The 70,078-nt window shown below is 46.3% G+C and overlaps 4 protein-coding genes across 9 annotated transcripts in view; 3 read left to right on the top strand and 1 right to left on the bottom strand.

The window, feature by feature from the left end:
- Positions 1-34,082: 34,082 nt before the first annotated feature.
- MAT2A (methionine adenosyltransferase 2A) lies at positions 34,083-40,568 on the top strand. Its single transcript, XM_032469493.1, has 9 exons — positions 34,083-34,301; positions 36,297-36,374; positions 36,469-36,591; positions 36,876-36,988; positions 37,076-37,219; positions 37,366-37,584; positions 37,808-37,990; positions 38,140-38,273; positions 38,948-40,568. The coding sequence occupies exons 1-9, from the start codon at positions 34,211-34,213 to the stop codon at positions 39,048-39,050; spliced, it is 1,188 nt and encodes a 395-aa protein (XP_032325384.1). The 5' UTR covers positions 34,083-34,210; the 3' UTR covers positions 39,051-40,568.
- A 344-nt stretch (positions 40,569-40,912) lies between these two features.
- On the bottom strand, positions 40,913-53,621 carry GGCX (gamma-glutamyl carboxylase). 5 transcript variants are annotated; one of them, XM_032469490.1, is made up of 15 exons: positions 53,463-53,621; positions 52,897-53,067; positions 51,646-51,804; positions 51,159-51,324; positions 49,264-49,342; positions 48,716-48,822; positions 47,684-47,847; positions 47,103-47,368; positions 46,843-46,974; positions 46,293-46,444; positions 45,711-45,880; positions 45,390-45,520; positions 44,940-45,087; positions 44,576-44,771; positions 40,913-44,142 (listed from the first exon to the last, which is right to left on the bottom strand). In XM_032469490.1, exons 1-15 carry the CDS (start codon positions 53,503-53,505, stop codon positions 43,950-43,952), a joined length of 2,277 nt encoding a protein of 758 aa, XP_032325381.1. In that variant the 5' UTR covers positions 53,506-53,621; the 3' UTR covers positions 40,913-43,949. The 5 variants fall into 5 exon arrangements, 3 of the variants coding, with proteins under 3 accessions (XP_032325381.1, XP_032325382.1, XP_032325383.1); XM_032469491.1 differs by lacking the exons at positions 40,913-44,142; positions 44,940-45,087 and having other exon boundaries at positions 44,582-44,771; XR_004315780.1 differs by lacking the exons at positions 40,913-44,142; positions 44,576-44,771; positions 44,940-45,087; positions 45,390-45,520 and having other exon boundaries at positions 45,741-45,880; positions 46,112-46,444.
- Positions 53,622-61,973: 8,352 nt separating this feature from the next.
- VAMP8 (vesicle associated membrane protein 8) lies at positions 61,974-65,616 on the top strand. 2 transcript variants are annotated; one of them, XM_032469502.1, is made up of 3 exons: positions 61,974-62,128; positions 63,467-63,625; positions 65,157-65,616. In XM_032469502.1, exons 1-3 carry the CDS (start codon positions 62,126-62,128, stop codon positions 65,295-65,297), a joined length of 303 nt encoding a protein of 100 aa, XP_032325393.1. In that variant the 5' UTR covers positions 61,974-62,125; the 3' UTR covers positions 65,298-65,616. The 2 variants fall into 2 exon arrangements, with proteins under 2 accessions (XP_032325393.1, XP_032325394.1); XM_032469503.1 differs by lacking the exon at positions 61,974-62,128 and adding an exon at positions 62,844-62,862.
- Positions 65,617-67,532: 1,916 nt separating this feature from the next.
- Positions 67,533-70,078, top strand: part of VAMP5 (vesicle associated membrane protein 5) — a 6,745-nt gene continuing 4,199 nt past the window's right edge. Inside the window, exon 1 of the mRNA XM_032469500.1 lies at positions 67,533-67,651. Within this exon, the coding sequence (XP_032325391.1) occupies positions 67,649-67,651 (3 nt within the window). The 5' untranslated portion in view covers positions 67,533-67,648. The remainder of the gene's footprint in view (positions 67,652-70,078) is intronic.

Genomic DNA, 70,078 nt, shown 5'->3' with positions numbered 1-70,078 from the left:
TTTTCCTTCAAATACTGTACCACCACATCTGTGTTCTCCTCTGTCAGGGGCCGTGTCTTCCTAGTTTTCAAGATAAAAGGAGTCAGTGTGGTAACAATCCTTGAGACAGGTTTTGTCTGAGTCTGTTTGGGCTGCTATATAAAAAAAAACTCCATGGGCTGGGTGTCTTAACCAACAAGAATTTACTTCTAAGAGTTCTGGAAGCTGAGAAGTCCAAGATCAAGGCGTCAGCAGATTTGGTGCCTGGTGAGAGCCTACTTCCTGGTTCACAGACTGCTGTCTTTTGGGGGGTTTTTTTGTTCTTTTTTTTTTTTGGCAGGGGGGATTAGGTTTATTTATTTATTAAAAAAATTTTTTTTTAGTGGAGACAATGGGGATTGAACCCAGGACCTCATGAATGCTAAGTGTGCACTCTACCACTGAGCCATACCATCCCCTTTTGCTGTCTCCTCACTACGTCTACACATGGCAGGAATGGTGGGGGAGCTCTGGGGTCTCTTTTTAAGGGCACTAATCCTATTCATGAGGGCTGCACCCTCATGACCCAATCACCTCCCAAAGGTCCCACCTCTAAATACCATCACATTGGAGATTATGTTTCAACATATAAATTTTAAGGGGACACAAACAGTCAGTGTATAGCAGACTTTCTCTGTTCCCTCATTCCCCCTCCCAGCTCTCCCCTTACCCTCAGCAGTTTCTCTCAGCTAGGTGACCAGGATACAGACAATTAATACAGCATCTATGCCTGGTTTCTCTGTTACTTCTGCCTCCCCACTCCCTACATCGTGCAGGGTGGAGTTACCTCTCTGGAGTCATTCCAGCCTGTCACTTTATGGCTCCAAACAATGGACCATTAAGGTGAGCCTTCTAGAACAGTGCCCTTACCCTTACTTAGCAGTATACGGCTTCACTGTATCACTGAAGCTGGAGACAGGTACAAGAATGTTCAGCACTGTCTGTAACAACACAGAGCTGGAAACATACAAATGTTTGCTACCAGGAGGATGGGTAAATACAGTGTCAAATAGTCATACAATGGGACAAAATTTGTCGCTAACAATGAGTGAACTATAGGTGTACACAGCAGCATAGATGGGTCTCAAAAACACACAGTTGAGTGAAAAAAAAAGTAAATCACAGAAGAATAGAAATACTCTGTGATTTCAAAAAAAATGTAAAAACTCCCCCAAATTAAAACATATTGTGTAGGGAAATATACATGAAGAGAAAAACTCTAAGAGGTACAAAACATTATGCAGAAAAGAAGCTACAAGGATACATTACACAACACAGGGAATGTAGCCAATATTTTATAATAAGTATAAATGGAGAAAAACCTTGAAAAATTGTGAATCACTATATTGTACACCTGTAACATATAATATTGTACACCAACTATACTTCAATTAAAAAAAAAGAAAGGAAAAAAAGACAAAGGAAAGAAAAAAAGTAAAACTTTATAGAAAAAGAAGAGAAGGATTAAGTCAAAATTCAGCATAATAGTTACTGCCTGGAGAGAAAGGAGTATGACTGGGGAAGTCCACACTAGCCCTTCTGAGGTACTAGCTAATTGGATCTTTAAAGCTGGTTAGCAGGGTGGGTAGAGCTCAGTGGTACAGCACACGCTTAGCGTGCACGGGGCCCTGGGTTCAATCTCTAGTACCTCCCCCATTAAAACAAAAAGCCATAAAAACCAAAACTGGTTAGCAGGTACATGCATTCATTTCATTGTCATTAGTTAAACTGTACGTATGTGTTAAGTACATCCTTTCGTTAACATGGTATTTCATAATAAAAAACAGAGCGATTGCTTTTTCTTTTTTTCCTCATCTTTTAAAAGATGGGGTTTTTTTCCTCTTTTTCATTCTTTGGAGGGTTTTGAGGGTGGGGAGAGGAGTAGAAATGCCTCCCCTCTGTTTTGTATCAATGACTCTCTCTCCAGGTGTTTGAATAGTTCACAGGCACAGGCTGTAAATGGCACAGGGCATTATGGAGCTTGGGTTTCCCTGTAACACTGAAGAGAGAATCCATGGAAAACCGACATCAAGAAGTTTTGTGACGTCCACGATTGTTTATTTTGGAAACCCCTGAAAGGAAAACGGCCTTAATTGGAAAACAGCTTGTGTGTTGTTTGGAGGGTTGAGTGACAGTGGAAAAAGCTGAGGGGACCTCACCTCCATGTGGGCCGTGCTGACTCCCAGAGGGAATGTGGGAGAGAGAGAGAGAAACAAGAACTTGGGGGGAGAGATGGTCTAAGGGAGAACTGACCGGCCCAGGGTGAGGCCTGCTTGATCCAGCGCCCGAGTGGACCCAGGCCCACCTCAGATGGCATGCCACCTTGCAGGCAGGGTCGCCGTCTTTCCGTACTCAGGAGCTGGATGTACTCGTGCCAGAACACGTATTGAGTTGAGTGCCACGGACCGGAAAAGCCTTCATGTCAGAGCTTGGTTAATAGACAGGGTGGGGGTGGTGCAGTTGCCAAGAGAGGTCAGCAGAATCATGCAGGGCTGGGGGAGGGAGCTTGGACTTATCCTGAGCAATGAGGAGCTGTTAAAGGGTTTAAGCCAGGAAGAGGCAGGAAAGATTTGATTGAGAAAATATGTAATGAAAAAATGCTGGTAAGCCTTCAGCAGTTCATTGAAGGGAAGCTATCCTGCATCAATCACATCAGCATCAGATTATAGTAATGCCCATATATGGGCAAAGTGTTTTCATTCTATGGACAATACTCGGTGCACGTCAGGATTCGGAGACCCTTCGCCAAATTCTGTGCCCACACCTTCCAGTGCCAGGTTAGACACTGTGGGTCTAGGTAATGTTAATACAAAAACTGTTCTTCCTGACAGCAATCAGCAGCAAGTTCAACTTCTTTCTTAAAGTTGGGAAGACCCCAACATAAGGAGAAATGTTTGCCTTCCCATTTGCTGTAAGGGACACACACGTGAGAGGAACGAATACCCAACACGTATTTATTTATTATGACACCAGTTTTGAATTTGCCTAACTCTTCTAATCTTTCATTTGGTGTCCACGTACTGTGATGAGGTCAAGGAGAGGTGGGAGCGTGTCGGTCATGTTTGTTCTTGGACCCCCAACGCCTAGAACAGTGCCTGGCACGTGGTGCACATTCAAAATGTAAATGACTGAATTGAATGAATATTGAGTCTCCCTTCCACAAGTGAGGACACCAAGGCTTAGAGATGTTAAACAGCTTACCAACTATTAGGTCAGCGGCTAATCCCAAATCACATCTGCTGGACTTCACCTTCTTACTGGCTCCCAGACAGTCTAAGGTTTTATAGGGATCACATAGCTTGGGCAGGTTCCTAGCAGTTAAATAGAAAGCTATTGAATGATTCATTAACACCTTCCAAACGATCTTAGCATCTTAGCCGTTTGAAGAACGCAACGCAGAGTTCAGAGGTGAGCCGTGGGAGAATGGCTGTGTTTAAACTCGCCACGCTCCATGAAAACCTGACACTGAGAGATTCACACCTGGCATCTGAGAACAAAAGTTGGCATTGAACTCGGAGGAAGTATTATTAGGAACTTTCCCAACTAAATCTTCCTAAGCTTGTTATCAATAAAGACGGTGTTTTCATTAAAATGGAGATCATTATGATTTTATAGCGGCAGACTGTATTGGGCAACCTTTACTGGGCTGGGGCCGCAGTTTTCATGGGCCACTTGGCATTCATCATTCTTATGCTACTTGCTTGAACTAGTTGGCCAAGGATGCCTGGGTCCCGAGTCCAGCCCTTTCCCCACACCCAGGTTGGCCTGAGCACAAATTCCCTTACGAATACTCGATAGTCCAAGGCCTTTGGAAGAAGCATAGAAAAATCAGATGACCTTTTCCCAGAGGAATGGTTCTGAGAAAACTTACACAAGCTATCTGTGGTGAGAGAGGGCAGTTCAGTCTCTGGGAAAGGGCTCCGGTGGGAATGAGTAGCAAGTCCCGTCCTATTCCCAGTCCATGTTTCTAGGCAGGAGTCTAGCCAAGATGCCAGATGATGAAAGAGTAACTGGTGTGTGAACGGGCAGGTGTGATCCCAACCGAGAGACAAGCCCAGACCCTGCCTTCTCTCTGTCATCCAGAGTGTGCCCAGAAGGGAAACTGCAAAACACCGACCTAACAGTTCACACTTTCCTCACTGCAGCGTGGGGAGAGGTCAGGGTGCAAAGGTCTCAGAAGAGTACATTCTCTGTGGTTTTCGTAACTAACATCCCACAGCTTTTGATGATCTCTGAGCCATTGCTAATGTGCACGGTGTTTTCACATGCAGCTCCTACTGGAGTAGCTAGAACGATATTATTATTCGCAAATTAGAGATGAACAAAGAGATTAAATTACTTGTCTAAAGCTGTGTCATTCCCCTCAAAACCAGCCTCCTGGTGGACTGTGTGCTGCTCAGTCATGCTGTTTGGTATTTTTCCCTCTTCAGGTCAATCATCTACCACTTTGACATCACTAGTTCTCAACCTTTTGTGTACCATCACTTAGAGAACCCAGTCTATCCACTGATACACACACGGGCACACACATATACACAAACATACACACACAGTTGTATATTAACTCAGCGACCCCCTGAAGACCATAGACACAGGGCTGAGAATCCTTTTAGAAGTAATGTGTGTGAGGCCAAAGAGACATAATTACCAAAGGTAATTTCTGAACTGTATTTTCTGGTTTAGAAATTCAGCTACAGAACACACCTTAGGGACAGCCAGAGAAATCCGAACATAGACTATATTTATTAGATTTCATTACAGAATTTTCTTAAGTGACATTAGGTTAATTTTCTTAGCTGTGATAATGGTGTTTATTTATGGAGGAAAGAATATCCTGATTTTTAGGAGATGCTTAAGAGTTGAGAGGTGAAATACCATGAAATCTGCAACACATTTTCAAATGGTTCATAAAAAATACAGAAAGATACAAGACTGAACAATACGACAGACACCAATATTGTATCTATGACAACAGCAATTGCACTTGATTTTTGCACTAATTTATGAAGAAAACACAGCAAACTATTAATAGTTTAACCTAGGTGGTGATATATGCATGGTCATTAAAAAGTTCTTTCAGGGAGGGTATAGCTCAGTGGTAGAGTGTACGCTTGGCTTGAAGGAGGTCCTGGATTCAATTCCCACCACCTCCTCTAAACATAAATAAATCAATAAACCTAATTACCTCCCCCTCCAAAATCTGCTCCTCTATTAGTTATCTATTGCTATGTAACAAATTACCCCCAAATTTAGTGACTTAAAGCAACACACATTTCTGGGCAGATACCCAAAAGGACTGAAAGCAGAGACTTGAAGGGATATTTGTACATCCATGTTCACAGTAGCGTTTTTCACAGTATCCAGAAAGTGCAAGCAATTCAAGTGTCCCTCAGTGGATGAATGGGTAAACAAGATATGGCGTATAACACAACAGAATATTATGCAGCCTTGAAAAGGAAGGAAATTCTGACACAAGCTACAACATGGATGAACCTCGAAGACATTGTGCTAAGTGAAATAAGTCACTCACAAAAGGACAAATAGTGTATGATTCCATGTATATGAGGCAGCTGGAGTAGTCAAATTCATAGGGACCAAGAGTGGAGTAGTGGTTGCCGGGGACTAGGTGGGAGAGCAAGGAGCCGTTATTTAATGGGTATAGAGTTTCAGTTTGGGAAGATGAAAAAGGTCCTGAGGTGCGTGATGCCGATGACTGCACAACGGTGTGAATGCACTTAAAGCCAATAAACTTAAATACTTCAAAATGGTAAATTTTTTGGAGAGTGGTTTACTTATTTATTTAGTGTTTTGTGGGGGGGAAGTAATTAGGTTTATTTGTTTATTTTTACAGTGGGTACTGGGGATTGAACCCAGGACCTCGTGCACGCTAAGCATGCGCTCTACCACCGAGCTATATCCTCCCCATTCAAAATGGCAAATTTTATGTTATGTATATTGTACCCCCCAACACACACACACAAACCACAAACCACAAACCAAACATGTATTATCTCACTGTGATATCCCAATATTCTATTCACAGGAATCAAGTCACTAGGTCCACTCAAGGGGCAGGATTACACAGAGCATGGGAGCTGGAAGTTAGGGGTCTTTGAGAACCTTAGCATCTTAGAACCTTAGATTCTTAGAAGTTGCCTGCCAGTTTGCTCTCTGAACCCAGTGACTCACATCCCCTCCTCACATGCAAGATATATTCACTCCCTCACCAGGTCCTCAAAAGTCATATCCCATTACGGCATCAGTTCGAGATCCAGAGTGTCATCATTTAAATGAGGACCAGATGTGGATCAGGCTTCAGGTATAGTTCCTTAAAGGTACTTCTTCTCAATCTGTGGACCTGTCAAACTAGACATGTCATCTACCTCAACACAAATATGCACACTTGTGGAACAGGCATAGGATAAACCCTGCAGACACACATGGTATAAACATTCATGAGTGTACAACCCTCTGTGTGTGTCGAGTACTCTACCGCTTATGATTTTATAGCTGCAGCCTGTACTGGGAAACCTTTACTGGGCTGGGGCCCCAGTTTTCATGGGCCACCTGGCATTCATCATTCTTATGCTACTTGCAGGCAGGGCAAGCTTCATTGTCCCTGTTGTTTGGCAGCGGAAGCCAAGACTTCAGGAAGACAAGTGGTCGACCCAAAGGCCCCCAGGGACTTGGGGCGAGGCCGTCTCACTGTAGTTCAGGACCTTCCTACCAATATCCCTGGCTGCCTCCCACAAGCACAGGAATTAGTGTGCATATACACACATGTGTGCACCCCACACATACACACAGACAGTAGATTCAGATCTCTGGAGGGAAGGTTCATGCCTTATCAGCCTTACTCTTCCCTACCCCCCAAAAAAGCGCCTAGCAGCTAGAAAATAGTAAATGATTGTGGAATTGAGTTGGGCTTGACTTCTGAACAGGACCCTCTTGGGGAGCGAGAGGGGGAACACAGGTGAGGATTAGAGCCAGAGCCAGAGCTCAAGACCAGCCTGACCGAACTCTACAACGCTCTGGCCCCTGACTCCAGCTCTCCACAGACCTTTCTTGGGTCATCGCCGAGTGGTGGGGCTGGGATGTTCAGAGAAATGGATCTGCCCACCTGGCTCTGCCCCAGGGCGTGTAACAGCTCCTTCTGGGCAGTGGGATCCCAGGCAGGAAGGAACTTGCTCTAAACCCACAGTGCTAATTAACCAGCTACCGCAGCTGCCCGCTCAGGGCCTGGCACCCACACTGGTCCCTGGCAAGGCAGTTGGAGCCGGAGCCTCATTCACGTAGGCATGGAGCGCTGGCAGGAAGCACGGGACCCTAGAGATTAGAAGCCTGAGCTAATGAAATGGTTGCCATTGGGCATCAGTGTTTGCCAGGGACTTCTACATAAATATATCTGGTTCTGCTCATTACTCAGCCAAGGCATGGGCGCTGCCGGAGTCTGACTCAGCCCTTTGTACAGGTTTCAGCAATGACCTCGCTCCCTTCTGAAATTTTGAGGATTCTAATACCCAACTGATTTGGCTTAGCTTTGCATCTGTGCTTTCTCCTTATCCGGAAATGGGAGGCCACTGTGTCCTGCTGGCCAGGGAGACTTCTGGAGCAGGGACACGGAGGCGGACTTAGCACAGGTGGCCCAGGCAGCTGCCCACACCACTGCTGTGTGCTTTCAAGCAGCCTGTTTGCTGCCCCATTCTCCCCTCTGCCCACAGAAGTCCCAGTGCCCTTGAGAGTCAACAGGAAAAGGCAGGGCTGTGAATTAGACAACAGGCGGTGGGTGGGAAGAAGAAAGGCCTCACAATGGACTCTGGGATGCCATGCAGCCTGCCCCGTCATCCCTCAGACCTCATTTCCTCTTCCTCTCCCCTCACATCACTCATCACTGTTTCTGGAACACGGCCGGCTCATTCCTGCCACAGGGACTTTGCATCACTCTTCCCCCAGACAGCTTTGTGCTCCCTCCGGCTTTCTGTTTAAGACTTTGTTCTAATGTCATTTTCTCACCAAGGCCTTCTTGACCTCCCTTCTATGACTGCAAGCCCCTTTCCCTATCCCCTTGCCTTTCCCCTGCCTCCTCTCACCATCTACCTTCCTTATCTCGTCGAGGGTTGTTCTCCCAGCCTCCACAGTTTTGTGTTTGCTCACTGCTGTAGCTCCAGCACCAAAACAGTGCCTGATATGTAGCACAGGCTCCCTTCTGGGCCTGACTCAGTTCATCTGGCTAATGACAGGGACACATGCATTGCTGGGTAAGCTGCCTTCCAGTGGTAATAATTGAGGAGTCCAGGCAATATCCTCTTACCACCCAAGAAAGGCCCAAACAGCAGGCAACGAGGGAAGGGAGGCAGGAAGCAGCTGCCAGGATGACTAACTGGGATCTTAAGTCATCACCCCTCCCCCCACCGGTGCCAATCCTTGCGGGCTCCAGCCGGGCTAAGGATTATTGAGACCCACGTGGCCTCCCGGCCTGACCCGGCCCAAAAGGACCATGAGGAGCACTTAGAAAAATTACTCCACCTTAGAGAGCTGACACTGGCGACTGGAGAAGCAATAGAGGTTTGCTGAACTTTGTACAGAAATTTTGCAAAACTAGACTTGATTCAGCTCTTGTTCAACAAATACTTAAAAGGACTTCCTCTCTGCCAGGCATTGCTCTAGGTGGGAACAGAGCAGTGAACCAGAGGAGCGAGGTCCGGCCCTGATCGGTGTGTTTACTCTTGAGTTCTGGGGTGCCACACCTTCCCAAAGCCCAGGGCCTGCTTCCCTTCCACCTCCTGCTCCCCAGTATCTTCAATCTCCCCGGATCTCCTGGCTGCATCTAGATAGATAGATGCCCTTTATCTCAAAAACAAAACAACCACCTGCTTCCCCGCTTGACCAAGGAGACAACAGCATGGTCCCCCCCACCCCCTCCCATATCCCTCTCCTACATCCCAGTCACATGGACTTTGTACTTTGACCCTCCTCTCAGGAAACTCCACTCTCTCCCTCATTCTCACCACCTTCCTATCTTTGGCCCTACTATTTCCCCAAAACTCATTCTCTGTATCCATTCAGCTCATTGCCCCAGTGACCCCCCAAACTAATTATATGTCCCCCTACTCAGTACCTTTGTGCATTCATCCCTATCTGAGCCATTTCTCCCCTCCCTCCCCTCTGCTGCTTCAGAACCACCCATCACAGCAAAATAAACCCTCTCATCTTCAAGAGGAGGCAGGCTTCTCTCAGTTCCCCAGCCCTTGAGAAGCTCCCCACCACCCAGAATGCCTAATTACCATGAGTGCATCATTATCCGTACCACACACATCTTTCCAGGTAATTATTAGCTGTCTGAGAATGCTTCCTGGACGCGTGTCTTATCTCTCCAACAGACTGTAAACTCCTTGAGGGCAGGGACAGCTTTTATCTTTCTTTATCCCATACAGCCCAGTGCCCACTCTCTGGGTAATCAATCAGTGATAGATTTGACCTGGACTTACCGAATGATGATATTCCAGAAGAACCCACTTGGGGAAATGCGTGTTTGTTTACAGATGTTAGGAGGAAAATGCAGACTACAAGGTTGTATTATGGTCAGATTGCCACAATGTGAACTATGTACTCATAAGGATAAAACTGGAAGGCAGTTGGTAAAAATAAACAGCATTTTGTTAGAGTTTTGGATTATGCGTGATTTGTTTAATAATCTGTAAATATTGTTAGTGCCTTGTTTATGCATTAAAAATTTTTTTAATGCATGGAGGGCTTTAAGTGTCATTGAAACATTCCATTCCTGGGCATAAACTCATTGAGTCTTTCCTAGGAAATAAGAGGGGCCAGGAGTGGGGTAGGTGGGACTGGCAGTGTTTTGGAGACTTACTGCAGTCATATTTATACACAAACAGCTAAGCAAAGGAGGAAAACAGCCAAAGTCCAATTTTTGCCTGCAAATGTTTGTTCCCTGAGGAGGGGACAGAAAAATAAACAGTTTAAAATAACCTAATGAAATCACATGAGCAGTGAGGATTTTCTTTTCTCTGCACCAGAATGGGAAGAGGCGGCATGCTCTGTGAGTTTCCTAGTGTTCTGTGCTCTGACACCCTGGCAGTGGGGAGTGTGACCGGGAGAAGGTGAGGCCGCTACACTCTCCATCGAGGCCAGGACAGCTCTGGGCACAGGCTGCCTTTGAGTCCTTAACCTTTTTTCACTTATTTACTTTATCCATACCAGACTCTGGGCTCTCAGAGATGAGGACCACACTCTTTCTGTCAAAGGGGTGGCCCCACGGCGTACCTAACACCTAAGAGGAACCCAAGAGATCATTGGTCCAATCCTCTCATCAGACCCGGGAGGACCATGCTCAGAGAAGGAGGCCTGTACAGACGTCACACAGCCCGGGGGTCTTAAGGGCCTGGTTTAGAAAACTATGGAGTGCGCAAGCCCAGCCCCCGCAGCGTCGCTTAGGTATTCGCAGCATTCCTCTGGCAAGTGTGGGTTGAGCATATATCCTCTGGGCCAGAAAGACAATAAACAAATCGTGCTCCCTGACATTAAGGAACTTACGATTCAGAGGGAGACATGGGGCAAGCTCACAGATAACTGAATACAAAGCAGAAAGGAGGAAGTGTTGCAAGAGGCAGGCACAGAGACGGAAGGAGCCTCTGACGAGGTGGGCTGAGCACGGCTCCGATGCCATTAAGCTGGCATTAAAGGGGTTCAGGATGATGCGACTGAGAACAGAGGCACCAAAACAGTTGCATTCATTTAACAGATACTTGCTGATCACCAACTCCCACGTGCTAAGCAAGGTTCTAGGCATTTGGGAAGCAAATCTCTCCCCTCGTGAAATTTCCATTCAGGTAAAAGTAGGGACATTACCCAAGATCTGTAAGTAAAAGCAGATTAGATGGGTTGGTGAGAATGCAAAATTGTGCAGCCACTGTGGAAAACAGTACGGCTATTCCTCAAAAGGTTAAACACAGAATTATCATTCGATCCAGCAGGTTCACTTCTGGATGTATATTTGCCTCATCCAGAAATCTGGGTTAAGAGTGGTCCAAAAAAAGGGATCAGCAAGTACAAAAGCCCTGAGGCAGAAACGGCCAGGAGACCATGGTGCCAGAGCCACTGCCATGAGAATCCATTGGTTCACCGCTGTGCCCCGGTCAACCCCGAAGGCGCTAGGGAAACTGCTTAAGAGTGGAGCCGGGGCAAACCTTCCTCAGCCCTGGGGGTAGCGGCAATGCTCATTGCACAGGGTTTTATTCGGGTGAAGGGTGGGAGGAGAATTTGGCTTTATTGAACTTGTAGCAAAGTCATTGTCACGCTTATTTTGGGAACATGATCCCTCAGATCATAGCGCTGCATGTGACCATAACTTCATTTCTCTGGAAATATTTCTGCTAGGACAGGAACTGAGAATTCTTTCTCCATGACCTGTGGGTGAGTTTGTGTCCTGTGAGAACACTGGGTTTTGCATTTCTCATTACACTGCTCTCATAGTGCCTGGGTTTGGAAGAGGTTACCGTCTTAAATTCTTTTATGATTTTCGCCTCCATCAAACCAAGGAAAAAGGTGACTAAATAACTCATCAAAAGTAGAACGCTCCAACGCCCCAAGATAATTCCTCTTCATAAAACCTGAAGTTACATGCCAGGGGCATTACATAAAAATAAAGCCAGAGTAACCACATGCAAATTATATTGTTACAGACAATGCTGGGAGAAATAATCTTTCTTTCAAGACATTTTAATTGCCAGATGCAAAAGATAGTAGACTCTCTCCTTGTTGATACCTTGCCAGCCTTGTCGCTAATGCACACTGTAGGTGCAGTCAAGGCTCTGGGGCATCCCTGCCAAGATGTGATGGCTGAGAACCAGCGGTGAATTCAGCACGAGCTTTCTCCACCTGCCGGCCCCGCCAGCGCAGCCCGGCCTGCACACCAGCTGCCCGACTCCATCTGATTTGCAGCTCCCATTAGATTGCGAATCTGTCCTCGCATAGAGGCTAATACCCAAAGTTTTTAGGAAACTAGCTTAAAGTTTAACATTGAGGGATGTTGCAAGCTTAAGGGTGGTCTCTGGAGGGACTGTCTCTGGAGTTCTTTGCGAGGACCCAGTGTGCTTAAGCCACAGTGTCATGGGAAGGAATGGAATAGGAGACGGAAGTGTGAGGTTTAACCGTGATTCACCTCTGTGCTGGGTATCTCCTGCTTGCTCAGCCCACCGCAGAGTCCCTCCCTACTCTGCTCTGCCCTGTTCCGGCCCCGAGACCGACCTGTGTAGATGTAACAGGCTCCCTGACCCTCTGGCCTAAGTAAGACCAAACAGAATCTCCCAGGAGGAGAGAGAGGCTGGGTGTCGGTTCCCCTGACTCCTTCCTAGGTCTTGGCGGGCTGCCGTCTCCTCCCGCTGCAGGTGTCTCTCTCCAGGTTCCAGTAACTGCGCCCTCCTCTCTGTTTCACAGGCCCAAGTAGCTCCCCCAAATACCACACTGTCCCTTGGCGTTCCCCTACGCCTTGTCGTCACTGTGTAGAGTTCCTTTATTGAAGTCTGCTGAAATCATCCAGGTGAAAATGCGTCCTCTGCCCCCTGTCGGGACCCTGACTGATGCAGCCAGTAATGAGCTGGGTGGCCCTGGTTTCCTCATTTTTGCAATAGAGATCAAAATGCCACTTCTTACGCACTTGTTCCACAGGGTTTCTGTAAGCTTTATAACAGACGTAAAGCGCTTAAATAAACATGGTTTTCAAATAAATATGCTGTGTAAGTTTCACGGTTCCAGGAATGCCAAAAATAACATGTTAACTTTTATAGGTCAAGATGCCGCCACCATTATGCGGAGCTTTGGGAAGTTTTTCTAAAATACACATGGGTTTTTATTGAAATACCCAAAAGGCGAACTGGAATTCGCTGTGATAAACATAAACACATTGGATGGCCAATAAGAATCCTAAAGTCTATCCCGAATTCAGGAAGAGAAGACAGATAGGACAAAAACATTTTCCATGTTTTGTACCCATCAGGGTAGTGATGATGAACATTTTATTGGAAAAAAATCTAAACATGAATATCAATATACTTTTCATTTTAGGTAGATAAAAATAGCTTTGTCACCACCATTGGCTACCAAGAAGCAACCTGGTTTAGGAAAAAGGACATTGTCAGACTCAAAAGACATGCCCTGACTTTATCTATTTTTATTTTTTTAACTTTTTTTGGGGGGGGATTAGGTTTATTTATTTTCATTTATTAACGGAGGTACTGGGGATCGAACTCAGGACCTAATGCATGCTAAGCACACACTCTACCACTGAGCTGTACCCTCTCCCTCTGTCCTGATTTTAAATGCCACTTCTGACACATCCTATATGTCTGACCTTAAACAGAGCATTTAATCCTTCTGTTTTCATCAACTCTGTAAGTGAGTGTAATTGTCCTCCTTTACTTCTGTGCGTGTTAACAGCGAAAGTACTTATAAATGAAACTGAACTATTTGTAATTCCTCCCCCAAGGCTTGTCTAAATACGTCATCTCTGATCATTCTCATCTGATTACGATAAGTGGGGGCACTGAAGGCTGCCCTGATTTGAGACTCTGAGTGGGAAGGCAGTGAGGGAACAAGACAGATGAGGGCTAGATGTCCTGATTAACTAGCATGGGAGAGCCACCCCAGGCTGGCTGCAGTACAGACGCAGAAGCTGTGTGTGTTGGTGGAAAAGGCTAGTCCTTGCCCTTGAGGACTTTACCCTTTAGCCAGGGAGCTAAGTGTAACCCAGAGAAAATGATTGAAGAGGGGGTCAGGATCTCCACACTGCGTGGTTCACAGGATGCCCTGAGCTCACTGTGTGCTGGAAAATCAGTGTCATACCACAAGAAGAGCTGGGCCCCCGGTGGAGCCTGGGTGCAGGGGTGGAGCATAGGCACCCAGCAGGAAGGAAACTGGTGGAGGGGACGGGGAAACAGCTTTAGGAAGGCAGGAAGGGGCCAGAGTGCCGGGGCCTCAGGGCCAGGCTTGATAACAGGTACATTCCATGCATTAGGGAACAGAAAACTGCCACACATTTTTGAGCAATGAGCCCCAAGGTGAAAGTAGGTTTTTTTGGAAAGACAGGTTTTGCAGAGATGGGCAGGATGAAGTGATGGAAAGATCTTAGGACAAAAGAGATTTTTTTTTTCATTCTTTTAAAGAAACTTAAATATTTGCCATATAAGCCATGAATTAGGAGAGATGAGTCTACCTCCTGTCAAAGACAAGTCCTTCCCAGAATATTTGTTTTGCCTCTAAATGAAGTTTATTTACCTTCAAAACAAGAAGCTTACAGTACTGTGAGGTGACTGCAGGTCATGCTCTGCAGGTCCCAAATCAGATGGGGGTGGGGTGGGGAAGTTTCTGCTCAGTATCCCGCAGATTTACAACCACATCTTCCCCACTTGTTATCAAACACCAAACTCCAGTTACGCACAGTTATGTATGTGCATGTGCATTTAAAAAAAAAAGGACTATTTAGCCTACAAAATATGAACCCATTGGTATTTCAGAGATGAGCACTGAGGTTCAATTGGGCACTTTTTTTGTGATCAGCTTTCCCGTATAATCAACCCTGCAGACCCAGCTCAACAGCAGAAGACTTTATGACTCTTCCCGCCTAAGCTCAGGCTCTGCTTAGACACTGAAGCACCCGGACTGCCTCCCTCAGCAGCCAGCAAGCTTTTGTCTTGGGTCCAGATTGTTTATTTATCTTTCCTAGGCTTTTTGAGTCATTGAAAGAAATGTATTAATTAGCTTTTTCAACTTCTCTATTCCCTAGAATTTTGCTTCCTTTTTTTATGCATAACACCATAAAGAAGTGTTTTGGCAGAGTGTTTTGGCAGACTGAGGGGAGGGGGAGGGAGAGACTAATTTAAAAGCGAGAAATACGGACTTACCTCTTATTTGGTATTTATTTTTTATTTCTTTTCTCTGCGGGAGCATCTTCACCATTGTATGTTGAAATGCAACATAGATGGGCGCAGAATATGTGGAAGGCACTGACCTATGTGAAGTCCTGATTCCTGCTCTCTGGGGACTTCCAGTCCAGTTGGGCGGTCTGTATGGAATGAGCTATATGTTCTGGGTCAGGACAGAGGTCTCGAGGAGGGGGCGATGGTCAAATGTTAAAGGAGTCTGGGAAGATTTGGAGGAGGTGGGGCCCCAAGGATGGGTAGGACCTAAGAGATGGAAGCAGAGGGGCGGGGCCTCTGCAGGGAGAAGCCCCAGGCCAGGCTGCAGAGGCTGACACAGGCTGGCCGTGTTTGAAGAACTTGGCATGTGGGGTGCACTGGGGAGGAGATGGGGGACAGAGGGAATGACAAGTCTGTGAGGGCAGGGCCCCCTGGACAAGCAGAGGCTCAGAACCCTGCATCTGCGGCTGGCTTTGGGGGTCCTGAGCCCAGAAGCTGTGCTGCATTTGGGGTGTGTCTGTGCCCGCGCTGCGGAGATGGCCACGGAAGCCCAAGGGAGTCTGGGGAGACCTCTGCAGACCTCGGCTAAAGGTTCTGGGTCTTACCCCATGGAAGCCAATGAGTCTGGGGGCCGAAAAGAGGATTATCACAGGGAAAACAGTTATTCTGTATGGGTTTCATTGCTGCCGTTTGGTTTTTATTTTTTAAAGGTTAATCCAGCGGTAGTGATGACCAAGCAGGGAGATGATTTTAGTCCCTTATGGTTCAGCCATGAGGTGAAAAAGGCCCAAACACAATGATGAGATGGGCAGGAAAACCATAAAGGACAAATTGGCAAGAGTCTGTGACCACATGTGATGGGAGGAAAAGAATGTATTAGTGAATCAAAGTGACCAATCAGCCTGGGCTACGGGTCACTAGGTTTGCACACAACATTGGCTTATGTCTATAACGTGTTGCTTTGAACAACAGCTTTTGCTTACGAACTGCCCCAGGGATCATTTTGCTAAGGATAAACGTGCCTTCAGAAGTGACCAATGAACTCAGCTCCTTCCTGATGGAGGGCTGGGTCAGGACACCCTGTCGAGCCAATAGGGGCCACACGTGTAAGGGTTTCCAGGAGAAAGTCACCACAGGCCTCAGAGATTCGTAAGGTTTCACTGTTATATCTTCCTTTTAAATTATTATTATAAGGGTAACATAAAGCCATTGAAAGAGGGGAGGGTGTAGCTCAAGCAGGAGAGCATATGGTTAGCATGCATGAGGTCTCGGGTTCAATCCCCAGGAACTCTTAAAATAAATAAATAAGCCTAATTACCTTCCCCCGCCAAGATAAATAAATAAATAAGTAAAACCATTGAAGAGAGTGGAGAAAAGATTTCTACTTTTGGCTTTTGGTAGATATATCCCTGAATAATCCTGCTGACTGAGGCAGCAGATGACCCGAAATAAAAGTCCATATTTGTTGAAATCCTACTACACTCAGGACACTTCAGGATTTTAAAACAATGAGTTCAAAAGCAAGCTGTAACAGGGAAATTAATGTTTTTTTTAACGTCACATTCACTTAGTTGAAGAAATATTAAAACTTTTATTATCTTGAAAAGAAATGGGTTAGTCAGAATGCTGTTTCCTGACATCTGCTGGGTTTTCACTGGGCTTTTTGGCTTTGTGAACAGAGTTTGCTCTTGCCTACATGGCTCTGAGTGGTTCTTGTGAGCTGGAGAGACTTTGCCCAAGCCACAAGGGAGATTTTCCAAGTCACCTAGGCCAGGTTGTCACCTCCTGTGCCCAGAAGTGGGGGTCACCACAGTGCCAGCTGACAGGCTTCTCTCTGGTCCTGCCTCAAAGCCCCTTTCCAACAGGGCTGCTAGACCCCGAGGATAAACAGCAGGGGCTGAGACTTGGGACCACATGGGAAGCTGGGAATCCCTTTGGAAAATCAACGTAGCATTATCTAGACAAGTTGAAAGGGAACAAACTTTCCCAGAAATAACCCCAGAGAAACTCTTGACTGTGGGTCCCAGTAGTCACATACAAAAATGTTCATAGCAGCACTGTCAGAATCTGCCAAAAAAAAAAAAAAAAAAAGCTGCAAACAATCCAAACATCCATTGAGAGGAGACTGGAGTTAAAAATGGTAGAATATTCACACAGTACAGTACCATACGGCTAAAGGCACAGATGAATGTCACAAACATCACTGAGTGGTGAGAAAAGCAAATCAAAGAATACACACTATATGATTTATTTTATATATAGTTCAAAAGCCAAAACAGCATAAATGTCCATCAACAGATGACTGGATGAAGAAGTTGTGCCTTATACACACACACACACACACACACACACACACACACACACACACACTGGAATACTACTTAGCCATAAAAAAGAAAAAATAATGCCATTTGCTGCAACATGGATGGACCTGGAGATCATCATTCTAAGTGAAGTAAGCCAGAAAGATAAAGAAAAATACCATATGATATCACTTATATGTGGAATCTAAAAAAATGACATGAATGAACTTACAAAACAGAAACAGACTCACAGACATAGAAAACAAACTTATGGTTACTGGAGGGGAAGGAGGTAAGAAGGTTTAAATTGGGAATTTGAGATTTGCAGACATTAACTACTGTATATAAAATAGATAAACAAGTTTATACTGTATAGCACAGGGAACTATATAACTTGTGGTAACCTATAATGAAAAATTATATGAAAACGGATATATGTATGCATATGTATGACTGAAACATTATGCTGTACACCAGAAATTGACATGACATTGTAAACTGACTATGCTTCAATTTAAAAAAAAAGTGTTAAAAAAAAGTTCAAAAGCCATGCAAAATCAGCATATTCTTCAGAGATGGGGTTTTTTTCGGGTGAAATTATGAAGAAAAGCAAGGGAATAAGCAAAAAAATTTAGGCAGGGGCTGGGATGGGGAGAGGTACACAAAGGGGCTTCAGTGGTGTGGGCTATAACTTTATCTTAAACTGAGTTGTAGGTGGTTAGTTGGGTGTTCACGCTTTATATTTTCTCATATGACCTATTCTTTTGTACGCATTTAATATTTAATTAAGTTTTGAAAAACAAGATAGGGGCGGAAGTCGCCTGCAAAAGACGTAATTACAAAGCCTTATCCGATAATTCCGGAACTCAAAACTCATCAGCTCTCTCTTTGTTTAACAGTCAGACAAACAAAATGAAAAGGCCAAGTACATATATGGAGCAAATGCAGATGGAGAAAAATGACCCCAGAGCTCCAAATTTCTCCGTCTGCTGGATCACATTTGCCTTTTAGCTGTTCCTCTTTTTTATATTTCATTTATTATTGTGGTCAAAAACATGTCTTGAAGCGGAGAGAGTGTAGCTCAGTGGTAGAGCACATGCTTAGTGTGCATGAGGTCCTGTGTTCAATCCCCAGTACCTACCTCCATTAAAAAAAAATTTTTTTTTAAATTTCTTGAGTCTCATTAGCTAGACACGGTGTAGGCTGTGAGGACTGGACAGTGGAGAGACATGGTTCCTGCCCTTGTGGAGAAGACAGGTAATTAAGCAATAACCGTAAATGAGGACAAGAGCTTCCCGGAAGTACAGGAGGCTGGGGAAGCACACGGCAGCTGCAGGCAACTGAGCCCAGCCCGGGAGATGTGCTTTAGAGGGTAAAGAGGGCTGACGCTACTGCGTGCTCGGCCACGTTCTAGGCACTTGACATTGTATACATCATACATGAACTCAGAGTTCTGATAGCAAAGCTAGGAAGGTAGGTGCTATCATTATCCCCATCTGTAAGATGGGGAAACTGAGGCACAGAGAGGTTAAGTGACCAGCCCGAGGTCACACAGCCACGAAGTGTGCAGAGCCAGGATTTAAGCCGCGGCACCCTGGCATGCTTAAGCACCGGGCTCTGCTGCCCCTCATGTTTCCCTGAGAAGGTGACATTCTGCCTGAGACCTGAGTGAGGAAGAGCAGTTGGGCAGGAACAGAGGCGGGGGGATGGGAGTTCCGGGCAGGGCCTGGGTGTGTATTGCTTGATGGTGATACAAGGAACTAAAATAAGTAGTTAGCCACAAAAAAGTGTGAAAGACCCTTCCAGCTGAGAACAGTCCTCTTTCATCTTTTTTTCAGATCTTGGCCTAGCAGAAGCCGTGCAGGGATGAGGTGAGGTCTGAGGGAGGCGGTTTGTGCTCCATCAGTTTCTCTGGGCGAGACATAGACCTTGGTGCCAGGGCTCCCAGGGTTTCTAAAGGCCCATGGCAACAACCGCCAGGGCTCCTGGGAACGTCTCCAAGCATCCAGGATCCTGCTGCCTTGGCAGCCTCTCTGTCCCCCTCTTGGCCTCATTTCCCAAATGGACCCAACATCAATCCAGGACAGGACCTAAGGCACGACCTAGCAAACAGCTGGCAAACTATTTTTAAAATCCAATTTAAAATTGTATATGTGTAAGCCCCAGTGTATTTCTCTGGGGGATTCTATCCTTCAAGTGGAAATTTTTTTTTAAGTCAAATAAGGTAATCTCTATTTTGATTCCCATCAAGCTCAAGCGCGGGGCCCTGCAGCCTCTGGTTAAGTGCTAATCCACTTTAAGCACAAGCAAGTCAGGGCCTGGGAGTCAGGGTGACTCCAGGACCCAGAGAGAAAGGTCAGGACTGCTGATATTTATCGTGTTAACACTGTTAGTGTGTGTTTGGCTTTGTCTGGCAGAAGAGAAGAAATACAAGACATGAATTATGGTTGTGGGCCTGGGGGAGAGTGAGGCTTCTGGGATCTGCCTGTATGTTGTCCAGCTTCCTAAATCTTCACCTCCTGCTAGTCCCCTTCCGGAAAAAAGATAAAATCGCTCAGAAGAAACAGGAGTGAGGAGAGAGTAGAGTGCTGGGGCAGGGAATGGAGCAGAGAAAGCAAGAGGGAGGGCAGAGATGGGTGGGGATGTCACACGTCACAACGCCTGCTTGTCTAACTCAGGCACTGTCTTTTAGGTGATTCTGTAACTGCCAGGCCTTGACCTCAGGCGCCAACAGTGAGATAAAGCACCTAGTCCCCGGGCCAGCTACACAGCTTATGCTGCAAGGACGACAGCATTTCACTTCTCCTGACAAATACCTTTTGCATTCGGCCACCCCGATTTATTTGTCTGGGCTTTTCTTCTTTGAGGCCTAAATTGGGTGAATGCATCTAGAAAAAGGGTTTCTGCAGCTTTTTTGGTTTGGTTTTGGTTTTTTCGGGTACTTTCTAAATCTCATTGCGCCTACCTGACTCTTTGTCTCAAACAAACTTCAGGATAACTCGGAATGACCCTTGGCTGCCAGAAGGATCAGGCCTGCTGGGGCCTCAGCTCTAGCCAGAGTTAGCAGCCATGCAGGTAAAAGGTTTGAGTCACTGGAAGGAGAGACTTCCTGGGGTGGAGGGGAGAGGGTCCTGGCCAGGACAGGTGGGCCTGGCGTGGCAGGCAGCTCCTGACAGAAACACTGAGTGATTTGCTTGCCTTGATGGGCCCCACGGAGGTGCTGCAGGAGGCTACTCTCCAGGAAGGAGGCCGTTCTAGAAAGAAGGAGGGGAGCAAGGCAGGGAGCCAAGTCAGAGGAGGGCTTTTCAAACAAACCATGAGCCTATAAATATAACTGCCCAGGGCTCATGATCACAAGTGTCTGCAGTCACGAAGTGACCACGGTCTCACCAGGCAGCTGATGCTCCTCTCATTATTTAAAAAGTCATTCTTGGGGGGAGGGTATAGCTCAAGTGGTAGAGCGCATGCTCAACATGCACGAGGTCCTGGGTTCAATCCCCAGTACCTCTAGTAAATAAATAAATAAATAAACCTAATTACCCCCCTAAAAAACCTGAAATAATAATAATAACAATAATAATAAAAAGTCATTCTTGTACTGAACTAATGGATGCCAAGCCCGCAGCACATCCCCCACAGGGCCTGGGGGGTGGTAAGTACTCTCTGAACCTGAGCCAGTATCATGACTATTACTGAGCAGAAAGCTCCCTTCTGCCCCAAATATTTAGCCACTGGCCCAGTGCTGTCTTGGAAAGCATCCTGGTCCATGTCTGATCCTCTTCGTTTGCTTTTCCGTGATAAACATCTTCATTGCCTTCCAGCAGACCTAACACTACATGGCTTCTAGACATACCACTATGGTTGCCCTCAATAGACAACTCAGCTTATCAAAGGCCCTTTAGAACATTTTAAACATGGCACCCAGGCTTGAATCGAATAGCGCAGGTATTGTCTGACCACCCAAGAATACAGTGGAAACGTACTTCTTGAGTTGTCTTACCTGATCATACACAAACCATTATGCTAAGCGTGCGTGAAATGCTGGAGATTCGAAGATTAATGAAACACAGTGCCTGCTATTTGCAATTGCCCCAAAGGGGGCTACTTATCAACATACTTGAATGGATCAATAAATCGTGGTCTATTCACACAATAGAATATCATATGGCAATGGAAATGAACTATCTATGACTATAGGCAACAATGTGCATGACTCTCACAGATACGATGATTAAAAAAAAAACAGACATAAAAGAGTGTATAAGTACATACTACTTTTTGGTCTTTTACAAAAATTTACAAAAACAGCCAAAGCAAATCCATGCTGTTGAAAGACTGGATAGTGCTGCCCCTGGGGAGGGAGATGGGGAGGGTAACAGAGCACAAGGAGTGTTCTGGGTGTTCTAACGCTTGGCTTCCTCATCTGGGTGCTGACTGCATGACTTATGTTCAGTTGTGTGAAAATCCTGTGAGCTATATACATTTAGAATATGTGCACTTTTTAAATGAAGTTTAGTTGATTTACATGTTGTGTTAGTTCTGGTGTACAGCATAGTGATTCAGTCATATATACATATATATATTTACACACATACATATATATATATACACACACACAACTTCTTTTTCATATTCTCTTTCATTATAGGTTATTATAAGATACTGGATATAGTTCCCTGTGCTATACTATAGGACCTTGTTGCTTATCTATTTTATATATAGTAGTTTGCATTGTGCATTTTTTTCTTGGATGTTATATATTTATAAGATGTTCAGGGGGGAAATATCATGCATTGGATCAAGTTAATTGGAGGAGACAGACAGTGAGATAACAAGTGCAGCAAAGTAAATGTCATGATAGAGAAATATACAACGTGTTACAGCCACACAGACAGAAGGAGCAAGGAGCCACGGCTCAGGGATGGAACAGGGTCAGGGAGGCCTCGGGAGGGATTCTGCAACTCAATAGGGGCTGAATTGAATACTAGGGAAAGAAGGTAAATCTTGTTTTAGATACACTTATAAAGAGACAGCTGAGATGTTAGAGGTACTCACCCCTGAGGGCCTCATTTGTTTCCTGAAGGAGGAAGGCAAGACAGGTCACCAAGATGAAAGTGGAAATGAGATGTGAGAAGCGAACACGGTCATAATTTAGAATAACTGGAGAACGAGAGCCAGATCCAACCAAAGATAAGTAAAACTAAATCAATGGGGGCCCCTGGGAGAGCCCAGCAGAGCTACAAGCCGTGAACTTGCAACGAGGCCATTCTCATTAGTGGGTGGCCTTTTCAGGAACATAAACAGGAAAATGCAGGGTTGGGATTTTTCTGGGCAGATGTGGCAGAAGCAAGGCAATTGGCACTGGAGAAGGAGTAGCTTAAGGAATCAGCAACACTGTCCAGCCAGGAGCAGAGAACAGTCAGTTGTCTGTGACCCCCTCCCTCCTGTTTTCCTCGCACTGCTCTGATCACTCCTCAGCCTCACTTGGGTACCTTTTCTCTGTCCGACATTTCAGGACACCTGGTCTCTAGAGTCCCACCTTGAACCTGGCCTTTGTTTCAGTCTACACAATGTCCTTATACTTAGTTTCAACTACCCCTCCCCGAGCTGATGTTCCATCTCCAGCTTGAATTATCTGAGCTCCAAACCCACGTGTCTACTCAACGAGATCAAGTTCAACACGTTCCTCAAATCAACATGTCCAAAATTAAACTCACTCCTTTCTTCCCCACCCTCTTCCCAGTCTCTAACCCTCTCCTTCCTTCTGAGTGTCTCCTTGGGCAGCAGCATCATCCACTCAGCTGTCCAAGGCGGATGCCTGGGCCCCCTCATCCTCCTTGTCCAATTAGGCTTCAAGGCTGTCAGCTTCCCTTTTTAATAGCTCTTCCCTGTGGGGCAGTCTCTCCATCCCCACCATCCCATTCTTGATTTAAGCCCCACTCTGTTGCAAAAACCTTCTGACCCTAGTCTCACATCTCTCCTCCATCCTCCAGCCTGCTGCCCTGGTGGTCTTCCTAAAACCCAAATGATCAGTCACAATGCTTTTATTAACGTAGCTAAAACAAGACTGCCCTGTGTCAGGACAAACGATAAACTCCTGTCTAAGAGATCGCTCTTCTATTTCTTTATCATTTCACATTCCTTGCCTGTTTTTAAAATACTTATTTTTTAAAAGTCTTACATTCACATGGTATTAAAAAAATCAAAAAGTATAGAAAAGCATCAAACAAATGGCAAAAGTTATCTTTTCCTTCCTCCAACTCCCAGTGCCACTCTCCAAAAGTTACCTCCACTTCTTACTACCCTTCCTGGAAAAAAAGTCTGCATATACCTGTATATCTATTTTTTTTAATTTAACACAAATGAGATCATAGTGCTATGCACACTGGTTTTTTTTGTTTGTTTGTTTGTTTGTTTTTGTTTTTGTTTTTGTTTTTAACGAGATAAATTTAGAAGATCTTTCCATGTCAGTACATATAGTTCTACCTCATGTTTTAATGATTGGAAACTTTTCCATTATGTGGATGTATTTAACTGGTTGCCTGCTGATGGATGTCTGGTGCTTTCCAGTTTTTTGTTATTGCCAACAATGTTGCAGTAAACATCCTTTACATGATTTTGGCATAATGTTGCCAGGATATCCCTAGGGCAAATTTCTAGCAGTAGAATTGCTAAGTCACTGAGAACAGGCATTCAGAATGTTGACAGACATTGCTAAATTGCCCTCCAGAAGAGACAAATTTGTTTACACTCCCAGAAACAGTGCATGAGAGTGCCTATTTCCCCATAATCTTGTGAACGCTGGACATTTCCAAACTTTTTTTGCCAACCTGACGGATGACAAATGGAATCTCATTGTTTTGCAACGCATTTCTTTAACTATTAATGAGGTTGAATACATGTCTATTACATGTCTATTAGCTATTTGTGTTTCTTATAGATTGTTCATATCCTCTGCCTGTTTGGTGGTTAGTTTATGAGTCTGGGTGTGTGAACCACTGTCTAGGCTCCCAGGGAAGTTAATAGATTGATAGAACTTTATGAATTTCACCTTTGCCCAAGTAGGAGCCTCAACCAATCAAAGAAGATTGAGTGGTCCCTGAAAGTTTAAGTAAGGGTCTACTTCTGGAGCTTTCTGTCCACTAATGCTTGGCCCAAACAGCTGACGACTTACTATGTCTTGTGCAACCATCACCCCAAAAAGAAACTCTGTTATCTATTAGCAATCACCCTCCATTTTTTTTTCTTCTCAGCCCCTGGCCACCATTAATCTACTTTTTGACTCTCAAATAGATTTGCCTATTCTAAACATTTCATACAAATAGAATCATAATATGTGGTCCTTCGTGACTGGCTTCTTTCACTTAATAAAATATTTTCAATATTTGTCCATGTTGTAGCAAGTATCAGTATTTCACTCCTTCTTATGGCCAAATAATATTTCATTGTATGGATATACCACATTTTGTTTATTATGGATAGACATTTGGTTTGTTTATACCTTTTGGCTATTACAAAAAAACTGCTATGAACATTTATGTACATGTTTTTGTGTGAACATATGTTTCAACTTTCTTGGGTATATACCTAGGAGTGGAGTTGCTGGGTCACATTGTCACTGTATGTTTAACTTTTTGTGAAACTACCAAACTGTTTTCCATAGCAGCTGCATCATTTTACATTTTCACCAGCAATATGTGAGTGTTCCAATTTTTCCACATCCTTGTCAACGCTTGTTATTATCCGTCTCTTTTATTATGGCCAAGCTAGTGGGCATAAAGTGGTATCTCACTGTTTTGATTTGCATTTCTCTAATGACTAATGAAGTTGACCAGCTTTTCATATGCTTATTGGATATTTATGATCTTCTTTGGAGAAATGCCTATTCAAATCCTTCACTCACTTAAAAATTAGATTTCTTGTCTTTTTATTGTTGAGTTGTAAGAGTTCTTTACATATCCTGGATACAAGACCCTTGTCAGATACTTGATTTGTAATTATTTTCTCCCACTCTGTGGACTGTCTTTTCACTTTGTTGATAGCCTCCTTTAATGCAGAAAAGTTTTTAATTTTGATGAAGTCTGATTTATCTATTTTTACTTTGGTTGCTTGTGTTTTTGGTGCCATAGCTAAGAAACCACTGTTTAGCCCAAGACCACAAAGATTGACTCCTATGTTTTCTTTGAGGAGTTGTGTAGTTTTAGCTCTTACATATAGACCTTTGATGTATTTTGAGTTAATTTTTGTACATGGTGTCAGATAGGAGCCCATTTTCATTCTTTTGCATGTAGCTGTCCAATTGTCCAGCACCATTTGTTGAAAGGACTATTCTTTCTCCCATTGAATAGTCTCAGCACCTTTGTTAAAAATCAGTTGACCATAGGTGTTTAGGTTTATTTCTGGCCTTTCAATCCTATTCCTCCAAAATTTCTTTAATGTGCTTTATTACCTATCTATCTATATATATCTATTTTAAATAAGCTTAAAAAGAACTGTAAAGAGGAAGGAATATCTGTATTCACTGTTTGGTTCCCAACAGGAAAACCTACATGGGGTCCACTTACCATTGGAAATTGTCTCTGGGGATTTGGTTGCTTAGAACAAGAGCAAAAGCTGAGTGTTACACAAGAGTCTTCAACACCCATCCCCCCACTTTTGCTCCCAAGTGTGTCTGAAGAACTTCAGGATGGAAGCATGGCAGGAGGCCAAGGGGAGAGGGCCAGAGCCCGGCAGCGTCATTGGTGGCAGTGGTGGGCCTGGCATGGGCAAGAGTCCAAGGAGAGGGCAGAGTCTGGATACACCAGGCCACGCCTGGAAGGCTACCCATGGGGCAGTTCTGCAAGATGGTTCTCAAAGGTCCAGCCAGAGTCCAGACACCATGAAGGTAGTCCAATCTCCATGTAAAAATCTCAGTTCTCAATCCAAAGGAATGCCTAGGGCAGTATCACTGAAATAGAGGATCTCAGAATACTGTAACTTAGGCTGGGACTGTGGGAAGTACCCAGGGTGGGGAGGGCTGTGTGTGAGTGTGTGAGAGAAAGAAGGAGGAGGGGAGAGAGAGAGAATAAGAGAGAGTCTACTTTGTAAAGTTTACATATTTAGAAATTTAAAAATTCAGTGGTCTCCCTGGGGACAAATGACTTCAAAGAATCAATTAAGGAGCAAGGGGGTGGCTGCCCTTTTCACAGAGGGCTCTGCAGTGGCGCTGGCACCACAGGCAGGTCATCTGGTTATCTGGGAGCTTCCCACGGGAGCTGTGCCACCGAAAATGCTTACTCTACCTTGGGGGGCCCACGAGCCTGAAGCCCGGTTACCTGCCACACTCCACGCTGTAGCAGTAACTCACTTTGGCTGTGGCTATTAATCTTTCTTTTTTAACTTACCGAAATAATTCTTGCAAATTTTTACACTTTCAAATAACACAAGAGTAAATACAGAAAGAGCATAAGTCTCATCCCACAGAAGTAGCTGCTGTAAAGTTTGGTGCTTAGACTCCCAGAATTTATACTATGAATCCAAAAATATTATATATAAATCTAATATGTATATATTTGTACTTACACATACAGAATCATTTTTACAGAAAGAAGATGGTACCCCATATTGTTTCAAAAATTTTTTTATACCAAAGAATATCACGGACCTACTTTCAATCTGTCCATATAATTCTACCTCCTTCTTTTTAATAGCTACATAGTATTCCATTGTGAATTAATCAAGTAATTAATCAATGATTTTTTTCAATTTCCCTGCTAGTATTCCTTTAAGCTCTTTCCATATTTTTGCTATTACAAACAATGCTGATATAAACACATACAACATATTTACATATCAAATGCTAATATTTCTTTAGAATAGATTGCTAGAGGCAGGACTGCAGGGTACTAGGGAATGTGAATTTAAATTTATGAGAAGTACTAGAAAGCATTCTTAACTTGTCGTATATGGTTGAGCTTCAGAAATTATATATAGAATTACGTGTGTGAGTGTATATGGTCCATATTTTTTGAGAGAGACCACCAGCTTTCTTCAGACCAAAAAAAAAAAAAAAGGTTATGAACCATCGAGCCACAGGGAGCTGGCATTTCCCTGCAACTCTGGACCACAGGTAGGGAATTTGCAGGTTTTGAGCAATTTTATTGATCAGGTACTTGTCCTACCATTTCCCGTCCAAGTCCAGGGCCATCTGCCAGGAGAGCAGGTCGTGGCACTCACCCGAATGTCTTACCCCTAGAGTAAAGGTGAGGCGCCGCACAGACAGATACATACAGTCACGGCCACACGCGGGGAGCACATTTGCAGTTGTTACAACTTGGCGGAGGCGATGCTACTGCACCCAGTGGGTGGAGGCCAGGGATGCTGCTCCAGGTCCTACAGTGTGCAGACTAGCTCCCTCCAACAAAGAATTGCCCAGCACAAAATGTCAGTGCTGCCAAGGTTGGAGAAATCCTGTAAAATATCTGATTAGTAGCACCGACACACTATTTTGGACAGAAGAGCGATCACATTTTTGATATTTCACATGCCACTTGGACCCAGCTCACATGAAGTTTCTGCTTTTACAATTACTTTTGCATAACTCAGAGAAATCTATTTCTAACCATTTGAGGTTGAATTCTTAGAGTATCTTTTCCTTTCAAGTGGGTCTAGGTAGGTGTTCTTCACATTTTTTTAACTCCAAAAATAACTTTTAAAAATTATAGGCTACGAGCACATTTTAAAGTAGATACCTAAATTTTTTCATCATTAAGTATGGTTGAAAGGTTGTAACTTTCATTGTATTGTAAATATTGGCATTTAAATTATAATAACCATCACTCTTAAATACATCCAATGGAATCTAAATACCATAGAGAGTTAAGACCCACAATCATTCATCCTAAAAATACATGAACAAAAAATAATAATGAATAAAAATCTTAAATACATGAACAAATTCTTCTTTAATAGTGCAAAAATTTGCATTATTCCTTTTTCTCTGTGAATGTCAATCTATTTCCCCAATAGAATTTTATACTAATGTAATATATTTTATCTTGAAAGTCTTTTATTGATCACCCTATCCCCTATTCTGTACCAAGATATGCATATAAATTCAAATATAAATTTGAAAGTGTTTATTATAACCACAAGTCTCTAAGAGCTAGCAAAATTTCCTTTGGCTTGACTTATTAATATAATAATCAGTATACAAGTGATCAAAATAACAACTATTTATAGTTTTTTATAATTATCAATCAAAAAAGGAAAAATATACAAACATACATGTGTGTATATATATTCATTTAAAATCCATTGCTAGAAAGAGACAGGGTTCATTACTGATCTCATTCTATTTTTCATTTTTATAGATAGAAGCACTCTGAGTAAACTTATTTATATAAATTAGTAAATAATTAGGAGAGGAATTTTATTAGAGTAATTGGTCGGGGAGTAATTAGGTTTGTTTATTTATTTATTTTTAGAGGAGGTGCTGGGGATTGAACCCAGGACCTTGTGTATGTCGAGCATGTGCTCTACCATTTGAGCTATACCCTCCCTTCTTTTTATTTTAAGAGCAACTTTTTGTTGTGTTTTAATTCCTTCTGCGTTAAATGCCCCCCCAAAACAGCAAACAAAAACCACATAATGATCTATCATAGGAATCAAGAAAGCTCCAATAGAGGCCAAACTAACGGGATGGAGGGGTGGGGGGGCTAGAGACAGAGCAGCCTGTTACTTAGCTACTTCCTTCTACCCTCTCCTCCTCCACGCGTCTGGTTTTCCCCAAAACTCATTACACAAATGAATTAATTCATTTCCCTATTAATCAGGTTGAGCAGCTTTTCATATGTTTCCATCTCCTCTTTGATGAATTACTCACTTACACTCTTTTTCCTAGTTTTCATGGGCTCTTGGTCATTTTCCTGTCAATTGGTACTAACCCTTTGTCCATCATATGTGTTGTAAACGTTTTCTTCTATTGTTTGTCTGAGGTTTTTATGTGTACGGTAACTTTTCATTTCTCCGTAGTTAAGCCTATCGATCTTTTCCTTTGTGGCTTCTAGATATTCTCAGACCCCACTGGTATGCATGTGAGTTTTGACAGCCATTTGGAAAGTAATCTGGCTGTTACTACTAACATGTAAATATGTACGTATCCTTTGTCTCAGCAAGCCCACTTTGAGACATCTTTTCCACAAAAATCAAAACATCACTTCATGGGGGGAGGGTAGAACTCAAGTGGTAGAGCACATGCTTAGCATGCACAAGGTCCTGGGTTCCATCCCCAGTACCTCCTCTAAAAATAAATAAATAAACCTAACTACCTCCTCCCCCCTACACACACACACACACATACAAAAAGCAAAAAAAAAAAAAAAAAAAAAACAAAACCATCACTTTACAACAGTGTGTGTACAAAGATGTTCATCAGAGTCCCGTGGAAGGCAAAAATGAGAAACAACTTGAATGTCAACCAGCAAGGCAACAGCTGAATAAATTGCATGGTGGAGCCACACTATAGTATACTTTAACTGTTATGAAAAAGAATGATTTTGCAGAACAATGTGAAAATTCTTAATGCCACTGACCTGTATACTTTAAAATGGTTAACATGGTAAATATTATGGGTTTTTTTTTACTACAATCTTTTAAAAAGAGAAAAAAAATAGAATGATTTCTATCTCTACATAGTGTTCTGGAGAAACGGCCGTGAAAATTGTTAAGAGGAAAATCCACGTTTCAGGTAAAGTGTGGGTCTGTGTGTGTCTGTGTGTGCGTGTGTTCATAGAGAAAGGTATGGAAAGATACAAACCAAATTTTATTGTTAATTACCTTGGGGAGGGTGAAGCATCTATCCTTTGACTTGTAACGAGAAGCATGATTTTAGAACCCAGAGCCAGGCTCAAGTCCCGGTTCCACTCCTGTTTTGATGTGTGACTTGGACGCGTTACACGTTAGTTCCTTCATGTGCAGAACAGGAAGAGAAACAGTATCCGCCTTACGAAAACCGTTGTGAGGCACGGACATTAGAACAGTGCCCGTCACAGTAAATTACAGACGTTGTCATCGTTACATTATTATCTCCTTCAGCGTCGTCTTCATTGTACCCCATGCACTCTTCCAGCCCTATCTACTGGGATCGTTGAGGATTTGATTATCTGGAGAGAAAAACAGACAAAAATTACAAGAAGCCAAAAACTGAGAGGATTCACACAGTACTTGTTTCAGATCCCACCAGAGCTAGCTTGTTTCTGAGGCCCTGTCTGAGCTTTGGCCCCAAAGAACTGGCACGATTTTGGAAACACTTGACCTAGACTTCTTTCTTCTTGGCCCGTCATCACATAGAAGGTAGTCTCGAAAGCCTAGGAGCTCTCGTCTCAGCATCTCCACGCCTTCCCTATTGCTTTTCCGAGTGTCATCTCCCTCTGCTCTCCTGCCAAATCAACAGCTTCTTGTACTACAAATGCCTTCTCTCACTAGAACTCTGTCTTGACTGGCAGACTGGTAAGACCTGGAGTCGTCACACTCGCTGTCTGAGTTGCAAACACCTGTTTATCGAATCCTAACCCTGCCTCTTTCATGGAACTATGATTCATGGCCACATTCTTTGGGTTGAGATCTGCAGCCTTTAGGCAGCGATTAGATTTTTTTCTATGTGCTATGCAACGTTTCACATTCCACACATCTCATTCATGTTATATATGAAATAAATCAAAAACTCCTCCTAGTGTATTTTAACCTTAGGGCACTAATGTGTGGAATCAGAAATCTCATTCCTTTCAGAACAGGATGGCAATGAGCTTCCTCGCGAGTAAAGAGCTCTCTATGTTATTAATTATAATGCTTGAGACTAAAACAAGGCAGTAGCTCTTTTCATTGATTTTACATGGTCCCCAGGGGTCCCTCATTTCCCCACTTCTTTGTGCCATCCGTTGTATTTATCTCCTCTTTCCTTTTTTCTCCTTCCCTTTCTCCCACTCTTCTCTCTCCCTCTCCTCAATCTTAAGTAACTTCTATGTGTCAAGCTCTCAGCAACAAAGCTTGAGCAAAAAAGATCACCTTCTTATTGTCATGGAGCTTACAGATCTCACTGGGAGTTGAGACATGCATCATATAATCACCAGATCTGTATGTAATTTCAAACAGCACTGAGTGCCATGTAGGAAAACACAGGACCCTGTGAGAAATCTGTGTAGGTGAAGATTTCATCCGGAAGGAGGCAGCTGAAGGCTTCATCCAGGAAGTGGCAGCTGAGCTGGAGCAGGAAGGATGAGGAGGAATTAGCCAGGCATTTCCCCTCATTTAGAGCTCCCGGTGGGCAGAGACCAGGACTGTCATAGCACCAATCCTGGGTCTGCTTGACAGAAATGGGAGGAAGGGACAATGTGAAAAATGTAAGTCAATGAAAATGAGCTCTGCTTTGTTTTGAGAGTAATCAATCAATCTGTTTAACTGTTAAAAGAAAACCAAAGTAGAAGACAGAAAGAAGAATGTGGCACAAGATGAGGCTGAAGAAGTAGCAGCCAAATCACACTGAGGCCTTTAAGGGTTCCTAGGGATTTGGGTCTTGGTCCTTACAGGATTGGCCGCCACTGAAGGGTTATTAATTTTTTTTTACAGCTAACTATTATGTGCTATATACTGTGCTAAAGACTTTACTTGCATCATTTTGTTGCATCCTTGATGCAATTCTGTAATCGTACCATTATTATCCCAATTTTACAGCCTGAGAACCCTGAGGTGTAGAGGGTAAGCTGTTTGCGCAACACGATTCGTGGCAGAGGCTTGACTCCAAAACCTCTACTCTTAACCATTAAATTACACGCTAAGAACAAAAACGAGTAGGTAAGCAAGCCGGGACAGCTGATTCTAATCTCCTTGGCAGGAACAGCCCCTCTGTGGAGCTGGTAGCATAGGGGTACAGGGTTTAATGACCTAATCATTGAATTTAATCCCCTTGTTCTGACTCCATATTAATCAAATAACTTTCTAATTATAGTCTGGCTTCCTGTATAGATTTTTCTGCTGGAAGATAAAGCACTGACCAGCCTACACATGCAATTTGTTCCAGTTGGGAATTTTATTACTCATTGTAAGTTAACAAATTGGCATTCTGCTTTTTTTAAAAAAAAGGTGAAATACTCTGAAACAGACAAACGAGGAATTATGAAAGTCTTACAGTTATTTTTTTTCCATGAAGTTAGTTTGAAAAATAGAAACAAATAAAAATAACATATATACTGTCTCTTTTGTAATTTAGCCTTTTCTTGCTCCCTGCTTTGAGGGACTATGGATGTGGCCATGAAGTCCAGAGATAAGCCCTTTCTTTACGTTCTTTGTTTAAACCCCCTAGAACAGCCCAAATGCTTCTATTGTTTGCCCATCAGAAACCCACCTCGCCTCCCGCCTGCCGCGGAGAGGACGGTTCTTCTGAATTTACCTAATTCTCTGAGCAGTTAGCCTCTGGAAGCGGCTGCCAAGGGGGTCTCATTCATTATCCCGGGATAATGAGCATCCTATCCTAGGAGCAGGCCGTTTCCTAATAACATCATTAAACCCGGTTTTCCTGAGCTTGGGGCCACCGCGGCTGTAACCCCCCGCCCCTCTCCGCGCCCTCCAACCAGCCCTGCACCAAGCTCGCTGCCCCAGTGCGGGAGGAAGGGTCAACCGCCCACCTGCCACTTGTGGGCTCCTTCCAAACCCGGACTCCATAAAATCGGTTCCCGACTCACTAAATCCTCGTTGGCCCAAGTTTGGTTTTGTTCTTTTCCCTTCTTTCCCTATAATTCCTTTAATGGGCAAAACTGGCACAGACGCAGGTGGACATTTTAAAGTGAAAGCTTCAGGAAACGGAGCATTGCACCTTGTCAAGAGATCTGCTGAATCACATGGGCGACACAGGCACCCCCCCACACACACTCCAAAATATTCAACAGTCTTTTGAACAGAAGATTGAAATGACACTCTAAACGTCGACTTTTTTTCCCCTCTAAGATAGGAAAGTCAGCAAATGCAAAGTCAGCCTTGTGAGCAGCCTCCTTTTTCGGGCAGAGAAAAGGCTGGAGTTGGAGGGGCCGAGTGCGGCCTCCACCGTAGGGTCAGCAAAGGGTAAGGGCCTCTCTCGGAAACTTTAGCGCTGGGGGAGAGAAGAGGACGGCAATCGTTGAAATCGATGACAGAACGCTCCTTATTCTGCTTCTCGGCCATTTTCCCCACAGAACCATTAACCAAGAAATTGCTAGGAACTAGACGGCCCCCCGCAGGATCGCCCGCCGCCAGCAGCGCGCAGGGCGGGGATGCACAAGGCCGTGCGAAGGAACGTCCGCTGACCAGCCAAGATGGCCACTTTCACGTGGCTATGGGCCACTGGCTCCCTGTCACTCGAGCACCCAAAGGCGGGGCGGCAGGAAAGACCCTCGGGATGAGCCGGAGGACAAAACCCCCGCCGATTCCCGCCGCCGCCGCTGGGGGACGCGACCTCGCGGCCAGAGAACCCGGCCAACGGTCGGAGGGGAGGTACCATGTCACAGCACAGGGGAGCAGTCCCACCAAGTCCTTGTCGCTTTTCCTCCCTCATCGAACACGGAAGCGTAGAACGACTCTATATATTCGCATTTCCCCTTACGCCTTGTTAGAAGTGCTTAATATGGCGAAATAGTCACAGAAGGGGCGCGTCACCTCCGCTCCCCACCTGCCTGGCAGAGTGGTTCGGCCCGAGCTCCCCTCGGCGCACCGCCCCTTCCCCACCCCCCGCCCCGGCGCGAGTGGCGCATTGGCGCGCGGCGCCGAGGGGCGGGGCCCGGGCCGGGCGCGCGCGGGCGCCGTATATAAATACTGGGCCGCGCCACCCGCCGCCTCGTTCGCTGCGCGCCGCCCGCCCGAGCTGAGTAGAACGTCGCGTTCTGCTCGCGCACTTCGCAGTCGTCTTGCCGCTCCCTTTTCTCCTCAGCGCTACTCTCACTCACCGCCACCGCCATGAACGGGCAGCTCAACGGCTTCCACGACGCGTTCATTGAGGAGGGCACGTTCCTCTTCACCTCCGAGTCTGTGGGGGAAGGCCACCCAGGTGAGGTGACGGGGCATGGAGCGAAGCGAGGGGCGGGGCGCCGGGCCTGGCCAGCCGGAGCCGCCGGCCGCGGTGCGCACGCCGGTGACCCTCCCCCGGCGGGCGGTGGGGAGAGCGCGGCCGCGCGCCCTCCTCGTGGCGCCGCCGGTGCCGAGCGCGTGGCCGCCGCTCCCCTCACTCCTCCCCTCCCATCCGGCCGCGCGCCCCGGCATGCGGAAGATTCCAGAAAACGAGAAGGGCGGGGGCCGCGGCCGCTCGTGCTCTACCCGGGGAGGGCACGGTTTCCGCCTCCCCGCCCTGCGGGCCGAGCCGCCTCGAGTGGGCGGCCGGCCCCGCGTGCTCGCGGCCGGCCCGCGGGAGCGCGCGCCCCGCATTGCAGCCGCAACCACGTGTTTGCCGCATGTGTCCTCGGCGAGGGAGCCGGCGGGTGACCCGGGTTTGCGGAGCGGGGCCCGGGGCCCGGGCCTCGGAGGGGGTCCCCTCTTCCCGTTAATTCCCTCCCTCTGGTCCACGCTCCACTGAAGACTATGACGTGCCCTTAGGCGGTTATGGCCTTGCGTCAAGGTGACAGCCTCCAACTAAATATAGCGCGCGTCGGAGGAGGCCTGCCTTATTTGGACCGCGCGTGAGGAGGACAGGAAGCGTGAATTAAGTGTAAGCTGCCATTGCGTTGGGTCTCCTTTTAAAGTCTGCGGGGCTGACCCTCAGGCAAGGTTTTACTTCACTTGTCCTCCGGGCTTTGTCCACTCGTCCGCCATGATGGAGATCAGTTTACACGCGCACGAGTGAAGCTGTTGGAAGGAGCTTTCGATCTCAGCCTGGAAAACTCACCTAGTAAAAGATCGTTATTTTACTGGAGTGTTCCAGCCCTTTCTTAGGATGACCACGATGACAGATACCTAGTCTGATGGGTTAAGGATCCATTTCTCTAGTAAGTCTTCTGTGCCTATGATGAAATCCCACGAGCAACCTCGTGGTATGGGGAGGACAAACCCCAAGATCTGCTGAGTGAAGGTCAAGTGTGGTGTGGTGACTTTTCCCCTAAGTACTGAGACGTTATCATACGTATTAGACCCGCCTTCTATTAATTTCATTTAAGTCCCAGCGTTTGCGTTAGATTAAGTCTTTGGCCTCTGACTTGACTGTAGCACACATTTCACTTTAATTTTTTTGGATGGTTATAGAAAATTTAGGAAAGTGATGTTTGGGAGTTTATTACTGTTCCCGCTCCTAATTTTTAATAGAAGGCAGTGCAGTGGGGGGAAGAACATCAAGGATTCAGCCTGCGTTTGGGGATTTCCCACACTGTTCCGTTCTTGTTTCCTTGTCTCCTCTTAAGATGAAATGATTTGTTCACAAAGTGTCCTTGCTTTCATCTAACTCTTTAGGAGGCACTTCTGTAAATGACAGTATTTCTTATTGCCCTAATTGGTGCTTCTTAGGGTCAGAGAGAAATTGATAAGATAAACAATTCACCTCTCTGGCTGGTTAGATTTATAATACAAACTAAACTTTAGGGATAAAATGTAATTACAATTGTTCTTGAAAAATAATACTCCTTGCTTTGTTTTTGGATGGAAGATAAACATACCTTAAAGGTGGAACTGAAGTCCTTGTAAGGTGCAAAGTGCATTATGTTGCAAAGGGTTTAAATGTATTAAACATGCTGAGTGTTTTGCTGGCTTTTCTGGATTGGTGATCTTGTGCAGCTATACTAAGACTCAGGTGTAGGTAACATGTAGCACTGTGTCCATCATTTGTTCTTCAAGCAAGTGGTTTCTGTAAAAGCAGTGCTTTCCGTAGACAGCAGGTAGAAGAATGCCACTGAAAATGAACACTTGAACGGGTTAAATTGGTAAACTTTATGTTCTGTAAGTTTTGCCGCAATTTTTAAAAGAAAGCTCTCACAAACATCTTTACAGCTGTAGTTAAAAGGAAGGAGTATGACACACTAACAGTTAGTTAAAGAAATTGAGTAAGGAATTTTTTTTCCAGATAAGATTTGTGACCAGATCAGTGATGCTGTCCTTGATGCCCACCTTCAGCAGGACCCTGACGCCAAAGTGGCTTGTGGTAGGTTCAGAACACTGCTTTCTCAGCTGATGAAAAAGTAATGTGAAAATGACTTTGTAAAAGTGATGTTTGAGTGTGAACCTCTCTTTTATAGAAACTGTTGCTAAAACTGGAATGATCCTTCTTGCTGGAGAAATCACATCCAGAGCTGCTGTTGACTACCAGAAAGTGGTTCGTGAAACCATTAAACACATTGGATATGATGATTCTTCCAAAGGTGTGTTTTAATGAGTTGGCTTTTCTAATCTCATTTTTTCAGACCTTTTCTTCAGTCTTCTCTAGCTCTATTTTCTAGAATGTTCCCAGGAATCTTTAATGCCACTTGTATACTTTTACTGTCTTTTTGTCCCAGTGCTGTTCTGGTGTCCAAAAGTGCTAAGTTTTAGGTATCTGATTTCTTCAGCAGTATTTACAATTGTAGATAATTGTTGTAAATACTAAGTATTGCTATAGCCTCCTTCTTTTTTTTTTTTTTTAAACAAATCATTGCTTTGTTTATAGGGTTTGACTACAAGACTTGTAATGTGCTAGTAGCTTTGGAGCAGCAGTCACCAGATATTGCTCAAGGTGTTCATCTTGACCGGAATGAGGAAGACATTGGTGCAGGAGACCAGGTATCTTGGTAGACATTTCTTTGCATTACTTCTAACATTAAATTCTGAAGCATGGATTTATCACATTGGTGACTTTTCTTTTTCTAGGGTTTGATGTTTGGGTATGCCACTGATGAAACTGAGGAATGTATGCCTTTAACCATTGTCTTAGCACACAAGCTCAATGCGAAATTGGCTGAGCTACGCCGAAATGGCACTTTGCCTTGGTTACGCCCTGATTCTAAAACTCAAGTGAGTGGAAATCATCATAAAATTAGATTACACACGTTGAGTTGGCACAGAACATCAGTAAAGTTGTTTGATTAAAGTTAAAGAATAGCATTTGTCTTGTTTGGTAGACTGATGGTCTTGATGGTCTGATCTGCTTTGCTTTCAAGGTGACTGTGCAGTATATGCAGGATCGAGGTGCTGTGCTTCCCATCAGAGTCCACACAATTGTTATATCTGTTCAGCATGATGAAGAAGTTTGTCTTGATGAGATGAGGGATGCCCTAAAGGAGAAAGTCATCAAAGCTGTGGTACCTGCAAAATATCTTGATGAGGATACAATCTATCATCTACAGCCAAGTGGCAGATTTGTTATTGGTGGGCCTCAGGTAAGGCCTTACAGTGTTGATTCAGCTTGCTTTTTTTGATCTTCTGTCATGGTTACTTGCAAAAATTTGGCTACTTTCACCTTTTTTCTAGGTTGTTTTTGAAGTCTACATGTGAATCTTCTGAGGAAATTTCCTGAGTGATACTGAATAAGCATTTAACAAGCCTGATCTAGAACCACTGGAAAGGGTTAGGCGTAAAGTGACTTAAATCCTGTAATTTCAGGGTGATGCTGGTTTGACTGGCCGGAAAATCATTGTGGACACTTACGGCGGTTGGGGAGCTCATGGAGGAGGTGCCTTTTCAGGAAAGGATTATACCAAGGTGGACCGTTCAGCTGCTTATGCCGCTCGTTGGGTGGCAAAATCCCTTGTTAAAGGAGGTCTGTGCAGAAGGGTTCTTGTTCAGGTATATACTCTTTTATACAACTGGGATGATTAAAAGGCATATAAGGGGGGCATTTGGTAAATTATCTGTGGTCTTTTTTTATACCAGTGTATTACACTTGTACGTGGGTTTTTTGATCACTGACTTTTATGACATTTAAATTCTTTTAGGTCTCTTATGCTATTGGAGTATCTCATCCATTGTCTATCTCCATTTTCCATTATGGCACCTCTCAGAAGAGTGAGAGAGAGCTATTAGAGATTGTGAAGAAGAACTTTGACCTCCGCCCTGGGGTCATTGTCAGGTAAAGATGGTAAAGCCTATTGCTAGTGAAAAAATATTGAGGGTGTGGGTGTGTATGTCTGTGTATTTCGATGTGTCCAAATCTGAGGGTCAAGGTGTGAAAGAAGACTCAAGTGGGGAAATACTTTAATTCCTAGAACGTGTTGATGTCATCTTTTCAATTGCCTTCATTAAAGGCTTAAATTACTAGGAAAAATCTAAAATTACAGTGCTCCACAACTTAGACTGACTACCCTAGAAAGTCCTCCACATTTGATACGAGGCTTTGTTCGTGTTACCTAAGGAATGTTTACTTAACAGAAATTAGTACAAATAAATGGAATGTTCATGGCTGTTATAAAGAAAATAACCATAGTAGGGTGTGGGCATGGGACCTCGGTAAGTATTCCATGATCTTAGATGAGCTTTTGACACTTGGAATTTCTCAGAATAATGACAAGTTTTCATATTTGTTGAGCCAGGGACGGAAAAACAAGAACTATAGTTACTAATAAGGACTGTGCAAGGAGTTTGGACACCAGGGAAGTAACAAACACTTTTGCCACAAACTTCTTTCCTAGCACACCCCAGAGAACTGAACTCATTTGCCAGGAGTCTTGAAAATGAGTCTTGCTGATTGTTTTGCTTTATTTTAATTGAATGCTACATATTAAGTTACGGACTTGTATATTCCAGGGATCTGGATCTGAAGAAGCCAATTTATCAGAGGACTGCAGCCTATGGCCACTTTGGTAGGGACAGCTTCCCATGGGAAGTGCCCAAAAAGCTTAAATATTGAAAGTGTTAGCCTTTTTTCCCCAGACTTGTTGGCGTAGGCTACAGAGAAGCCTTCAAGCTCTGAGGGAAAGGGCCCTTCTTCCTAAATTTTCCTGTCCTCTTTCAGCTCCTGATCAGTTGCAGTCACTCTAGTCAATGACATGAATTTTAGCTTGTGTGGGGGACTGTAAGTTGGGCTTGCTATTCTGTCCCTAGGTGTTTTGTTCACCATTATAATGAATTTAGTGAGCATAGGTGATCCATGTAACTGCCTAGAAACAAACCAACAACACTGTAGTAAATAATGCTTTGAAATTGAACCTTTGTGCCCTATCAACCCAACCTTCTAAAATCCTAATTGCATTGAGTTTCCCACCAAATGCTGAAAATGTCCTTGTAATGTGCACGTAAAGTACTTGTAGTTCCATTATAGCCTCTTGTCTGGCAATGCCACAGCCCTGTCAGCATGAATTTGTAATGTCTTGAGCTCTATTATGAATGTGAAGCCTTCCCTTATCCTCCCTATAACTTGATCCATTTCTAATTATGTAGCTCTTTGTCAGGGAGCGTTCCCTATCCAATCACTCTTGCATGTAACGCAAGTTCCAATTGGAGCTCTAGCCTGACATCAGAAAAAAAAAAAGGCAGTTACCATTAAACCATCTCCCTGGTGCTTATGCTCTTAATTGCCATCTTTAAACAGCACCAAATCAAAATCTCTCCACTTTTCAGCTGTCTTTTGGAGGACGTACGTAATAAGGTTTTTATTTAGTAAACCAATCCTATGCATGGTTTCAGCACTAGCCAAACCACCAACTCCTAGCTCTAGAAAAACAGGCACTTGGCACCCTTGTGATGTGATACAGAGAAGTCACAGGGCAGTACCTGAGGGTCTGTAGGTTGCACACTTTGGTACCAGATAACTTTTTTTTTTCTTTATAAGAAAGACTGAGTACTCCACACTGCACAATAACTCCTCCCAAGGTTTTAACTTTGTTTTGTTTTCAAAACCAGGTCCAATGAGCTTTCTGAACAGCTGGTGTAGCTACAGAGAAACCAGCTTCCTTCAGAGAGCAGTGCTTTTGGCGGGGAGGAGGAAATCCCTTCATACTTGAACATTTTCTAATCGCTTATTTATTGTATTCTGGGGTATGGCGTAAGTACAGAGAAGCCATCACCTCAGATGGCAGCTTTTAAAAGATTTTTTTTTTTTTCTTCAACACCATGATTCCTTTAACATGTTTCCAGCATTCCCAGGTAGGCCAAGGTGTCCTACAGAAAAACCTTGGGTTAGACCTACAGGGGGTCTGGCTGGTGTTAACAGAAGGGAGGGCAGAGCTGGTGCGGCTGGCCATGGAGAAAGCTGACTTGGCTGGTGTGGTACAGAGAAGCCAGCTTGTTTACATGCTTATTCCATGACTGCTTGCCCTAAGCAGAAAGTGCCTTTCAGGATCTATTTTTGGAGGTTTATTACGTATGTCTGGTTCTCAATTCCAACAGTTTAATGAAGATCTAAATAAAATGCTAGGTTCTACCTTAACCTGTGTCCATTATTATTTTCAAATGTTTTGGTTTGAATGAATCAAACACACTTTTTAACCCTGAGTAACTGTAATCCCATCTGTGGTTCAAAGAAATGGCTTCAACCCCTGACTGCAGGCATTCAGAAGGTTTGTAAATCACATCCCTAACACTGGGAAGAAAGTTCAAGACTGGATCTCAGCCTTTTTTGGCCAATGCAGTGGACAAAATTCATGTCTCATTGCAGTAGCCACTTCTATGCTGTCAGCAATGTCTTAAATTATCTAAAATTAAGGGCATAAAAACCACTAATGTGAGTTGTGTGATAATGTTCATTCTTGAAAGTTTACACCAATTTTCATCTTTTTGAAAATGTAAACAGTTTAATACCTAGTTCCAATTCCTTTATATAAACAGGTGTTAAAGACTGCAAGTTGTATTATGTTCAGGACACATTTTTACAGTTCAGCAGTGGTGAGGGACCAGTTTCCAATATATCTTTATAATCTAAAATAAATGAACTAAAGCGAAATTTAAACATAAAGCCACAGTTAGGCTGTAAGTTCTTAAAAGGCTTATTCTAAATCTGTGACAGTTTATGTAGAAAGTTCAGCTGTAAAGCTTGGACCACCCTTGAGCCTAGGAGCCTCTTGGCACATGTTCATATCAACATGTATGATGAAGTCAAGTGGATAAACTTCAAATGTGAGGAACAAAGAATGCCTGATTACTCCTGTCTGCCTGGAGGCTCAAAAGTTACGTTGGAAGGGAAGGCAAAACTACATCAGGAATATCAATGATTAACTTCTGACTTGCTCTGAAATGAGGACTTGAATTCTGCATGACATTGAAAAGCTCCAGCTTAAGTTTCAAAAAGCTTTTAAATGCCAGTGCACTTGTGGCCTGAAGGTAAGTGACCATGTTGGCTAAATGAGGGAGATGAGAATGAGCAAGTGCCTGTGAGCTGGAGTCGCACCAGAGAAGGTCTCCGTTCAGTGTTTGCTGGGTTGATCCAGCCCTCGAACAGTGACAGGTGGCTTGTCTTCTGCCCTAGCCTCTCCCTAAGTGGCAGAGGCAGTAGGGGGGTGGGAAAAGACACTGGATTAACCACCCCAAGGAGAACAGCAGAACCAAAGGCATGAGGTGGCAAGGGTTGAAGGTGATCACAGCAGAAAATCAAAAAGCATGAAGTGTGTTAAAGGAGTGTAACTATGTTTAGGTTGAAAGATACATTTGTCCTTGCTTTTCTATAAAGTTCCAAGATGACCAAAGATCCGAATGCTGGGGGCAGGATGCAAAAGCCGCCTGGCTAAAAGGGCACTGATACCAGGGCCTGAGTACTGAAATCTGAATAACCCAGGTTTACTCCATTGAACAGCTTTTCTTACCAGCACTGAGATGAGCATCCCACCCCAACTCCACTGACCGAGTGTCGGGCGGCGCACTAACAGGGAAGCAGCGTCTTGGCCTATACTAAACGGAAACCAGGAGTCCCCTCTCAAAGTGAAAAGCTACCTTTATTACCAAGTAAAAAAAAGGGCGGGAGGGTGTAAGGGGAACAAAGTAACTGACCCTACTGGCAAAGGACATAGTGCTAAGGCTCACTGTGTGTCACTGAGATCTGCAAAGGGACTGAGAAGCAGTTCCCACACACGGTTAGCAAGATGCCTCCTGGAGCACTGCAGCCGCTGACCCACAAGATGCCTTGTATGAATCAGAGGGACTAACTGCCAGGCCCCACCTGGCCTCAGGGAGGTGTCCTCATTCAGTCCCAAGCTACACAACTGCATAGCAGCCCCGCTCTGCTCTGTCTACCCCTAATGGCTCCAGTATAAAGACTGGAAGAACACAGAGGCAGTAGAGATGAAATCAATAGATCCAAGAAGTAAGAGGTAGAACTGATGGGACTTGAAATTCTAAGAAATGTGAGAAAAAGGGAAGAAAGAAGGCTGATGGATGAGTCAGCTGGCTTAGTGGGAAAAAAAAGTTGCCATCCGGCTAATACAGGAGAAGCAGGTCTGAGTTAGGTATGAATGACAGTTCTGTTTAGGGCAGTGAAAGCCCCGAGGGACATCCAGGTGGAGCTAGATAATGCACAGGCCCAGGGCACAGGAAGGGAGCCTGAGCAGCAGCATCACTGGAAACCATGGAGTGGACATAACCATCCCAAGTGTGTACAGGGAACAGGCAGCGGCCTAGGAGAGAACTCAGATGGGGGGAGAAGGAAGGAGTGCTGGGGACAGAGGGGGGAGGCGGCATGGGAAGAGAAACCTGAAAACAGTCCTTTATCAAAAGTATAGGGACTGCCAGTCCCTGCTGCCTCAGGGCCGTGAGGTCACAGAGCAGGAGCCTAGGTCTTGTTTTTTTTGTTTTGTTTTTTGTTTTTCTAATTATTCTATGTATTCTTACTTCCTAGCTCCAGTGCCAGGCCTTTGAATTTTCACAGAATTGAGGATCTTCCTGAATCATATCCAAACCTCGTACATCCAAACCTAGAAAGTGGCTGTAAACATTCCCTAATCTCTCACAAAGAGTTTGGTTACATCTTTACACCGCCTGCTTACTAAAGGCTAGACTAATACTAAACACTGAGCTTATTTTTAGAGCAATACTACTACCAACCATCTACATTTCCGTTGAGTTTAACTCTGTGCTATTCTAAATACTCTCGTAACTGCTAATGAACTTAGTGGCTGCATAGATAGCAGGAACAGAGAAGGAAGCAGAATTGCAGTGAAGAGAAAATTACTCCACACGCATTTAAAGCCCGATCACCACCCTAATACTTACAATTAAGTAGACAAGCTTTAAGCTACATCATTTCAGAATTATTGTCAGTGATTCTAAAAATTATGAGAGGCAGTGTGCAGGACCTTAAGTCAAACAGACTTGAGATTCAAACCATCAGTCCATCCCTTATGAGGTATATGTCTTTGAGCAAATTATGCTACGTCTCAGCCTCAGTTTCCCCAACTGTAAAACAGGGCTAATGGCCATCAAGGACCAAATGTAATGACACAGGCACAGTGCTTCACACAGGGCCTACCTAGCAAACGGCAAGCACTCGAGAACAGCCAGCTATTATTTTCATCACGTACATTAAATCTCTTTCCCCACGGAGCCAGTCACGTTACCTGATTCTTATCCCCTTTAGCCTAGAAAGATATTCTCACATTGTTTTTTAACCCCCTTCCCAAGCCCCTCAATCTTGGATTCATAAATCTTATCTTTGCTTTACTTCCTTGGTTTCTCTAATCTATCATCTCTGAATTTAACAGAGCTATGGATAGGAAAAAATATTTTAAAAGAAGTCTTAAGTGATTTTTTTTAAATGTCCACTGCATAGATAATGGTCCTGTGACTGGCTGCCCCCACGTCTGTTCCCAGTGTCCGGCCTCCCTCAGAACTCTGAGTGGATGGGGTCAGAATGTGGCTCAGGAGGATCAGGACTTGCAGAATCCATGTTTGAAGGACTCGACTCTCCAACGGGCTCAAAGGGTCGCAAGTTTGCATAAGTCACCTCCTGGGCCAGCTGCTCCAGGGAAGGGCGGCCCAGTGCCAGATTTCGAAGTGAAATACAAGTCATCAGGAAGCTGAAAAAGAGGGAAAAGCCTCCCAGTCCAAACGCCTGCTTCAACACACGGGAATCCCTGCCAAAGCCAGCGGGGCACCTGGCCCCACCCCTCACCCAGGCATAACTGAGAGCCTCCCCCCGCTGGCCCCTCCCTCCATCCCAGCTGGAGAAGCATCTCGCTCCTTCTACAGTCTGGCAGAGGACTCCAGCTCGGGGTAGGAATAACCCACGGGAGGCTGCAGATGAGCTGAGGCGGAACAAGGCAGCCGGCCACCAGACATGACATTTACTCTTCCATTCGGTCCCGGAGAGGAGAATGGGGAGGGGGAAAGGGACTTAGCACTGGACAGTCCTTTCCTGGGAAAGAGTCCCCACCGTTACCCTCACCAGAGGAAAGTTACCCAGCTTGCAGACGTCTGATGGCAACAAGTACGGCTGTGGGTAAAACTGACCTGCGGCGAAACACATAGAGCTTTCGCAGCCAGAAGCGCACGAGTCGCTCGTGGAAAGGGGCATTTCGCCGGCGTTCAATCTCCTGGAGCTTTTGCTGGCGTCTAAGAAAGGTCTGAACCAGAGGTGTCGGCTCGGGGCCCCCTTTTACTTCCCCTTCCAGCAGAGGCTGCAGCTCTGGAGGTAGAGGCCCTGTTTCTACCCGAAAGAGGACAAAAAGAGGAATCACCGAGAGAGAGAGAGCGTTCTCTCTCCTGCAGCTCCCTTTTCATCAGTTAGACGCTTCAAGTTCCTTCTTGAATCCTCATTCACAACCCTGACTACTTGTCAAGGGGGCTACCGCAGCCCAAATCTTCATAAACTCACCACTTCCATTCTCCACTTTCTCCTTTAATTCTTGCAGATACGCCAAGTCTTGCTCCAGCGCAAGCTCTGTGGTGTTGACATACATGTACATGTAGCAGGAAGGGCGGGACGACGTCGTGTGCACCTTATGGTACTCGCCCGCAGGCAACTGCCAAGGGGGAAGGCGGGTACGCTGCATCCTCGGCCTTCCCTGCAGCCGTGAGCTCCCTGAGCTACCTCGCCCACCCCGCCCCCTGCCGCACACATGCCCAGACATCTTTGTTCCTGTGGTTTTGAGTCCAAAGGAACTGAGCTCTAGGATCCTGAATGAGGCTATCTGCAGCCACGAGGCCCTTGCTTTTTAAGCCCGCGCTGCAGCTGCATTAATGTAATGTTACAGCATTCTGAGTCTATGATAAATCAACTCCACTCATCTCAGCTTTCATACCATTATGAATTCAGGCAGAATACCTGCATCTTCTCTCCCTCCTGAAGAGTCTGGTTCCTCTGTTCCGACACCAGCTCCACAGTCACCTCCCCCTGCAGCAGCTGGATGCTTGTGTTGCCCAGGTCTTCGCTCACGAAGTTCTCCAGGTGCAGCCCTGCCAGGGGCAACAGCTTCTCATCCCACCCCGTGGGAGAGTGGCTCACTCCCACACCCTCACCGCCACCACCCCCTCAGGTTTCACAGACATTCCTCCCTGCAGGAGCGGCCCCTCCCCCTCCATCACAGGTCCCTGGCCAAGGAAGCCAGGAGGAGCGACAGCAAAGCCTCCCTGCTCTCCTCCATACCAGGGAAATCTGCGATGAAGACCACTTCTGTGTGGTTGTCCAGGCTGCTCTTGATTTCCTGTAACTTGGTCCTCCAGGGAGACAAGTCCATCAACAGTGGCTGCAGCCAAGGTGTGCGCCGGAAGGGGGACCAGGCAGCCTGCACGATGTCCACGCGAGGGTCAAAAATCCTTAGGAAAGGAAACTATGTTCTAAGGAGGCCACAACCACCTTCACACCAGAATTTCTGGTTCTGTTCATCATCACAGGGCTCTCCAGAAAGAAGAAATGGCCTGTGGCAGCATATCATTGCCAGTTTGGGACAGAGAGAGAAGGGGAAAGAGATTCTGGAGCACTGAGAAGTGGGGTTAGTGGCAACCTGAGGAGAGTTGTGTTAACAGCTTCTGAGATAAGTGAGTTACCTTTTCTTCGGGATGACGGTGCCCCCTGCTGGAAGCAATCAGCTATGCCCACAACTGGGTCAACAAGGACATGCACCAGAGGACAGCCTTTCAAGCAAGACAACACTGGGGAGCATGGGCTATTCATCTCGGCAAAAAGAGCTGGACTTCATTCTCCCCCTTCTCCACTCCCCTTGCCCACCTCTGCTGGAAGCGGTCATTGATGGAGACCCAAATATCAAAGTAGATCTGGGGCTCAGTGACATTGTACTTGGGAAGCAGGCGGCTCAGGCAAGTGGCATATTGCTTCAGCATGTCGGCATGATCCTTCCATCGCCGGCTCTGTGTGAATACCTGCCCCAAACCCCCACGTCAGTCCCACCTCGTTGTCATCAAGCTCCCGGGCAGGTCATGCACTGCCAACGGCACAGAGAGATCCCTGCCTGCGGCCAGTTTTGACCAGAAAAGGCAAAAAAAAAAAAAAAAGACAACAAGACAACTTTGTCTTTCTGGAAGAATTTTTCATCTTTGGGCTAGTGGTACTTACCTTTCCCAAATCTAATCTCAGTTCAGTAAAGTGACTGACATTGCCCCATTTCACCCCCCAACAAAAGAAGTGTCCTTTGGCTGGAGCCGTGTGGAACGAGTGGACCCAAATTTGTTATTTTATGACTGTGTTTAGGACCAAACCAGACCCCAAAGCTCAACGGAGGCTCTGAAGACCAGCAGGTTGTCAGCACCAGACATCTCACCCCAGGGTTAAGGTAGCCCAGCTCGCCGGTGCGGCCATCGCGGTAGGTGACCTTCACGTGCTGGTGGGAGCGCGAGTGCACCATCATGTCCCAGGAGTAGCCGTACAGCCCGTTGGTCCAGTTGTTATAGCCCTGAGGGGGCAGCGCCGCGGGAATCAGCTCGGCGGTCCACACGCCCATCCTCTACCAAGACAAGGTCTACAAGACCAGCCCATTCTCTCCCCAGCGCTGTCACCTCCGTCCCCAGCCCACAAACACACCTGGGTGAGGAAGTGGGAATAAGGCAGGAAGAGCTGCTCCAGGAGGTAGAGCAGGGTGAAGGCCGCGCCCAGCCGGTGGCGCAGCCCCGGCTTCTGGCCGCCCTTGGCACGGCCCCTCTTGTACACGCAGGAGGCACTGGGCTGAGGGGCAGCCCTGAGGGGCAGCAGTCCTTGCAGCCTTTTCGGGCAGTGAGCGACCAGCTTCCGGGGCCACTCGGGAGAGCAGAAGAGAGGGCTGCTGGCCAGCATGACGTAGGGGAACATACCTAGGAAGGCAAGGAGAAAATCGGCACTTCAGGAGTCTGGCTGGGGAAACGTGTTAATGCCCTCAACCCGCTTCCCCCGGGGCACCCCCACCCCCAGACACTCCGCTGGTGATGAAAGCAGTCTTCACCTAGAGAGGAGCTACACAGCGTGCCAGCTGAGCCTGGAAGCCCCAGCCCTCTCCTCCCCGCTTGTCTCTGTCTCCCAGAGACTGCGCCTGGCACGGTTCAGCTCGGGCACCCGTCACCACCTCCCATGCCCACACGCGCCTCTGCAAACCCAGGGTTTCCCACTTCCTGCCAGACCACGGGACTGACCGATGCTGAAGAGCTGGGAATTCATACAGTGGAAGTAGGACACGAAGAGCAGGCCGACGGACCTCGAGGCGTCAAAGAAGAGCAGGAAACCAGCTGAGAGGTCGAGCAGCAGCCCGCACCAGTGCACCACCAGCAGGCTGGTCATCTCCTCGGACAGCACGAGTCTGCGGAAGCCAGCGGCGGAGGTCAGGCGCCGGCACTGGAGAACCCAGCACTCCCAGGGACCTCTCTACCCTGGCCCTTCCGGAGGGTCCACCCCAGCAGGTGGACAGAAGGACTCTGCACAAAGACATCCTTCGGCAGAGTTTTCCAACCCCTGTTCGTTTCCGTACACTCTGGGTGTCTAATTTTTTTCAACAGACCCTATGTAATAAGTAAGAGTGGATCTCCAGGGCAAAACTGGGTTGAGAAGAGTGTGGGATGTGGAGGACAGATTCTTTGTGGAGGTCATATGTGACGTGAAACTTCAAAAGGGGAACGTTTGACTAACACAATAATGACGTTAAACTTCAGGACCTGGGAAACAGCAGAAGAGGAAAAAGAACAAGGTAAAACCAGAGGCAGGAAGAAATGGGAGGAAGAGAGAAGTCAGGGAGGAGAAGCTCCAGTCTGTTTTGTAAAGAGCTGGTAACCATGGTTTTGTCAGGGCTGACTGTCCACCTTCTCATCATGCCGGCGGTGGGGGATCCTGACTAGAGGCCGGGGAGGCAACCCAAGGACAGAGACACCAGAGACACAGCAACTGCTGGGGGCACTGACTCACTCACCAAACCACCTAGTTCCGGTGCTTTCCTTTCCTTTATTTCTTTTCCCTCGGTTTCTGCCCACACTGAGTCTCCTGGGCGGGGGGCACCTAGGCCTAGATTTTTTGATATCACTGACCCTGCCTTCTGCTGAACAGGAAGATGAGCAGGCAGAGGGAAGCACGTGCAAAGTTCAGGCCAAGTGGAAACAGCCGCCACTACCGCAGGCCTGCGGGGGGCACCACCCGCTCTGCACCCGGGCTGCAGAGGCCTCTGCTCTGCTGCTCACTTGAAGGGACTGAAGAGCCAGTGCCGGGACAGAGACTCCATGGAGTAGCCTTCGACCCAGTCTGCGTCCAGCTTCTTCACACCCGCAACGAAGTACACAATGAAGATCTGCAAACACAAAATGCAAAACGAATGCTCAGGCAAAGTCAGAACCTTGCTCTCTACAGACACGAGTAAGTTCTGAGCTCCATTCAAGGCCCAAAGAAGATCAGATCCACTCCTCTATTCGCTCATCTCAGAGGTCACTCACCCGACAAGTATTTTGTGACTTCCTACCAATGCCAGGCACAATATTAGGCACCAAGGAAAATCACGAAGCATAGATGTTACTCTTTCTCTCATGAGGATTCTAATCTAGCAGGAACAAAGCTCTATTCTTGCTCTGACAAGGTGAGAGAACCCAGAGGCGAGGGGATTGGAAACAAGGGAAGAGCCAGCCTCGCTGGAAAGAGAAGATCCGAGGGGCAGAGCAGAGTGCAGTCCAGTCGTGGGACGGCCGTGCTGACCGTGGCTGGTGAGGACACCTCCCTCTTCCCGAAAACCCTGTACCTGGCCCCGCAGCACAGCATAGTTCCAAAGGGGCACGTGGGCATTCCGCTTCCGCGCACTCAGCAGGCCGTCCACAGACCTGCAGCGATGGAGAGGAGGATTGAGGAGAGCCGCTGAGTCCAGACCCATTTCCACCTTGTTGCTGAAATGTAACAATCTCTCAGGCGGAGGGTATAGCTCAAGTGGTTTAGCTTGTGTGGGGCTCTGGGTTCAATCCCCAGCACCTCCCCTAAGAAGAAATAAATAATTAAACCTAATTACCTCCCCCTACCAAAAATGAATGAATAAATGAGTGAATGAATGAATGAATGAATGAAAGAATCTCTTCCCCAGGACATCTCCCATCTCCTCTCTGGTCCTCTGGACTACTCTGAGGCCCTTTAGGACTATATGAGCATGCTGCGACATGATTATTTTAAGTCATAACAGAAATATTACTAGTGAGTTCTAACAACAAAAAGTTCAGTGTTTACCATGCGCTGGTAAGCAAATTAGTTTGCCCTAATGAAACAAATCAGGAAAAAGACTACAATGCTAGAATATGACTGAATGTGAAAAAGAATGAATCTGAGGGAACATCCAAAAAGCTAAAGGTGTATGAAAATATAGAGAGAGCATTTTTTAAAAAGTTTCAACATCCCAGAGAAGCTGACATTTCATAGACCAGGACGCCAGGTTCTAGTACCAGAGGGTGCCTGCTAACAGCTTATCCAGGGTGAGGACTGGTAAAACCAGGCTACTGAGATCAGATGTATTCTGGGGAGGCAGAAGCAAAGCGGGTTTTCAAGAAGACAAGGAGCAGAGAAGCTGAAAGGGGCAGCTTACGCTTGTGGCCAAGAGCGCTGGGATCTGCAGTCATGGGGATCTGCGTTCTCGCTTGTGCCTCTTACCTGCTACATGACCTGAGGCAAATCCTTTACTTCTCTAAGCCTTAGTTTCTTCATCTATAAAATGGGAACAGCACTATGGACCCCACAGGGTTATAATGTGGAAAAATCAAGTGTTTAGTATAGTGCCTGGTATGTGGAAAGCCTTCAGTAAGTGACGGGTCTTTTTTCAAACTGTGAAAAAGTCATAAAAATGAAACTTTTCAGGAGTACTCTGTCAAAACGGCCTCTTGATTCTTTATGATCAGAGCTGGCCACTCTGAATGAATGTACAGGTTTACAAAAGGGGAATCTGCATGTGTGTACTGATGAATGAAATTTAATTAATGACTGATAAATCACTAACAAATCCGATGTTTGACGTATTTCCCCCCATGCCCACCTTACTAACAGATCATACTTGCTTTTCACTTAAGAATGAGAAGACTCCTTAAAGGTCATCTGTCCTACCACCCTGTCTCCAAATCCCATCTCCACCTGCCCTGAGAGATGGTCTCCTAAGCCAGAGGCGGGGGAGGGTTACCTCCTCCCAGGACCGCACAGCTGAGCAGCCCTGGCGGGCCCTCTCCTTCTGACATGACTCCCTCACAGTAACTTCTACTCTTGGCTCTAACTCTGCCCCTCTGGGCTCACACAGAGAAAGTCTGCTCCCTCTTCCACATGACCACCCTTGAAGTATCTGAAAACAGTTATGTCTGGCTTTAGTTTTCTCTTCTTCTCTCTAAGAGGATTACAGGAAGTGGACAGATCAAGGCACCTGGGGAGATAGGGAAAGACTGAAGGGGTGGGAATGGAGCCATTTTGCTTTTTGTCATCCCAAGTGCCCCAACCTCACTGACCCTTCTCCCTCCCAAATCCACCCAAATCAAAATGTTACCTGTAACCACACTTTGCAAAGCATGGTTGAAAATACACTTGCTGGGACAAATCCTAGGACCTCACTGGGCCCCACCTCTGGTAACCATCCTGATGCAGCCAACCCCTCCCTCTTTTCCCCTAGACTCATACCAGTAGTGGTTTGCATCCAAGAACGTCAGCTGGAAGGCCAACAAACCATACAAATAGGAGTGGTTGTTCCATGACGTCTTGTCCAGGAGAAACACATACCAGTATGGCAGCAGGAATAACACACAGCTTATCCGGTAGCACAGGCCCAGCATCACGCCCAGTGCCCCTGGGATTCGTGGGGAGAGGATTAAGAGGTCAAAGAGTCACCACAGGCCCATCTCCCCTGGGACAGGCTGTGAGGGGGATTAAGAAAAGTCATCAAGACATTTTATAACCAGGTAAAAATAAATTAAGTGTTATTTTAATATTTTTAAAAAGAGTTATGCGGTCACAGCTCAGATGACACACAGGCCAGCAGGATGAAATTATGTCCCAGAAGAAGTGAAATAAGAGACCCATGACCTTGGGCATTATACCAGCATGCTCTGTATTTCTGGGTTTTAGGTAGCCCAGTCAATACTCCCACCTCTGCTACAGATTCCCTCACCCAGAAACATGATGGTGTAGACAAGATACATCCAGTCAAGAGGCAGTGGCTGCAGGGCATCCAGCAAGGGGAAGCGGCACACGTCCAGCCCGTCCAGGTATCTTCGGTCCAGGGAGCTGAGTCCCCGCTCCTGGGGAATGTCCAGGACCATCAGCAGCCCTGAGAAGGCAGAGGGGGAGGGAGCCGATGGGCCTCAGCAAAGGGAGCCATGGAACACTCTGGAATACAGTCGAGCCCACCCGGCTCCAGGGTCAGACTTCTTTCCTAACCCTGGAAAGAATTCATTCAACAATAATTCCTGAGCGCCAGCTCTGTGCTTAAGCATCATGCTGGCTGTGTGATCTGACAGTTCTCCATTTGTGAAAGGGGCTCATACTGTTTTACAGGGTTTCAGAGAAGATTAAATGAGAGAAGTATACAAAGTGTTATAAAAGCTGTTCAGATTTTCATAGTCGTATTTATAAAGGTCTGTCCTACTGGGTGATGCTTCTCAAAATTTTTCATTTCCCAGCACAGCAGTATTTGGCCAGCACTCTGGGGTAAACAGAAGGGGCTACTCAGGTCAAGAAGACAGCTCCGGTTAAGGCAGGATTTCTCAACCCCAGGACTATTCAGAGTTTGGACTGGTTAATTATTTGCTGTGAGGGCTATCCTGTGGTTCATAGATCATTCAGCAGCATCCTTGGCTTTTGTGTAGATGCCAGTAGCCACCTATTCCCTCTCCCCCTCAAGCTGTGACCAATAAAAATGTCTACAGAAGTTGCCAAATGTCCCCCAAAGAGCAAAACTGCCCCCAGTTGAGAACCACTGGGTTAAGGGGAGCAATATCTCAGCATATCCGTAACCCATTCCAAACATACAAGCAGTGCCCTATGAGTTAGGAAGCCCTGGATGAGGGTGTCCCAGACAAAATGTCTGCCCTGTCACTCCTGCCGTTTCTCTGAAATCTAGTCCTTAGCATAGTTACTGAGCAACTTCATGCCACCAGTAAAATAGGTTCCTGTCCCTCTGCCTCTGTATTTCCTATAGCCTCAAATCAAAGCATTTCTGGCCTTCAAACCCTAATCAGAGGAGACAAAACTGGGTTTGATCCTAAACTTCACAAAGACCTCTTTCAGGATATCAGTAACTTCAGCTCTTAGGAAAAGGAAGGTAAGTCCACTAAGCAAGTAAGTAACCAAGAAATGGACAAGGGACAATTGTTATTCTCCCACCCCAACCACGCTGGCCCCTCCCAGAAACTGGACTTACCAAAGAGAAAACGGAAGACTGCCAGGCTTGCAGGATCCGTTGGCCTGTTCAGCAGGGTCACCAGCCTCCCCCAGCTGGACACATCTGTCCACTCAAAACCCAAGAGTTTCCCCATTCGGCTGCCCTGACGGGACCCTGAGGTCTGTCCAGCCTTGTCTTTCTGTACTTTATCTGCAACCAATCAATGGAAAAAGTTGTGTGTACGCGTATGGGAATGGAGATGCTTTAAAACAGGCTCCTCCTCAAATCACAGAAATCCCTCCCAGGGCTTCTGTCTACCTGGGTTCTCCCACCTAACTCTGACTACCCGAAACATCCCTGCAGTGCAGCCCCTCCTCCAGGACCCCCCGCAATGTCCCCAACACCTGTCTCAGACTACAGTCCTCCCACCGCAAAGCGCCCTCAAATGTCATCATCACCCCGAAGCCAAAAACGAAAATCTCTTTCCACAAGCCCCCTTCCAACAGAGCCCCCTTCTCCAAGTCCCACACGGCAGTCCTCCCGCCCTCACCCCTCTGAAACCCGCGCCCCTCTCTATCCGCCACAAGGCGGGGCTCTGAGCCTACCTGAGACAGGCGGGACCCGCGCGGACCGAGCAGACGCCGCCATGGCCCCGGGGAGGTAGGTCGGCCAAAGCAGCAGCGTCGGAGCAGGGGGCGTCGCGAGGGCAGCGGGCGTCGCGAGGGCAGCCTCGCTGAGCCCCGCCTCCCCGACACATCAGCACCCGCGCGGCCGGCCGGAAAGCGCCGGAATTGTCGTGAAGGGCCCTAGTTGGCCGCCGCAGACTCCCTGCTTGGCGGCAGAGGGCGGAGCAAGGGGCCTTGGGGCGGGGTGGGGCGGGGCGGTTGCGAAGGGGCGTGGCCGAGCCCCGCCTAACCGGGTGACACGGGAGGAATGAAGATTCCACCGGACCTGCAGGTCTTCTGTGGAAAGACCTGTTTCTCCGCTGAGGCGTCCCGAGGCCTCTCCGCGCTTTCAACCTAAGAAGACTTGGAGTGCCTGCGACTTCCCTGGGTCCCTCCTCGCCCCCATTAGGCCTCTCCAGGTTGTTGTGTCCCTGCGGTGCTCCTTGCAGTGAGCAGTGCGGGCGCAGATGTCAGACTTCCCAGAAAGGTTGAGCGCCGAGTTGAGGACGCACCTGGAAGGGTTGCACTGGCCCAGAGAGAGTGTGCGAGTTCCTTTATTCATTCTTCCAGTACCTGCCAAGAACCAGAGGTTTGACAGCTGCAGGGGAAACCGGAACAACGTAACTGCAGAGGGGATGCAGAACAGGGGCAGTGAGTAGAGTAGTCCATCAGGGAAATTCTTTGAGAGGTGAAGTCTTTTTTTATAAAAACAAAAACAAAAACAAAAACTTTTTTATTGAGTTATAGTCATTTTACAATGTTGTGTCAAATTCCAGTGTAGAGCACAATTTTTCAGTTATACGTGAACATATGTATATTCATTGTCACATTTTTTTTGCTGTGAGCCACCACAAGATCTTGTATACATTTCCCTGTGCTGTACTGAATAATTTTATCTATTCTACATATGCCAGTCAGTATCTACAAATTTTGAACTCCCAGTCTATTCCTTCCCACCCCCCTCCCCCTTGTCAATCACAAGTTTGTATTTTATGTCTATGAGTTTGTTTCTGTTTTGTATTTATGGGTTTTTTTTTTAGATTCCACATATGAGCGATCTCATATGGTATTTTTCTTTCTCTTTCTGGCTTACTTCATTTAGAATGACATTCTCCAGGGACATCCATGTTGCTGCAAATGGCGTTATTGTTGTCGGGTTTTATGGCTGAATAGTATTCCATTGTATAAATATACCACATCTTCTTTATCCAGTCATCTGTTGATGGACATTTAGGCTGTTTCCATGTCTTGGCTATTGTAAATAATCCTGCTATGAACATTGGGGTGCAAGTGTCATCCTGAAGTAGGGGTCCTTCTGGATATATGCCCAGGAGCAGGATTCCTGGGTCATATGGTAAGTCTATTCCTAGTCTTTTGAGGAATCTCCATAGTGTTTTCCACAGTGGCTGCACCAAACTGCATTCCCACCATCAGTGGAGGAGGGTTCCCTTTTCTCCACAGCCAGAGAGGTGAAATCTGGAACAGAGTTGTAACATCTAATTCTCTGCAGTGGGATTGGCCAGCAGGATCAGAGGAAGGCATCTTAGAGCAGCAGTTCTCATATTTTTCAGTCTCATAACTGCTACACACTTTATTGAGAACCCAAAGAGTTTTTATTTATACGGGTTATATTTTTCCATATTTACTGTATTGGAAATGTACAGAAATGTTTAAAATATGTGTTGACTCAAAAGAAAAAAAAGTAATAAACACATTACACATTTACATAACATTTTTATGAAAAAAGTATATTTTGCACACAGGAAATTAAATGAGGAGTATTGTTTCACATGCAGATCTTTCTAATGTCTGGCTTACTTGAAGAAAGTTAGATTCTCATCCCTGCTTCTGCATTCTATCTGTTGTGAGGTGGTACTGATTGAAGTATATGAAGGAAATCCGGCCTCTCAGATACTTAGTTGGAAAAAGCACTTTTATGGTCTATTTAGATAACTATGGATATTCTTTGATATTACACCTAAATCTACAAGTGCTCATTTTTTTAAAGGTTAGTCAGATGTGGAATCAGAAATCATATCAATGAACTTTATGCTTTATTACATTAAAATCATTGGTATATCTTGCGCTTTGAATGGCCCATTTACTCACACATGATTTTGTAAAATCATACATATGGTTATTTGGAAAACACTGGTTCACTGAGTTATGCAGCTCTTCTAAATGCAGAGTCTCTTAAATGTCGGGAAGCTGCCAGTGGCAGATACAAGTTTTCTAAAATTCTAATTTTCACTTGAAAGCTCAAATTTTATCATTGGCAACAAATACTGTCTATTGTTTTCCTTGAACGAACCAGCAACTTTTATTTTTGAGAAAATACCTGCCAAATGCACCAGTTTGAATAACCACAGTTTGTCCAATGTCCTTTCAGGTAAAATAGTACTTCTTTTAGAAAAAAAAAACTAAACTAAGATGCTTGACATCTTATTTGTGTTGGGGGGGTGCAAATTAAAACAACGAGATACCTGTTAGAATGGTTGAAATCCATGGCACTGACAACATGCTGGCAAGGATGTGGAGCAACAGAAACTCTGCTTTGTTGCTGGTGGGAATGCAAAATGGTACAGCCATTTTGGAAGACAGCTTGACAGTTTCTTACAAAGCTAAATGTACTCTAATTGTATGATCCAGCTATAGTGCTCCATAGTATTTACCCAAATGAATTGAAAACTTCTGTCTGCACAAAACCTGCACGTGAATATACAGCAGTAGTATTCATAATTGCCCATACTTGGAAGCAACCAAGATGCCCTTCAGTAGGTGAATGGATAAAGCAAACCGGCATATCCATACTATGGAATATTCAGTGATCAAATGAAATGTGCTATCAAGCCGCAAAAAGACATGGAGGAAACTTAAGTGCATATTGCTAAGTGGAAGAAAGCAGTCTGAAATGGCTGTGTGATCCAAACTGCGTGATATCCTGGAAAAGGCAAAACTATGGAGATAGCAACAAGATTGGTAGTTGCCAGGGACTGGGGGAAGGAAGGGAAGAATGAATAGGAGGAGCACAGGAATTTTTTTAGAGAAGTGAAATTGTTCTGTACGATACTGTAGTAATGTCATGGTGAATTCATGTCATATATTTGTCAAAACCCATAGAATCTATAATATAAAGAGTGAACCCTAAAATAAACTATGAACTTTGTTAATAATATTAGCCCATCAATTGTAACAAATGTGCCACACTAACGCAAGATGTTAGTGAGATTTGGGGTGGGTGATGGGAAAATTCCGTATCCTTAATGTGATGGTTGTTATACAAATCTATACATGTGATGAAATTTTATAGAATTATATACAAAAATGCATACATATTAAATTGGTTGAAATCCAAAAAAAAAAAAAAGCAAGATGTTAGTAATAGGAGAACTGGGAGAGCATGAAGTGGTGTATGGGAACTGACTGTATTACTAAAAATAAATAAATAAAGTCTATTGATTGAAAAACAAAGGTTGGTTGAGCTTACAGTTTAATTGCACAAGTGGTTTTTCTTAAAACAACTGTGATCAGCCATCGCACGTGGGTATGCAGAAGGGCTGTGTGCATATATCCCATTTCTTCACACGAAGCAGTAAAAACATCTGTACTATAGTGGCAAGAGTTCGATTATCGGGCACAGGTATGTTTGGCAAGTGGAATCACTGGGCTAACAGAGTTCCTGAGGGTGAGGGTCTGGCTCACTTCTAGGTCAAGTTGGGCCAAGTCACTTTGGAAACCATAAACCTGTTTAGGGTGTAGACCTCTAATCCACTGTCAAATCCCAGTCCAAGTGAATTCAGGGTGGGTTGGGAATTCTGGGCTACTCTTCCAGGAGCACTTAAAATTAGACAATTCTATCAAGTTCAGCATTTATGGTCTATTATGTGCCAAGAATTGAACAAGTTACAGAGGAGGAAACAAATGAGTAAGTCATGGCCTCTGTCCTGTAGAAGTATAATAATAAAAAGAATATAGAAATAATAGAATAATAATAGAATATAGGAAGTTAAAAGGATTAAGTAAGGTTCAAAGTGCTATGAGGAAGAAATGAATTACACTGGAGAAATCAGGAAATTTTTTGAAAACATGGGCTTTAAAGAACGAGTACAACTTTTAGAGGAGAGAGAGAAATCAAAAGTTCTTAATAGTTGTGGGTGAACAGAACATTCTGAGTAAGAAATCAGCTACTGAAAGAGCTATGCTAGCTTCGCACCTCTTCGTCCCATGCTTTTAACTTGTTTCTGTTCAAGGGGTTAGTTTCCAGTTTATCCTTTTTGGACCAACATAAAGAGACTCATGGCATTTAGCATTCATTTCTACATAAAATAGTCCAAAATTTACAAAAGGTATTTCTTCATGGGTCTTTTCTAATACAATTTTCTTTCTGTCTGCACTATAGAGAAAGAAGCCCTCTTTCAGATCTCTCAGTCCAATACCCCAAACATTTAGTGAGTGCCTACTGTGTGCAGGATATATATTCTTTTCTATGAGGGGTACCAAAGTAAAGACACAGCCCCTGCCTTTACAGAACTTAGAGTCTCAGGGAAGTCAAATGTGTATGCAGTTAATGGCAAAGCATATTATAGGTTCTATAAAAGACACAGTGTGATGGTGATCAGAAGAGGAAGAAGTTAACTTCAGTGGGGAAATCTGGAAGGCTTCATGGAAGCAATGTCTTAAAAACAAATAGACTTTCCACAGGCAGTGATGAATGAAGCAGGATATTCACTCATCATGAGACAAGTCTACTTAAGCAAAGATATAAAAGGGGATGGTGTGTTTGCGGAAGGGCGTGTAATTTAGTATAACTGAAGGGCTAGGGGGTAAGTCTCATGAAAGGTAGGCTTCAAAATGCAGGTTGAGAAGAATCTTGGAATGTCAAGCTAAGGAGTTTGGACTTTACCCTGAGGGCAGTGTGGAACATACTCGATGTTTGGGGAAGATAACAAGCAGCCTCACAAGAAATGGATGGGAAAAGAAAGGTCAGTTTGGAGGTGGATGGAAATGTCCAGAGAAGGGATCGCGCTGGCATTACCTAGGAAGCAGGAGCTGGTGTGGAAAGGAGGGAGGTGGATTTGAAAGACACCACCAAGACTTAGTGATGCTCCGTCGTCTATTTAGGATCACTTTGGGGTTCCTAACTTGGGAAACTGGCAGAATGGAACTGCTATCCAGGAGGAGGAACATAGGAAAATGATAAAGGGTTTGGTTTGGCTGTGGGATGTGTCTGTGGACTGTCCAGGGCACTGAAGAGGCAGCAATGGCAATGGAGAGAGAGGTACAGATTGGGGGATTGTCCATAAATGGCTGTTGAAACTGTAAAGGCATTGATTGCACTTCCCTAGGGAGACCAGGGTTTCTCAACCTTGGCACTGTTGACATTTGGATTTGTGTATTCTTTGTCATTGGCAGGTAGGGGAGGGCGGAGGCTGTCCTTTGCATTGTGGGAAATTTAGCATCCCTGGCCTCTACCCACTAGATTCCAGTAGCACACCCTTCCCCTCCAGTTGTGTCAATCAAAAATATTTCCAGACATTGTCAAATGTCCCCTGGAGGACAAAACCAACCCCATAGAGAACTACTGCTCTAGGAGAGAGATGGGAATCAGAAGGTGGCTAAGGGCAGAACATGCAAGTTCCAAGGGCACAGTCAGAAAGGAACGATGCACACTGAGAGAGATGTGGGTGACGGTGTCACAGATGGGGTGGCCAGTGGCGTGACAGTCTATCAAGGGGGGTTTGGAGACAAAAGAGATCTTAGCAGTGGTGAGAGCTTTATGATCCTTCAGGGAGCAATTCCATTTGAGTCTCCTGAATCTGCTTCTTCCTTGTTCTCTAGCCTTTTCCCTGAGAGGTACAAGTAGCCTTTTCACACTTAGGTTATAAATAAGACTGGGATACATGCCGATGTGCCCTAAAGTTTGCCTGGTGGCTTTGCAGGCTGATCATATTCCTCTTCTCCTATTTCCTCATTCGATTTGTTCTATGAGTCTCCTTTTTCATTTGTAAAGTGCTTTAGCAGAAATGTAGAAATGTACACCCGTAGCATTTAATCCTACTAATAACCCCGCAAAGCAGCTTTCATTCTTATTCCCATTTTGCAGATGAGGAAACAGAGGCTTCCCAAGGGAAGCGGCTTGCCTGAGACTCCACAGCCAGGGAGCAGTAGATCTGATGCCCAGATCTTCTGATCACGCAGGGATGGAGAACACGCTTCATCACAAAGCGGTTGCTTCTTTGGCTGCAGCTCCCACCACCTAGCAGCTTTTCCTTACGAAGTGATTGGCATCCCACTTCTGGGATAGAGCTTTCCTTGACTGTAAAGGAATCAGTGACTTTTGTTCCCTTCTTGTTCCCTGCCCACAGCACTATTTCTGCTCACAGCACATCATTCGGTGCCTTACTGAATCTCTCACCTTGCGAGGCTGTTAGCAAGGTGGTCTTCTACAAAGGCGAACATTGTAATGTTCGTACAGGTGAGGCCAAGCCTGCAGCCATTCTATATGGTGAAGATGAGATGATCTGGTTGCAGGCCCAACTGTAGGCACTTTGGAATCTCCCTGATGGTTGCTGGGTCTAGGCCAAGGGTCCGCTCCCTCAGGGACACCAATGTATGTCAAAACCTTGCAGTGGCGTAGCAGACCCCAGTGACTCCTCAAGTGTCGTAACTCTCCTCCCCACCCTGGGAATCCTCTGCCACTTCTTCCTGCTCTCCTCAAACATCCTACTCTGGCCTTTTGTTTCTTGGTACCTCTCATGTTTCCCTACCCACCAATTCACTCAGTACCTGGAATTCTTTATAATAGTGATCGCAAAAGCCACCATTTCCTGAGGGTTTTTTAAGTGCCAAGGACAGACAACGAGATGACTGAGGCTTAGGGATGTTACATAAATCTGTCCAAGGTCATATAAATATTAAGGTATAGATCTGCGTGTCTACTAGAAATACAATTTGAATCACATTGGTAATTCAAATTTTTCTTTTTTTTATTTATTGAGTTATAGTCAACTTACAATGTTGTGTCAAGATAATTCAAAATTTTCTAAACGTTGTCAATCAACTACACTTCAATAAAACATAAAATTAAAAAAATTTTTCTGTTAGACAAATTAAAAGAGAAAAGAAACAGGTGAAATTGATTTTATCACTGTTTTAAAAATTTAACTCAGTATATCCCAAACATTATTTCGACATGTCATCAGTATATAAAATTACTAAGGAAATGTCTACATTCTTTCTTTCACAATAAGTCTTTGAAATCCGGGGAGTTTTTTACTTTTATATCACATTTCAGTTCAGACCAGCCACATCTCAGGTGTTCAAGAACCACCTGTGGTCAGTGGCTACTCTACTGGACGGCGCAAGGATAGATCACAAATTCCAACCTACCTCCGCTTGGCTACACAGTAGCTTTTCTAAGGATGATAAGGAGTGGGCAGCCACATTCTCTGGGAAAGCAGGCTGCTGCTGTCCACCAAAATTCAGATCTGCAGAAGACAGTAATAATCTCATCTTATTGGGAATCAGATTTCATAATAAATGACACTAGAGTGTCTCACAACGCTGTAGAGGTCGAAAATTTACTAGAACCTTTAAAAAAGCATTTGTCAGAGAAGCTGACATTTCCCCCTTGGAACTGTTACTTCCTCTGGGATGTTTGTTCCTTTTTGCACGCCCCTGTTATTGTTCTTCTGTCTTGATAAACACCATCTGGGAAGAGTGGATTTTCTCTGGCCTGGAGCCAGATTGGTGGAAAAATCCTTTGCCCTGGGCCCCTTCTCCGGTCCATAGGGCAATCACCTGACTCTTTCTGTGGGGTCACCAGCCCGTGGGGTGGCCCCTAAAGGGATGTGCATGGTTGTTGAACTCTGGAAGCAAAGGAGAGTAGATGAGCCATTACTTCCTGACCTGAGCAGGGGGCAGCCCTCCATCCCAGGCACTGGGCTAGGTGTATGACATGCGCTCCCCTTTTGGTCCTCATCACGACCCCCGGAGGTCAGCATTGGCACCTGCAAAACCCAGACAGGTGAAGAGGTTCACTCAGGGTCCTCAGCTTTCTGACACCAAGAGCCCAGGGTCACAGCATTCCAGACTTCGGGGTTTTAGTGATTTCTTCTCCCCGCCCTAAAACAGACATGGCAACAAGGGTTGTCCAGTAAGAAATGTGCATATGTCTGCCTTCTGTTTCTCTGTGAACAAGGTCTGGCAGGGTGCTTCTGGTTGACTCCAGTCTCTAAGAACTGGGGGTCAGACATTCAGGACGGAAAAACAGGACACAGCTGCCCTTTCTAACTCAGGAAGCCTAGGACGGCTGCTGGATCTTTCTTTTCTTGTTCCTAAAAGGAGGAAGAAATTGGGTGCCGGGTGGCCCAGTTGCTTTAAGCCTCAGCCCCGGGTGCGGAGGAGACGGGGAGGGCAGCGGCGGGCGCCCGCCTACCTGGGGAACCTGCGCGAGGTGTGGCCGGAGCGGCCCGGGGCGCGCGGCGGGCGGGGGGCGGGCGGGGGGCGGGCGGGAGGCTGGAGCAGGAAGTGAGCCGACGGCCGCCCGGGAGGAAGCCGACCAGGCGAGTTCTGCTGCCGACAGGCCCGGGCCGCTCGGAGACATGGTGAGAGAGCTGGGAGCTCGGGAGGGGCTGACTTCAAGACCAGCCAGACGGGGCTGGGGGTGCTGGGGGTCAGGAAACGAAAGTTGGCGGTGAAGTCCGAGGGCTGGGCCGGCGCTGACCGTGGCCCCTCTTCTTTGACAGCTTGGCTGCAAATAGCCCTGAGGTGCCCCGGGCGGGTGTTCCTGCGCCTCTGCTCCCTCCCTCCCCTGACCCCGGTGCTGGCCTGGAGCGGGGCTTCGGTTGGGGTCGGGGATCCTGAATCATCTCCTCCTCCCGCCGGCCGGCCCGCGGGTGTTGTGACATTCCTGGGCAGCGCCTCTGCTGTTCCCAACGCAGATTCCAGCCCCGCGGCAGAAACCCCCCTCTGCCTTTCACTTTATCCCGGTACAGAAACCCAAAGAATTTCTCTCTCCACCGAGTCCAAGGAATTCACCCCTCTCCATGAGCAAGAGGAAAAGAGCCGGGGCTATGTAAAAGAGCCAGAAGTTGGTTCTCTGTGATAATTGACTTCGGACCCACACCCCTGGCCTGTATCTGGTAGTCTAGTGGGTCAGGGAGGGAGGAGCTTAATAGTTTTTTTCCTTCCTTGTTCAAAAACCTTATCACGAAGCCTGGGGATGAGGCATCAGCCAGGGGGGACTTGCGCTCCATTTCCTGCAAAGTCCAGGCTGCTTTCTGTATTTTATACTTGCTTATGCAGGCAATGGCGTGGTGCTTGCTTGTGGCGCTAAATGGTGAGGAAAGCAGAAGTTTGTGGCCCAATGGCTTGGTCTCGTGGGGCCTCGTGAGGGACCTGGAGCCTGGCTGGCTGCCATCCTTCTGGGTCTCAGCAGTCAGGTTGCCCAGGAGGCCCGCGGAACAGCTCTCCAGCTGCTGTCCTGGAGAGAGGGAGGATATGGCTAGGTGAGGGTGGTCAGTGGCTGGCATGGGCATTTTTAATGAGGACCCTGTGGAGTCTGAGAATTGGTAAATAGGGGTGGGTCTGGGCATCAGGAGAGATCCAGCTCAGATGTCTCCTCCGACCCCCTCTGAGGAGTGAGGAAGCAGTGGAGTGGGATTTGATGGCGTGCTTCTTGTCCTTGTCAGGCTCCCTGAAAACCTACAAAGTTCGATCTGGTCTGTCCCCTGACATCGGGCTCTCACCATCTGGGTCTTAAAAATACATTCGTTTTTTTGATTACATGAGAACTACATGAAAACCCTCTCTTTGTAAACAGTTCAAGCATAACAAAAAGCTGAAGTCCACCTTAGGCCTCCCCCTCCTCTGGCCTCAGGAGGCTGGGCCAAGTCTCAGTTCCTCCATCACTTGGCCTGATTAACCCCTGTGTGCCCGCTCAGGAGGAGGCCAGTGGCGGTGGAGGAGATGACCGTGTGCGGAACCTGCGGAGCGAAGTGGAGGGAGTCAAGAATATTATGACCCAGAACGTGGAGCGGATCCTGGCCCGGGGAGAAAACTTGGACCATCTCCGCAACAAGACAGAGGATCTGGAAGCCACAGTGAGATGATGGGGAGCCCCCTGGGAGCCAGAGGAAGACGGGGGAGGAGGATTACTAGGGGCTTGGGGCTTGGCAACAAAAAGAACCTGAGGGAAGTCTGCCTTTTCACTTGTGTTGGGAATTGATGTGAGATGAACCCCTACTTCTTTTCTTTTTTAATTTAATTTAATTTAATTTAATTTAATTTAATTTAATTTAATTTTTTGGTGGGGGCAGTTAATTAGTTAGTTAGTTTGTTTGTTTGCTTATTTATTTATTTATTTATTTTAATGGAGGTACGGGGAATCGAACCCAGAACCTTGTGCATGTTAAGCACGTGCTCTACCACCGAGCTATATCCTACCCCCTGCTCTACTCCACTGACTGGTACTGGGGTCCAGGGAATGGGTTCGAGGGCTGGGGCTGGGGGTGCCGGGTGGACCCTGGAGGCATTTTCGGAGGTCGATGGTTCAGTCAGCCTGTGCCTTCTGAAGGCTTCTCTCCTATGAAACCGACTTTCCCTTTGAAACTGACTGTCTTTGACAATCATTTGGCCTCCCCAGGGCAAACATATTGTCTCCAGAAAAATCCTCTTAGGGCCTTTGGCCTTCCCTAGGATATATTAGGCAGGAGATGGAAAGAGTCCTGCTGAGTCAGCTTTCAAAAGAAGCTGGGAAGAGCAGTAAAAGTCTTTGATCGCAGGGTCCTCTGCTAGCTGAAGGCTAGAATAATATCTCCCACACAACTTGCTAGGTCTCATTCTCTCTCTCCAGCCAGAGGCCAAAGCCAGCTGCTCAGGGAGGAAGTAACTCTGAAGTTCAGCAAAGGCTGGAGCCTAAGGTTCCATGTCCATAGGGAGCGACTGGCCCGTAGCTTTTCAGAGTCCTGGGTATAATCTTGAGTACAACTCCTTTGACTCCCTGGGACTCCATGTTTCTTTCCACAGTCTAGTCTGGGGAAGCATGGCCCAGGGAAACTTAATTTCTGCAACTCAAGTTGGGAAAGGAAGAGCAGTTGCCCTCAATTCCAACCCCTGTACTGCCCTGGCCCTTCCTCCAGCTTCAGCTGTCCTCAAGAGGCCAGAAGTCATGGAACCAGGGAGATATGTCCACCTGAAGTCTACACCCCTCAGCCTTGGTGTCCGCACTCCCCAGGGCAGGTTGTGCTGCCAGTGTCATGACACTGGGAGTGAGCATGTGTAAAAGGGCCCTCAGTTTGCATGACAGAGCAGGGGTAAGAAGAGAACAGGCAGGGGGTGGGAATAGCTCAGTGGTAGAGCACATACTTAGCATCCATGAGGTACTGAGTTCAATCCCCAGTGCCTCCATTAAAAGGAAAAAAGAGAGAGAGAGATAGAAGGGGGCAGGCAGGGGGCCAAGGAGAGCCCAAGAATTCTAACTTTGAACGTGGCCACCAGATTGTTTTATTTAGCAGTCTGTGACCTCAACTCAGCCCTTAACCATTTAGATGGATGGCAGGTGGTGGGTCTCTCTGTTTGTACTCTTGTTCCAGTGGGAGGAGGCACTGGGTCACTCTTCCTTATCCCCAACAGTCCGAGCACTTCAAGACCACATCGCAGAAAGTGGCTCGGAAGTTCTGGTGGAAGAATGTGAAGATGATCGTCCTCATCTGCGTGATCGTTTTTATCATCGTCCTCTTCATCGTGCTCTTTGCCACGGGTGCCATCCCTTAAGTAACTTAGGGGACCCCTCCCACCCTGCCCTCCTTTTCGGGGCAACTTTTCATAGTGGGTGCCAAAAGGGGACCCTCTCTCCTGTCCTTCTCCGCAGGAAATGTTGTTTGGTCTTCCTGTCCCTCACTCTGAGGTCCTTCCTCCACACTGTCTACCCCAGGGAGCACCTCGATCCCCGGAAGGAGAGAGCTGGACTGTGGATGTGTTTCGGGGGTCCTCAGAGTGGTTGGAGAGACCCAGAGGGCCCAGCATGTGGCTGGGAAACTGATGGAACTGATGGTGGCTGGTGGGCAATAAAGACCTCTTAGTGTTCCTGTGAGTGTGAGATACTTTGTCCCTTTCCATTTGGCCTTTGACCCTTCTATTTCTTTTATCCCAGAGGACACCCTCTGGCCAGGATTCTCCCATTGGAGGCCCAAGAGCGTTGGAGAGGTGGAGAGCATATGTTTGGAGAAGAAAGATGGACACTCCCTGTCTTTCTTTATCTCCCCTTGTTCCATCATTGCCCTGGTCTAAAGAACAGAAATTTTCTGGAGGTCTTGGCGTATGGAAAATTCAAAACCTTCCCAGCATTTTCATTAGGGTGACGTGGAAGACTCCGAAGTGTCCTCTCTGGATCTTGCCATTTTCTTTATTACTTTTCCGCTGGAGGTGTGACCCGAGACATGAAGCATTTAGGAATCTGGTTAAGGGCCTCCGGATTCTCGCATCATTGCTCTCTCTCTTCTGTGGCCCTGTTGTAGCCTAGAGCCAGCAAGAGGGCAGTGGGGTGGTAGAGAAACTGAACTGCTTTTCCTTCTCTTGTGGTTCTGCAAGTTCTGTTTGTCTTTTGTCTGCCCTGTCCATCCGGAACTCAGCAGGGCCTCTGGGTCTCAGCTGTCCAAAGGGGGCTAGCATCTCCCACCCGTGTCCCGTGGCTGGGCATAGTCAGTGTCACAGGACGGGGCCTATGGCCTTCCTTCCCCTCCATGGACAATGGACCTCTCTGTCTTTGGGCCTCCCTCCTCCCTACCAGGTTCCACCATGATTGTCACTCTTTCCAGTGCCCAGGATGCCTTGGTTGGGGGGAAGGGTTCTTGTCATCTCTGTCCCTATTTCCCCCATAGGCTTTCCAGAACTGAAAACAACCTGTTTGGGGGAGGGAAGAGGAAGGGACAGGGTTGGGAGACAGGATTTGGGACTAGTACTGATAAGTCAGTTTCTAGAATCAAGCTCAGAAAACTGGGAACGGAGGAAAGCACAGAAGAGACCCTCGGAGCAGTTTTTGTCACAACATGTCCATCCTCTCTCTCCTCAGCCCACTCCTGGACTTGAGGTCCGAGCAACTGGGGTAACTGCGACCTAGACCATCAGGGCGTGGGGGTGGGGTGGGGTCTGTGCTCACAGAAGATCAATCCTGGAGACGGATGCCTTCAACCCCCTTCCTCAAGAGGTAGGTCGCATTTGAGATGTTGGGGGTGGCATGGGGTGAGCTGGCGAACAGGTGGCTGGTGGCGTCTCTCCAGCAGTGAAAGGGGAGGCTGAGGATGGATAAATTCAGCTCATAAGGGCTCTGGTCAGAGGGTAGACACACCAGCCTCCCTCATCCCCTCACTGAGGAACAGGGTCATATCAGGGCAGGGCTGCAGTTGCCCGCAAAGTGAAAGAGAAAGCTAGAACTAGTACCTTCTCCATGAGGGTCTATTTTCTCTTTTAACTGAGGTTAAAGTCACAAAACATACAATTGACCATTTTTAATATGTACAATCCAGGGGAAGTAGTGCATTCATAATATTTATTGTGAATAAGCTTTATTTAGTTTCAAAACTTTGGGGGAATTGGTTTTTGGTTGTGCGTGAGATGCACTCACCAAGTTAGCAAAGACCCTGCCTAGCTGTTCACTGCATTTCCAGCGCCTAACAAAGGAGGGGCAATCGTGCTCCTACAGGTGTTTGTTGAATGAATAAATGACACCTCCCCAGGTAAACCCGATCTACCTGATGTTGGAGGCAGCTCCAGAGAGGACCTAAGCCCGGCTTCAGAGCCCGCTCCACTATGCCCATTTCATAGACTGGGGTCCTGAGACCCAGACCTGGGCCTATGCTGCCGGAGCGGAGCCCCCACTTCACGAGGCTGGGGAGTCGGCCGGAGACTTGAGCGGCGGCCCGCGGAGAGGCACCGAAGCCGGATCCGTCACGGTCGCCGTCGCCGGCCGCTTTCGATTTGCCTGAGTCTTGGTCGCTGCTCAGGGGAGCGCGCCCCCCGCCCCCGCCGGGCCGGCCCCGCCCCGCCCTCCGCTTCCTCCCGGGTCCCTGGCACTGCAGCCGCTCGCGGGCAGAGGAGCCGGAGCGGGCGAGGCGGCGGCAGCGGCGATGGTGAGGGCCCGGGGCGGGGCGGGGCGGGGGGCAGAGGGCAGAGGACGGCCGTGGGGGTGCGAGGCGGGAGTCCGAAGTCCAAGGGCGGGGGCGTCCTCCGGAGGGGACGGCGGCGGGGAGCGGGACCGCGTGGGACCCTCCACTCCCCACGCACCCGGGCAGGGAAAGTGCGGCGTGCGCCGGTCCCGGCGGCCCCGCGCCGAGTGAGCGGGACTCCGGCTTCGCACTTGCGGGAGTCCGGTGATTACCAGCACTGGCTTTGGAGTTAGACTCCGGGCCGAGATCCTGCTGGTGGCCACTTACCCGCTCTGTGACCCCGGGCAAGTCACTTAGCCTCCCTGAGCCTCCTTTTCCGCATCGTGAAGTGGGGTCAGCAATACCGGCCTTGCTGAGTCCTTGGGAGGTTAAAGGAGACACAATGGCAGAGACCCGCCTGGAGCTCAGAAAGCCTGCTCCTGAGAAGTGGTGGGTAAAACGATGACCTTTCCAGCCCTTCTTGGAGCCGTGAGGAGCCAAGTCTGGCCCAGGAGTTGGAAACCTGAGCAGAGGGCGCGGTAGAGGATATACCAGCCTGGTGGCAGGGTGGTGGGGGGCAGACTCCTCTAGGGAGAAAGGAAGATGTTTACTTAGAAAGTTCCACTGAAGTTATCAGACAGGGGCATGGCCTGACTCCCTTCTAACCCCTACCAAGGGACAGATTCTTGAGTGAGTCATTCGTCCACTCCTGCTGTAGACTCTGGCCTCTGTCTCCACTTGCCATCTCCAAGGCAAAGGTGTCAGGAACAGGTGGTGCCCCTCCCCTGGAACTCGTGGGAAGTTGGGCCCGGCAGAAGCAGGCTTGGTGCTTTAAGATTCTGCCACGGAAAAGCCAGCAGAGAGGTGTGATGGATGTGTCCTGGCTGAGGGTCGAGATGCCTGGATGGCCTCATCTCCAGGGAACTGGAGGCAGGAAGAGGAAGCGGGGCAGGAAGGTAGCACTGAGCTCTAAGGCCATGCCAGGAAACTGAGGGAGGCCCGCAGAATGGGACTGAGCCCAGAGCCCACTTCCCAGTGTGCAGAGCAAGGGATCAGGCAGGGGTAGGGTGGACAGCCAGCTGGACCTTAGCACTTGGCCAGAAGTGGAAACTCTTGAAATGAAGGCAGAGGTCAGGGTAATTTGGGGGCGAGTGGTACTGGAAAACTCTGGGACTCTCACAGGTTCATCTGAGACAAATAGTGGATCAGAGCCTGGGAAGCATACATTGATTTCTCTCTTCTACCCATCTCCTAGCCCCCTCCCTTTGTTCTTTCTCTCACTCCTGCCCCTTTGTCCATCCCCAGCACTGCCCCTTCCTTCTTTCCATCCACCTTCCCTACCTGGTCCATCTTTTTTTTTAAATTATTATTATTACATTTATTTATTTAATTGAAGTGTAGTTGATTTACAATGTTTCAGGTGTACCTGGTCCTTATTCCTTTTCTTTCTTTTCTCCTCTTCTCTGACTCATTCAATTAACAAGTATTTCTTGGGCATTTCCTTTGTGCTAGACCTGGTGACTAGTATGGGGGGTAGAGTAGGAATAAACTAGTGATGGGAAAGATAGAAATTGAATGGGTAATGACTTGAATTCATTCATCTTGTAGATGGTCCTCTCTCATGCACTGTCCAAAGAATTTGGGTTTTGAGCCAGGGGACTCCCTTGTATGCACACAAGTTGAGTTGGCAACATCAAAAGGTCTGGTGAGTCTTCAGCCAGCCAGCCAAAGCATTTGATCTCCTTTACCTACATCTAGTTTAGCACCGGGGTTAAGAATGTGATCCTTGAAGTCTAAGTCGGTTCAGTTCCCAGATCTACTTACAGGCTCTGTGACCTTGGATGGGTGATTTAACCCCTCTGGGCTTCAATTTCTTAATAGAACTGGAATAACAGCACTTTCCTCAATGGATTGTTGTGAGGCTTAAATGAGATAAAGTGAACAAACAGCTAGCCGCAGAGTGCTTAGCTCAAGAGTACGTGCCCATTGAATAGCAGCTGTCATCACGGTCAAGATGTGAAACCTTCTCAACAGCCTGCAGCGCCTGATGGAAATAAACTGGATATGAGTTATCAAAGGCCCATGTCAAGTTCTATATTTAGGTTAGAAACAATTAAGTGCACAAACTTGCAGTAAGGAAGAGCTTGCTTGGCTATGTATTTTGTAAAAATATCTAAGCAGTTTTATTGACCACAAGTATTGTGTAGTTCCTGAGATCTGACAGCTACAAAGAATGCTAGGGTAACTTGGGCTACAGCAATAATAATAATAGCTATTATTTACTGAGCATTTAGTATGTGTCAGGAATTGTGCTAAGCCCTTTATTTATAATAGATCACACGCCTTAGCTTATGTTATGGGAGATATCATTGTCCCCACTTTATAGATGAGGAAGTGGAGGGTCAGAAAGTT

Source organism: Camelus ferus, chromosome 28 (genome assembly GCF_009834535.1).
Source record: "Camelus ferus isolate YT-003-E chromosome 28, BCGSAC_Cfer_1.0, whole genome shotgun sequence".
Classification (NCBI taxonomy): Eukaryota; Metazoa; Chordata; class Mammalia; order Artiodactyla; family Camelidae; genus Camelus; species Camelus ferus.
This window is presented reverse-complemented; position numbering and strand designations above follow the sequence as displayed.

Coding starts and splice junctions, on each gene's coding strand:
- GGCX (XM_032469490.1), bottom strand. CDS start 53,505: ATGGCGGCGTCTGCTCGGTCCGCGCGGGTCCCGCCTGTCTCAG. Junction 53,068..53,462: donor GCGGGTCCCGCCTGTCTCAG/GTAGGCTCAGAG, acceptor GATTGGTTGCAG/ATAAAGTACAGAAAGACAAG. Junction 48,823..49,263: donor ATGCTGTGCTGCGGGGCCAG/GTACAGGGTTTT, acceptor TTGTGTTTGCAG/ATCTTCATTGTGTACTTCGT.
- MAT2A (XM_032469493.1), top strand. CDS start 34,211: ATGAACGGGCAGCTCAACGGCTTCCACGACGCGTTCATTGAGGAGGGC. Junction 34,302..36,296: donor TGTGGGGGAAGGCCACCCAG/GTGAGGTGACGG, acceptor TTTTTTTTCCAG/ATAAGATTTGTGACCAGATC. Junction 37,991..38,139: donor GCAGAAGGGTTCTTGTTCAG/GTATATACTCTT, acceptor AAATTCTTTTAG/GTCTCTTATGCTATTGGAGT.
- VAMP8 (XM_032469502.1), top strand. Junction 63,626..65,156: donor CAGAGGATCTGGAAGCCACA/GTGAGATGATGG, acceptor TATCCCCAACAG/TCCGAGCACTTCAAGACCAC.